Raw genomic sequence first — 63,394 nt, 5'->3', positions numbered from 1 at the left:
ACTTCTGAGCTTGTCATAGCCAAACAGTGGACAGAAAGGCCTTCTACAATCTTTCCAGGGAAACCTGCCTATGAGTAGTTTTTCATATCATCAGAAAATGCTGGTCTTAAGGAGAGATCAGGAAATTGATAGTTTTTATGTATTTTTCATTTCTAGTCAATGGAGCAGTGTCAAACTGAGTTCTTGGCTATTAAATCAGAGGATAAATGAGTAAGAAACAGTTAGAGGCATGTTAAACAAAATATCCAGCTTCTTGCTTAAAAAATAATCTAGAATTTTATACACTTAAATCATGTGTGAAAAGTACTAATTTATTAGGCAATTTTTTTTTCACTTCAACCATGTACCGAGCACTGAGTTAGGTAAACATCTAGCTCACAGCTGTGAGTAAAACAGACATGGAGGGGAGATTCAAGATGGTGGAGGAGTAGGTGTACATGGAATTCATCTCTCTCCATGGATGCATCAGGAATACATCCATAGATGCAACAATTCTCACAGAACACCGGCTGAAAACTAGCAAAAGACCTTGGACACTGAAAAGGACTATAAAGATCCCTGCATAACTGGGTAGGATGGAAAAAAAGAAGGAAGAAGGAGGAGGAGAGGAAGTGGGATGGGACCTGCACCCCCAGGAGAGGGGAGCTGAAGCAGAGGAGAGATTCCCGAATGCGGGGAACCCCCTCCCTGACAGGGAACTCGATTGGGACAGAAGGGAAGCATTTGAGGCTGTAGGAAGAGGGTGAAGCGGCCAGTCTGTGTCAGAGGAGACAGAGTGAGAACTACACAGATGGTCCGTACTGTGGCCCTACATGCCCCAGACTGGGACGTGTGTTCACAGGTGTGCAAGGGGGCTGGGAGCTGGTGCATGGGGATTGGAGAACAGGCCCAGAGCGAGAACTGCTATTGGCTGTGGGGAGAGGGACTGAGGGGACAGGAGGGAGGAAATAGGGATTTGCCTATGGAGGAAGACTGGACTGCCATGGAAGCAGGGAGCTACTGCTGAGTCCCACGCAGGGGGAGGAGCCACTATTGTAACCTCTCTCTCCCCACATGTCGCTGCCTGCCAACGACAATAAAAGAAGCCTGCTCAGGGCTGGCTCTTGTGCGCTGGCTGCTGAGACATAAAAAAGCCCCCTCAGAGCTGGCCCTCATGTGCTGGCTGCAGGGCAATTAAAAAAAAAGAAAGCCATCTCAGGGCTGGCCTTTGCACACCTGCTGCCAGGTGTCAGAAAAACCCCAGCCAGGGCTGGCCCTCATGTGCCTTATGCTGGGCACCAGAAAAGTCCCTCACTAGGGCCATATCTCTTGCACCCATGGCCGCCGGCTTCCCTGTGCAGTTGGTGCTGCTGGGGCTCCCGTGATCCAAGTAGTCATACCACCTCTGCACCCGGTCCTCACAGGGGCAGACCCAAGAGCTACAAGGCAGCCTCAGGACCAGAATCCTACGGGCGGACCACACACAGAGGTGGGGATAAAACCAAAGCTGAAGCCCAGGGATGTGGTGACTAAGGAATAAGATCGAAAATCTTTCCCTCAGCTGTACAAGCTGCAGATTAAATCCCCACGATCAGCTAGGAAGACCCTGCGTCTATGGAACATCTGAGTAGACAATGAGTGTTCCCACAAATGAAAACGGTCTAGCTCTGGCAGCTGTGGACTTTGGGGGCAGCACACGTGGGAACTGGGCCAGATCAGAGTCTGAGGGGTCCCCAGAGGGCCCACAGCAGGTCCAGAGACCAGCCCAGAGGCAGAGGAGGGGCTCCTGGGGAGGCAGAGGGGGGCTGTGGCTCACGGTGTCTGTAAGGATGCTCACAGCAGAGACCCCAAGGAAACATAATTATTACTATTAATTTTATTATGTTTTGATTCATTCTGTTGTTGGTTCTAGAATTTTTTTTCTTTTTTTTGTTTGTTGTTGTTTAGGTTTTTTTTATTTAGTCTTTTGGGATCTTCATGTTTTATAACATATTTTTATTTTTTTACACATTTCTATTTTTACTTGGCTTTTCTGTTGTTCTGTTTTTCCCCCTTATTTTTTCTTCCTCTTTTTCTTTAATATATGTTTCTTTTTTTTATATTTCCATTTCTACTTTGCTTCTCAGTTTTCCTGTGTTTTTTCCCTTTTTATTTTATTTTATTATTACTTTTTAAATCATTTTTATCAGTTAGTTCTGTTTCCTTGCTTTGTTCTTCAGTTGGCACACTGCTTTGAGTTTTGTTTTTAGGTTTTGTGTTTTTGTTAGTTTGATTGTAATTCTTTGATTTTGTTTTTGAGTTCTTCTATTTGACTGGTTGTTCTCTTGCCTTTTGTTTTACTTGGTTCTGTTTTTGTTTCTTTTGTGTGTGTGCATGTTTTCTTGTTTCTGTTTTTGTTTGTTTGATTTTACTTTTTACCATTTGTCTGGGGTTTTGTTAGTGTTTTTTTTTTAAAATCCCCTTTATTGCTGGGATGAGCAACTTATGGGGTCTTGGTTCCTGCACTGGAAGTCGGGCCTGAGGCTCGGGGCTGGGAGCACCGAGTCCAGGAAGCTGGACCACTAGAGAATTCCCAGGCCCAGGGAAGATTAATCGCCAAGAGCTCTCACGAAGCCTCTAACTGAATCCAGACCTGGCTCCACCCAACTGCCAGCAGCTCCCAGCGCTGGATGCCTGACACCAAACAACAAACAAGACAGGAACACAAACCCACGCATCAGCACACAGACTACCTACAGTCATACTAATCTCACAGACAACCGAAAACACACAACCTGACACGTCCCTGTTCATCAGAGGGAAAAGACTCAGCTCTACCCACCAGAACAGAAGCACCAGTCCCTCCCATCAGGAGGCTTACACAAGCCTCTACACCAACCTCACCACGAGGGGCAGAGAGCAGAAGCAAGAGGAACTACAACCCTGCAGCCTAGGGAAAGGAGACCTCAAATACTATAAATTAGACAAGATGAGAAGACAGAGAAATAACTTGCAGGCAAAGAAACAATATAAAAACCCACAAGATCAAATAAATGAAGAGGAAATAGGCAAACTACCTATAAAAGAATTCAGAGTAATGATAGTAAAGATTATCTAAAATCACGGAAATAGAATAGAGAAAATACAAGAAGTGTTTAACAAGGACCTAAAAGAACTAAAGAGTGAACAAACAGAGATGAATAATAAGGAAACACAAGCTTTAAATGACACAATAGACCAGATAGATTTAATTGATATCTATAGGACATTCCATCCAAAAACAACAGAATACACTTTCTTCTCAAGTGCACATGGAACATTCTCCAGGATAGATCAAATCTTGGGTCATAAATCAAGCATCGGAAAATTTAAGAAAATTAAAATTGCATCAAGCATCTTTTCTGACCACAGCACTATGAGACTAGATATCAGTTAGAGGAAAAAACTGTAAAAAACACAAACATGTGGAACCTAAACAATACGCTACTAAACAACCAAGAGGTCACTGAAGAAATGAAAGAGGAAACAAAAAAATACCTAGAAAAAAATGGCAATGAAAAAACGACAACCCAAAACCTATGGGATGCAGCAAAAGCAGTCCTAAGAGGGAAGTTTATAGCAATTCAATCTCACCTCAATAAATAAGAAAAAACTCAAATAAAAAATCTAACCCTACACCTAAAGCACCTAGAGAAAGAAGAACAAAGAAAAGCCAAAGTCAGTAGAAGAAAAGAAATCATAAAGATCAGAGGAGAAATAAATGAAATAGAAATGAAGAAAACAATAGCAAAGATCAATAAAAATAAAAGCTGGTTCTTTGAGAAGATAAACAAAATTGATAAAACCTTAGACAGACTTATCTGGAAAAAAATGGAGAGGATGCAAATCAGTAAAATTAGAAATGAGAAAGGAGAAAACACAACTGGCACTACAGAAATACAAAGAATTATAAGTGACTACTACAAACAACTATAGGCCAATAAAATGGACAGCCACAAAGAAATGGACAAATTCTTAGAAAGGTACAAATTTCCAAGACTGAACCAGGAAGAATTAGAAAATATAAACAGACATATCACAAGTAATGAAATGAAATTCAAACTGTAATTAAATATCTTCCAACAAACAAAAGTCCAGAACCAGAAGGCTTCACAGGTGAATTCTATCAAACATTTGGAGAAGAGCTAACACCAATCCTTCTCAAACTCTTCCAAAAATTTGCATAGGGAGAGGGCTTCCCTGGTGGCGCAGTGGTTGAGAATCTGCCTGCTAATGCAGGGGACACGGGTTCGAGCCCTGGCCTGGGGGGAACCTCACATGCCGCGGAGCGGCTGGGCCTAGTAAGCCATGGCCGCTGAGCCTGTGCGTCCGGGGCCTGTGCTCCGCAACAGGAGAGGCCGCAACAGTGAGAGGCCTGCGCGCTGCGATGAAGAGTGGCCCCCACTTGCCACAACTAGAGAAAGCCCTCGCACAGAAATGAAGACCCAACACAGCCAAAAAAAAAATTTGCATAGGGAGGAACACTCATAAACTCATTCTATGAAGCCACCATCACCCTGATACCAAAACCAGAAAAAGATATCACAAAAAAGAAAATTATACACCAATATCACTGATGAACATCGATGCAAAAATCCTCAACAAACTACTAGCAAACAGAATCCAACAACATATTAAAAGGATAATATACCATGATCAAGTGGGGTTTATCCCACAAATGCAAGGATTCTTCAGTATATGCAAATTAAACAATGTGAAACACCATATTAACAAATTAAGGAATAAAAACCATATAATAATCTCAATAGATGCAGAAAAAGCTTTTGACAAAATTCAACACCCATTTATGATAAAAACTCTCCAGAAAATGGGCATAGAGGGAAACTCCCTCCACATAATAAAGGCCATATATGAAAAACCCACAGCCAACATCATACTCAGTGGTAAAAACTGAAAGCATTTCCACTAAGATCAGGAACAAGACAAGGATGTCCACTCTCACCACTCGTATTCAACATAGTTTTGGAAGTTCTAGCCATAGCAATCAGAAAAGAAAAAGAAATAAAAGGAAAATAAGTTGGAAAAGAAGTAAAACTATCACTGCTTGCAGATAACATGATAGTATACATAGAAAATCCTAAAGATGCCATCAGAAAATGGCTAGATCTAACCAATGAATTTGTAAAGCAGCAGGACACAAAATTCATGCACATAAATCTCTTTTGTTCCTATACACTAATGATGAAAAATCTGAAAGAGAAATTAAGGAAACACTCCCATTTACCACTGCAGCAAAAAGAATAAGATACCTAGGAATAAACCTACCTAAGGAGACAAAACACCTGTATGCAGAAAACTATAAGACACTGATGAAAGGAAACAAAGACAATGCAAACAGATGGAGAGATACACCATGTTCTTGGATTGGAAGCATCAACAATGTGAAAATGACTATACTACCCAAAGCAATCTAGAGATTCAATGCAATCCCTATCAAATTACCAATGGCATTTTTCAGAGAACTAGAACAAGAAATTTTACAATCTGTATGGAAACACAAAAGACGCCAAATAGCCAAAGCCATCTTCAGAAAGAAAAACGGAGCTGGAGGAATCAGGCTCCCTGACTTCAGACTATACTACAAAGCTATAGTAATCAAGACATTATGGTACTGGCACAAAAACAGAAATACAGATCAATGGAACAGGATACAAAGCCCAGAGATAAACCCATACGCATATGGTCACTTTATCTTTGATAAAGGAGGCAAGAATATACAGTGGAGAAAAGACAGCCTCTTCAATAAGTGGTGCTGGGAAAACTGGACAGCTACATGTAAAAGAATGAAATTAAAACACTTCCTAACACCATACATAAAAATAAACTCAAAGTGGATTAAAGACCTAAATGTAAGGCCAGACACTAAAATGCTTAGAGGAAAACATAGGCAGAACACTCTATGACATAAATCACAGCAAGATCCTTTTTGACCCACCTCCTAGAGAAATGGAAATAAAAACAAAAATAAACAACTGGGACCTAATGAAACTTAAAAGCTTTTGCACAGCAAAGGAAACCATAAAGAAGACGAAAAGACAATCCTCAGAATGGGAGAAAATATTTGCAAACGAAGCAACTGACAAAGCATTAATCTCCAAAATATACAAGCAGCTCATGCAGCTCAATATCAAAAAAACAAAAAAACCCAATCCCCAAATGGGCAGACCTAAATAGACATTTCTCCAAAGAAGACATACAGATTGCCAACAAACACATGAAAGTATGCTCAACATCACTAATCATTAGAGAAATGCAAATCAAAACCACAGTGAGGGGCTTCCCTGGTGGCACAGTGGTTGAGAGTCCGCCTGCCGATGCAGGGGACATGGGTTCATGCCCCGGTCCGGGAAGATCCCACATGCCATGGAGCGGCTGGGCCCGTGAGCCATGGCCACTGAGCCTGCGCGTCCGGAGCCTGTGCTCCGCAGGGGAGAGGCCACAACAGTGAGAGGCCTGCGTACCACCAAAAAAAAAAAAAAAAAAAAGAGAGAGTATATATAGGGTTTAGTACAATATATATTGTTTTAGGCAGTATATATCCAAGGTTTCAGGCATCTATCTACTAGAGGTCTTGGAACGTATCCCCCTCAGCCAAAGGGGGACTACTGTAATTTGTTACAGCAGCCAAAAGAAAGCAACACAACAGACCACCCCAGATGCAGAGTGCACCCAGGCCATTCTGGAGCAAGTCAAAGACTATGGGAGCAGGCTTCCCTGGTGGTGCAGTGGTTGAGAGTCCACCTGCCAATGCAGGGGACACGAGTTCATGCCTCAGTCCGGGAGGATCCCACATGCCACGGAGTGGCTGGGCCTGTGAGCCATGGTTGCTGAGCCTGCGCGTCCGGAGCAACGGGAGAGGCCACAGCAGTGAGAGGCCCGCGTACTGCAAAAAAAAAAAAAAAAAAAACTATGGGAGAGACTTCCGTCAAGACAAAATTGATGGGATACTTGATACGTCTGCATGCCTTGAATGGAGAATTAGACAACTGGCTATGCTTTGGGCATTGAATTACTTGTTAAGTATAAAGACAAAACCAAACTAGTTTTTTTAAAGCCAGTATTTAATCCTAGGGAAAAATGAAATTGTTCAGGTAGAAAGAAAAAAAAAGCAGTGCAAACTGCATGGCTCATCTGTAAGTAGCATTTACATTGTCATAATAATATAAATTACTCTAATATCTATTACTCATTTGGGAAACAGGGGAGAACTAGAGTCTTTTTGCGGTAATGGCTGCCCCAAATTCTCATCCTTCAAAGTGAGAACAAAATGCCCAAAGAAAAACCAAGTTAGGAATATATGCATGCTATTTAGAGATGTAGGGATAAAACACAAAATGATAAGTTTCAAAAGTTGACAGCAGTGTCTTCTAGGGAGGAGTAATTGTAGGAAGAAGTGGGAAAGTAAATACTGCTGTTAGACTTCATAGGAAAAAAAATTTGCGTGTCTATATTCATGTATCACTTTGGTAAAATGAAAATAAAAAACTGGACAAATGATGAAGACATTAAGAGTTGGTTACATTCTAGGATTAATAAAATACAAAGTGAATGAACATTTTAAAACCAATTTCATAGCACCGTACAAATAGGTATATGTAGCTGAGTCATTTTCAGTGACTGTATCAGATAAAGATTCAAAAGGTACTATATTGCAAATACCTTGGAATATTCTGGAAAACTTCTGCTTGAAGGCACATGTAGGGTGTGCAAAACACTGCAGATCAGACCCATATAAATCTGTCATGGGAAAGAGGAACTGGGCCCTGTTAGTCATCTCTAGTGGCTTCTCCTTAGTTGACGATTCTGGATCTCTGCCTTTCTTCTCACATCCCTTAAACATACTCATCCCAGTGCTTTCTATTTCAGCAAATTATGACCATTAAAAAGACATCAACTCAATCTGCGCTAACACTTGTTTATTTGAGGGTCTGCTTCTGGAACCACTCCTGCTGCCAAGAGCTGTATCAATGTGCCCCATTAGGAAAGCAGACAACTCTGTATTTCAAATAAAGAGGAATTTAATACAGAAAAATTGGTTATAGAATTGTTAGAAAGATCACAAAGGGCATATTGAAGTCACCAAGAACATTAAAAGCATTAAGCCCCGAAAGGGCTGGGAGAATGAAAAGAAAGTAGTGGGGCTGCCAGAACAGAAACCTGAGCAAAAGGGCCCCTTGGGGTTGTGGTCAGACCACGTGAGGAGAGGGTACAGCCTAGTGGTTGCTCAGAAGGCAAAGCTCACACTCACTCTACCAAGAGAGCTGGGCCCAGCTGCTGCTGCTCCCTCTGAGGGGTGAAGCAAGACTGGCGCTCCGAGGTGGATAGACCTAGAGTCTGTCATACAGAGTGAAGTAAGTCAGAAAGAGAAAGACAAATACCGTATGCTGACACATATATATGGAATTTAAGAAAAAAAAATATCATGAAGAACCTAGGGGTAAGACAGGAATAAAGACACAGACCTACTAGAGAATGGACTTGAAGATATGGGGAGGGGGAAGGGTAAGCTGTGACAAAGCGAAAGAGCGGCATGGACATATATACAGTACCAAACGTAAGGTAGATAGCTAGTGGGAAGCAGCCACATAGCACAGGGAGATCAGCTCGGTGCTTTGTGACCGCCTGGAGGGGTGGGATAGGGAGGGTGGGAGGGAGGGATACGCAAGAGCGAAGGGATGTGGGAACAGATGTATATGTATGACTGATTCACTTTGTTATAAAGCAGAAACTAATTAAAAAAAAAGTCTTTAGAAAAAAAAAAAAGACTGGTGCTCCGAGCACCTAAAGCAGCTGGCGGATGGAGCCAACCGTGTGACACGGTGTGACACTAATGGGAACTGGAAAGAAAGTCCCCTCTCCCTTCTCCTATGTTCAAATCTCTCTGTGACAGAAACTTTAGGGAAACTACATGTCAAGGGACTCTGGGAAATTTAGTTTGGAGAGTCACAGCTCCAGCATCACAGAGTAGACTACAAAAGGGTAAAATGATTGTTACAGTAGATCAATATTAACAGCAAAGCATTTATACCTACTTAATGCCAAACTACTCTCATCCTGACTTCCCTCTAGGGAAGGACAGGGCATCTCTCTGTTCACACTGCCCATCTGCTCTTGCATGCGGTCTGCTTTATCCATGAGAGCTCTTAGCATCTCAATCAGAGTTGTTTTAAATTCCCAGTCCAATAATTCCAACATTCCCACCATATCTGAGTCTGGTTCCTAGAGTCTGGTTCCTCTGTCTCTTTTAGTACGCCTTGTAATTTTTTCTTGATATCTGGACATGCTGTGCTGGGTAAAAGGAACTGATGAAAATATGATTTAGTAACGCGGTGGTAAGGTGTGGGGAGAGGAGAAGGATTCTGTGGCCCTATGAGTCTTTCAGTGAGCCTGTGCCCCTGCACTGTGAACTTCATCAGGGCTTCTCAGTCCCCCTCCCACCTCCCTTAGGTGGGACAGGATGGCTAGAGCTGGCTGGAGTTGGGTATTTCCCTTCCCCCCAGGTAACTTAGGCTCTGATAAAAACCCCAGAAGGTTAGGCTTTGGTTAAATAGCTACTCCTGAGGGAAGGCCTTGTTGAGAGGAACAAAATATGCTGGCATATTTCAAAAAGGTTCCTCTTCTCATCCCCGCTGCAGGAAGCAGGAGGGCATTTTTCTCCAATAATAACTGAGAATCTGGTCAAGATCCAGGAGGTAAAATTCACAGAAGTGTGGAGGTCTCCTTCTGACTGAGTCCCCCTGGAGGGGTTTAACTCTCTGTATTTTGGGGTTTTTTTGCGGTACGCGGGCCTCTCACTGCTGTGGCCTCTCCCGTTGTGGAGCACAGGCTCCGGACGCACAGGCTCAGCAGCCATGGCTCACAGGCCTAGCCGCTCCGCGGCATGTGGGATCTTCCCGGACCGGGGCTCGAACCCGTGTCCCCTGCATTGGCAGGCAGACTCTCAACCACTGCGCCACCAGGGAAGCCCTAACTCTCTCAGTTTTTAACTGAGCCTCCAGCAATTCTTCAGTTGCAGTTCAGGTCTTCCTACCCAGTGCTGGTTTCCCTGGCAGTCGCTGCTCCAGTTAGCTGTGATCCTCTGTATTCCAATTGGTTTCTCCAATTTGGGGGGCAGCAGTCTGCCCTGAGACCTCATTTCTCTTATGGATCTAAGAAGAGTTGTTGATTTCTCAGTTTGTTTAGCATATTACTTGTTGTTAGGATGGTGTGGTGACTTCCAAGCTTCTTGAGTGCCAGATTGAAAACCAGAAGTTCTCTTACCTCTCTTTGCACACTCTCGAATCTACATATTGAGTCATTTTATATTGCCTATTACATTCCCATGTTTCCCAGCCGGACATTCCACTCAGAATATTTCAAGGTTATCTAAAATTTAACATGTTCAAATCAACCTCCCCTATTAGTCAATAAAACCACTTTCTCCTACGCATTCACACTGGAACATTGAGTTGTTTTGGATTTATCACCCGTACTTTAATTTTTCCTTTGTAATTTCTCTTTGCTTTCTTTCTTTGCTACTTTCACGAAGCCCTGGGACTAGAGCAATAAACAGATGACTGCAGACTTTGGAGCTGAACTGTTCGAATCCTGATTTTGCCCCACACTGGCAAGGGAACCTGGTTCTGGGCCTCGGTTTCCTCATCTATAAAAAGGAATATAGTAGTACTGCATAGGATTGAATTGAAATTTTTTAGTAAATATAAAGCACTTAGTACCTGGCACATGCTAAATCTACATAATTGCTAGCTACTAGTATCATCGTTATTATTCTTTATTAAGAACTTTGGAGAAAACCTCTTAGAATCTTGTCTCAATCAACTTTTTAATGTATTATCTTCAGTTTCTTATCTACAAAGGGTGATGTATGATAATATCTTCCTAATAAATATTAAGCTAAACAATGTAAATAAAGCACTAATAAAGCAATCACTCTATAAAATTTGGCTATATTTAGTAATATAACGTGATGATCAATAAAAAAAATACTATCCTGTGGAAAATCACCATAGATTCTTCATGGTTAAACAACTGTTTTCAGTGTGTAGATTGCATCTTTCCCTGGTACATATTTTCATATTACTTAAAGTGCAGAATTCATGCCATTTTGCATTACTTTAAAATTATTATATGATATCGCTTATATGTGGAATCTAAAAAAATGATACAAATGAACTTATTTACAAAACAGAAATAGACACAGACACAGAAAACAAACTTATGGTTACCAAATGGGAAAGGGGGGAGAGATAAATTAGGAGTTTGGGATTAACATATACACACTACTATATATAAAATAGATAACCAACAAGGGCTTACTGTATAGAACAGGGAACTATACTCGATATTTTGTAATAACCTATAAGGGAAAAGAATCTGAAAAAGAAAAGATAGATAGACAGGTAGATAGATAGATATGTATAATTGAGTCAATTTGCTGTATATCTGAAACTAAAACAACACTGTAAATCAACTATACTTCAATTTAAAAAAATATCATTAGATAATATTTCTGTTTCTGCATCATCTCAAAAATTATTTGAGTAGCACTTCAGCATACTGATCCATAATATTTCACTAAAACATCTGCTACCCATTCAGATAATTCAAATTTGGAACTCAGAGAAAACTGTCAAGAAAATCTGCATGGCTTTGTCTTAACACTTCTCTGATATTATTTCCTAAGACCTTTCACAAGGAGATCTACAAACAAATATTTTAGACATTCAATGCATGCTCTTTAGGTCAGGATCAGGGGTCAAAGTTGCCAAAATATTTTCTAACTTGGGGGAAAAGGAGATAACTTTAACTCCCTCAAAAACTTAGGCTTCAGGGCTTCCCTGGTGGCGCAGTGGTTGAGAGTCCGCCTGCCTATGCAGGGGACACGGGTTTGTGCCCTGGTCCGGGAAGATCCCACATGCCATGGGGCGGCTGGGCCCATGAGCCATGGCTGCTGAGCCTGCGCGTCCAGAGCCTGTGCTCCACAATGGGAGAGGCCACAACAGTGAGAGGCCCACGTACCGCAAGAAAAAACAACAACAACAACAACAACAAAATACTTAGGCTTCAATGTCAAAGTAAAATGTTAAGTAAATACTTGTTTTTTTTAAATTAATTAATTTATTTTATATTTTATTTTTGGCTGTGTTGGTTCTTTGTTGCTGCTTGCAGGCTTTCCTCTAGTTGAGGTAAGCAGGGGCTACTCTTCGTTGCAGTGTGCGGGCTTCTCATTGCGGTGGCTTCTCTTGTTGTGGAACATGGGTTCTAGGTGTGTGGGCTTCAGTAGTTGTGGCACGCATACTCAGTAGCTGTGGCTCGGGCTCTAGACAGCAGGCTCACTAGTTGTGGTGCATGGGCTTAGTTGCTCCATGGCATGTGGGATCTTCCCGGACCAGGGCTCAAACCCATGTCCCCTGTATTGGCAGGCAGATTCTTAACCACTGCGCCACCAGGGAAGTCCAATACTTGATTTGTAGTATTGGATTTGGGCAGTTTAAACATATTGCCATAGCAACTTAAATGTTTGGCTGTTGCTAACCTCCCTCTTTACCTTGCCCAAACCCCACAATATTTGAAAGCTATCAGATTATTTATGCACCCATGAGAAGGGTTACATCTTTTTCCTTTCCAAATATCTTTTAAGTAAATATTAACCACATTGCTTTGCCAAGTCATTTGGCCTATAAAATAAGGAATTTGGATTGGATGGTTTCTGATCTCCTTGCTAAAGAGTTCTCAGGCCTTATAAAATGTGGGGTCCACCTTTGTGGATAGATAGCTGAATGTCTTATTCAAACCCTGTTCTGCCCTGCCTTCTTTTTATAAAGTAGTGGGGGAAATATGGGCTTCTGAATTGGGCAGACCTCATTTAGGCTTCTTCCACTGCCACTTTCCAGCTTCATGATACCATTAGAGATGATGTAGCTCTCTACAGCTGCATAAATTCAACCATCTGTTTTTAACTGACTATTTCATGGCTGGACACCTGATACAGACTGATGTTTGCATTCCCCAAAATTCATATGTTTGAACCTAATCCCCAATAGCTGGTATTTGGAGGTGGGGCCTTTGGGAGGTGACTAGGTCATGAGGGTGGAGCCCTCATGAGTGGGATTAGTGCCCTTATAAAAGAGGCCCTAGAGCACTCCCTTGCTCCTTTCACCATGTGAGGACACAGTGAAAAGACAGCCATCTATGAACAGGAAGTAGGCTCTCACCAGACACAGAATCTGCCAGCACCTTGACCTTGGACTCCTCAGCCTCCAGAACTATGAGAAATAAATGTTTATTGTTTAAACTACCCAGTCTATGATATTTTTGTTATAGCAGTCCAGACAGACTAAGACAACACCTGACCCAACTGCTTGACAGAGAGACTTTAGTCAAAAGATAGAAGACTTACGGCCAAGCTATGTTCTGAGAGAGAAAGAGAGAGTGAGAGAGAAAGAGAGGGAGAGGGAATCAAAGATATGAAATAGTCAGTTAGCCCTGATATTTCACTTTTTCAGGGCATACCATTCACTTCTTGTCCTTTGATGCTTATGTGATTGCCTATTATATTCATACCCTAACACTCTTATTAACATCAGCCTGAGTATCTTGATGTTCTTGAAGCCAATATTTCTGACGTAGAAAGGATATTTAGGGATGTATAATTTCTGAGCTTCTCTTATCTCATCTGTAAAATGGGAATACTAGTAGTATCTTCCTTGTAGGATTGTTCTGAGGATTGTATATGAGAATGTAGGAAAAACTCCCAGTAGAGTTCTGGAAGCATAGTAGGTGCTCAATTAATGGTGGCCATTAGCTTCCTGTAAATTTATATCTCATAAATAAACCACCGATTTATTAAGAATTTACATTATTCCTGATACCCTATCCTTCCATTATCCTACAAACACACGAATCCCATGAGTCTTTCAAATTGATTAGGATATATCAGCCCCTTGATACCATACAGAATCTCTGAAAAGTGGTCAGACTTCCTTTCTTTGCACTGCACTCCTCCACAAGTTAAGGTGGGTGAGAGCAGGGTGGTGGCCATTCCTTAGAAGTGGTGCCTACTCAATGATTATAAGACCACAGTGAGATGGAAGACCTTTCTTGCCTCTCCTCTTGGTGGATGTAGTGCAACCCTAGTATGGCTTTCTACACCTGCATAAGTAAAGTTGGAAACAGACAATAGTGTTGTTCCCTTGACAATTCCAGAGAAACATACCCTTTTTGTTAACATATACATGTTGACAGACTAAATCTAATTAAGTAGTTGAATGCACTATGTCCTCCAAGTGCTGGTAAAAGACTTGAGATTTATTAAAAATCAAACTCTTTCTCATACTCACTGCACTGAACAAAGGACAATGGAAATGCACAGGAGTTTTCTTGACTAATTGCCAAAATGATCATTATTTAGTTTCTAACTTAAATGTCTTCTCTCTACAAAGCCTCCTTTGAGTCCTTCAGTCACAATGCCCTCCCTCTGATATAGAACATCACAGATGGTCTGACTTGGTTGCCTGTGTCTTTTTCCCCCATAGATTGTGAGTTTACTTTTATGGATGATCATTGTAGCTAACACTTATTAAAGGCTGTCCTGTGTGTCAGGCACCCTAAGTGCTTTAAAAGGATTAACTCATTTGTCCATCAAACAACCTTTTCAGGCAGCACTACTATGCATCCTCATTTTACAGATAAGGAAACTAAGGCCAAGGACAGTTAAGTAACAAGACCAAGTTCACACAGCTAGTAAGGATAGGGTCTGCTCAAATCCAAGGTCATGCTATAACCACTGCCTCATAATGCCTCCTGGCATGGGTAGAGGCCATCTCTTATCCATCATTGTCACCCCACAGTACCCAGCTGAGTGTCTGGAACAGGGAAGTTCCCAGCCAGTGCTAATTGGTATTGAGTGGAGCAGAAATGCCAGAAACAGTGAGCACCTTTGCTGTCACGGACAGTGACAGTGACTTCTCTGCTGTGAAGAAGAGGAGAGTGCTGAAGCAAACACATTCCTCAGGCTTGTAACTCTCTCCGTCCTAAGGCATTTGTGCTGCTTTCTTACTCCTCCTCCTTGCTAACTGCATTATGAGGATTAGAAGTTGGAGCTTAGTTCACACAAAGGGAAAACAGAACTCTGAACACCCTGTGTGGGATTGAGAGAGGAGAAATAAGTAATCCAGGAAAAAGATATATCTAGGGAAATATTTAACCTGATGAAATCAAGATGTTACCTGAAATTAGCATATTGCAAACAAAGTCAGTGTTTGAGTGCCCTGTTCTTCCTGATTTGACTTGGTCAAAAATAAGCTGATGGGAGGGGCTTAAAGGTCCCAGATCACATGTGTAGAATTGGGCATTATCCAAGCAAACAATAATCTGTGCAATATATCTGTTGTACATACTTAAGCAGGGAAGAGTCTGTAAGAATTCACGTCTCCTGGCCTGCAGAGAAAGCAGAAACATGAGTACAGCAGGAAAAGTAAGGCAATTTTTTTTTTTACTTTTGGAATTATATTCTAATTAATATAATACACAAAGAGATACAGTATTTAATGAATAACTTAAAATTCATATATAAATTAGAAATAATATATACTGAAATACAACATAGAATATATGCTTCAATATACAAGGTATATTAAACTACAATTGAGATGGGCAATACCTAAATATCTTTAACAAAATGTATAGCATTATACCTATTACAATCTATATTTCATATATTAAATAAATGTGAAGTAGTATATCCAATCATGAGTAATTTTCAAATCTAAAGTTAGAAATGAAATGTTTTTATCAAGAAGTTATCTTTATGTTAAGATACCATAATATGAATGTTATTCTTTATAATCATATTCTTTTTATGAATACAGGAAAGTTAAGTGTGACAGAACTTTTATTGATCTCAAAGCATTAGAACCATCAAGACTAAACAAACCAACATCAACATGCAAATTCTGATTTAAAAGGGTCCTATTATGGCACAATTCAGGAAATTTCCATAGACATCCTATAGAACAGTTGTCCCCAACCCCTGGGCTGCTTAGAAACCTGGCCTCACAGCAGGAGGTGAAAGGCAGGCCAGCCAGTGAAGCTTCATCTGCTGCTCCCCATCGCTCGAATTACCCCCTAATCCATCCCCCTTCCCCTACCCCCCAGTCCGTGGAAAAATTTTCTTCCGCGAAACCAGTCCCTGGTGCCAAAATGTTGGGGACCACTGCTAAAGAACGACATCTTCTTCATGTAAAAGTCCATGTGATTAAAAAAAAAAAAGTTAATACTGAAGCAGTTTGAACCACTTATTAGCACTGGGAACAGAGATATTTGGTTCTAAGTCTTCCATAGATTTATGTTTATTTGTTCAATGTGCTTACAGGTGCAGAGAAATACATGTGGTTATTCAATACAATCAATTCATGTTGTTTAACCTCTTCATGGCAAAAGCCTGTGTAACTGTTTCCAGTAGGTTTGCTGTATTAGGAGTTGATTGCACAATATAATATCTTGCTATCATGACTCAACGGAAAGATTCTGAGGTTTCTACACACACTGTGTGACACACAAAAGGCCTATATCAATGAGATTGGTTGGAAATCTTATGGGTAACCAATTGTCAGTTTTCTTATTCTAACTTTATTTTCATCCATTACTGATTAGCATTTACAGTGGCATATTACATTTCAAATGAAGAATAGTAAAGGAAAAGAAAAACTATATTTTCCAAAACTCAGCTTGAAAGAGTTCAGAGATCAAAAGGGTAAACCAAATGTATTAATGATAATTATAAATTATAGTCAATCAATCCTCACTCCTCAGGTGCAACATCAATAACTTTTAGCTATATGATAACACTTCATTTATGTTTACCCTTCCTGTATTGTATGTTCTTCAAATGCTAAATGGCAACAATAATAATACCTACTTTCATAAGGTGGTTGTGAGAATTTAATAAATTCATATTAAATTTTTCATACTGGAAAGCATTGAAAATAGTGCCTGGTACATAGAAATAATTTAATAAATATTAGTCACTGCTATTATTGTTGTTATTGCTATCTAACCTCTAACCTTTTGTTAATCTTTTACTACCATCAAGTAGTGAAAAGATAAAATGATGTTAATTCTTTGGACACCCAGCTTTGTGATTCTGGGAAAAGTGTTTAGTCAATTACTAAATCAGTTGAGCCTCAATCTTTTCATCTGTAAAATAAGACTAATAATTCAATAATACTGCCCTGTGAAGTTTAAAAGTCAAACAGGTATCAATAACTCACCCAGCACAGCCACTTGTGCCTGCTACATCATTGGCACCCAATAATCAACACCTATCTACCATTAGTATATTATTTCCAAGTACTCTTATATTTATTGTGGAATTGACCATGACAAACACTTTGCAAAGTAGAAGGATTTGGCATACAAATAATGAAAATAAATTATCAGATAAATTTCAATTGAATTTTTATCGTATTTGCAATATGTTAATTCTCTCTAGAAAAAATTGTCAACTATACAAGCTTTGCAAAAATGAACACAAGTCTTATACTACATTCCCAAGCACTAAAAATGTGCTCAACTTTTATTTGTAAGAACACCTGTAAGTAAGCTATGCTAGCTAGAAAGTCAAATACACAGTTGTCCCATTTTTAAGTATATGTGTGTGTGTGTGTGTGTTGTGTATGTGTAGAGTTTTAAACTCTACAATTTTGGGCTCAAGTGTAATCTGGAAGAAATCCCTATACATAAATTATTTAACAAAACAGAGCTGCCAAAGCTAACTTTCAAATAAGTGATGCAAACAAATAGCACATAGAACAAGTGGAGAGAGAAAATCAGAGGAACAGGCAAATAGAGAGAGAGAAACCCTAGGCAGGGAGGCAAGTCCATAACTGGAGTCATAAAGTCAGATCATTTTGGCTTAAGTGGAGAACTGAGCAAGGGAGAAATCAGTATCATGTGAACAGACACTGAATCTGTCAGCAAAGTGATAGTGATTTAGAACTTCACCTACGAGCCAATAGTTTTGGGTAAACAACCTATTTCAGGACTGCATTAGGAAATAGAAGCAATAAACAATCCTTAGAGAAAAAAAACCCATGGTGTTCTTTCTTCATAAAAGAATATATTCCTTTTTATCTCAGTGTCTCACTATAGTTAATTCTGTTTCTCTTTCCTGTGGTATTGCTTTACACATTTTTATAAAGAGATACTATTATTCTTTTTGCAAATCAAAGGTTTTCATTTCTGTGGAACAATGTTAGGTTCTAGACATGGGGCTAGATGTTGCACATAAAAAGGTAAAAGACACAATCCCTGACTTCAAGGGTGGGGAAAAACTGGTATCATTTTTCTGTTCAATTTTCAGGTAATAAAATGCAAAGCAGCTGTGCTGTGGGAGCTCAAAAAACCATTTTCCATTGAGGAGGTGGAGGTTGCACCCCCTAAGGCCTATGAAGTTCGTATTAAGGTAAAACTTTCTTCCATTTCTATTTAATCTTAAGTTTAAAAATTTCAGAGAGTAACAATGAAAATAACCAAAATCCATTAAGAGGCACTTTTCATATGGTTATCCAGATAGTGGAATTACATTCGTTGCCAAGGAAAGTTGTAAGTATAAATTGTTAAATTTTTAAAAAAGAGACCAAAGAGTATATACAGTATAAACCTAGTAAAATAAAAAAGAATTTATGTGTTAATACAGAAAAATAAATGCAAAGGAATATATATCCAGATTTTAAATCAATTAGCATTAGACAGTAGCATTTAAGTAACTATTTTCTTGGTGCTAATCTGCATTTCCTACTTCTATACAAAAGATCGCCTCCTTGTATGTTATATGACTTAAATATTTCAGAAACAATTATTTCACAGATTACTCCAAATTGTTTAATGCATGAAAGGAGAGTAGAGGAGGGTTTTAGGCTGAATAATCTTGGGTATAAATTGAATCTGTATTTGGGAAGAGTAGGAATTATCAGTAAAACCCGTGAAAACTCTTTAGCACAAATTCTGGAAACTGGTTATGTTAAGTCCATCTGAGTGAGGGTCATAATCTTTTCTGAATCTAATCATCCTCCCTTTACCCTGTAGATGGTGGCCGCAGGAGTCTGTCGCTCAGATGACCATGCGATTAATGGATCTTTGATCACACCTCTTCCTGCGATCATAGGCCATGAGGCAGCCGGCATTGTGGAGAGCATTGGAGAAGGGGTGACTACAGTAAAACCAGGTACAGAATTCACAGTTGGGGAATGTGCTTTGGTTCAGGACCCCAAGATGATCCAGCCTGGATGATGACACTGAATTAATAAGAGATGAAAGAATTTGCTCAAGGCTGAGCTAGGACTTGACCGGAGGTCTCTTCCTTTCCTCCCTCCCTGCCTGTCTCAGGCATATATGCATCCATGCACTCCTGTATTCTCTCCTTCAGCAAGTATTTCTTGAGGACCTAGTAGATGTCAGCCACCATGTTAGATCCTGGGAATACATGAGGATCAAAAAAGACCCAGTGCCTGCCAGGGTGGATCTCATAATGAATTAGTTCCCATTTTAGTGTTGCTAAGCAGTGTCTTCTATCAGGTCCAAAGAAAACTACAAATAAGACAAGGGAAAAAACATGTCTGTGGCCTGAGCCTCTAGATCAGTGTATGGAACCTGTTCTGTGCTGACTTCACACAATGGGGATTGTGAGGCCACGACTGAATCAACATTATCTCTTCTCAGGTGGGAAGTGGAGCCCATTCACTGGTTTCCCCTTCCAATATGGCCTTCTTTCCTGAACACAGAATGAATTAAACAGACTAGTTGGCAGGAAATGAAAGAGAACTAGCAGAGGCATCCTGCCATAAACAATATCTGTTTTTATTACCTTTAACCATGATTAAATGTGGCTGGTTACCCAGCACTATTTTCCTTTAATATTTATTGTATCCTAATATTATTGTGTATTCATACAGATAAATATTTTTGGAGGTAAACTGTGAATAAACAGAAAATTTCCATGCTATCATCTCATATAAAGTTTATCTAGTAAATGTTATCTTTCTCAGTCTTTTGGATAAGTAGTATAGATGATTAAAAATAAATATTTTTAATTCTAAAAAATCACTTTAGCCAGTAGATTTGACCTCCCTGCTTACCAAATACTTAATTGACCTGTGAACAGAAAAAATAAAATAAGTTGTCTGGTTTGAGTTTCAGCTCTCAGCATTTCCTTTAGTTAGAAATCTATTAATAATAAATGACACCCCTACTTTTTTTTTTTTTTCGGTATGCGGGCCTCTCACGGTTGTGGCCTCTCCCGTTGCGGAGCACAGGCTCCAGACGCGCAGGCTCAGTGGCCATGGCTCACGGGCCTAGCCGCTCCGCGGCATGTGGGATCTTCCCGGACCGGGGCAGGAACCCATGTCCCCTGCATCGGCAGGCGGACTCTCAACCACTGCACCACCAGGGAAGCCCGACACCCCTACTTTTCACCCCTGCTCCCTCCACCATAGCAGTAAAAATGAACTAGTCACAAATTATCAGCTACAAACATTGGAAAGCCAGTTCTTATCCTAAAAGAAAGTGTCTAACTTATTATTGAGGGTTGAGGTTTTCAAAGGCATTTCTTAAATTCTTATGTGTCCTATTTTTGTTTGTTTTCTTTAAAAAAGAATTTTTTTTAAAAAAAGGACTCATTTCATGGTAGAGATAAGCATAATCACCTTGAAAAGCCAAGAAATAGTTGTTGAGATTCTCATTGTTATTGTATCCCAAACTATTACAAAATACTGGATCATCTAGTGGAACTATGGCAGCCTGCTCACAACTTAAATTTATATTTACACTTACAGTGAGAATATTTGTTTTAATTATTAAGGATTAAATGAGATGATACATATAAAATCCCCAAGAGAAAGGGCACACAATAAAAGATAACTATCAACACAGTGGAACCACTTCTAAAAATCCATGTTGTTTTCCACATTTGCATTTTCTTTGGGCATCTTCAGGCATATATAAACCCAAACTGGTAACGATGCTGGCAGGCAATGGCCAAGACATAGTGCTGACTGGACCCTATTCTTGGAGACTTTTCAAAGTCAAGTGCCTCTAATACATATGTGTAAGCTTTAAGCCCTAGCTCTATTAATTCCTGGGTAGAAATTTAAGAAGAATTTGTTTTATCCCCTTCCCCAGGTGATAAAGTCATCCCACTCTTTGTTCCCCAGTGTGGAAAGTGCAGTGTTTGTAAACACCCGGAAGGCAATTTCTGCCTGAAAAACAGGTAAGTTTCTGATACTCTCCTTACACAGCCAAGGAATTTGCACATCAGTTATACTCCTGTCTCATACCCTCATGTGCCTGTGTGTTGCACTGACCAGTCTGACCAATCCTCGGGGGACCCTTATGGATGGTACCAGCAGGTTCACCTGCAGAGGGAAGCCCATCTACCAGTTCATCGGCACCAGCACCTTCACCCAGTACACAGTGGTGGATGAGATGTCAGTGGCCAAGATTGATGCAGACTCACCACTGGAGAAAGTCTGTCTCATTGGCTGTGGATTTTCTACTGGTTATGGGTCTGCAGTCAAAGTTGCCAAGGTAGGAATTACAATGGGTGATAAAACCAGCTACACTCAGACTGTCAGGAGCTAAAAGGAGAGCAGCTTCTCACAGGAATCAGAGATCATGCTACACAGATTTACTGGTAGCTTCTCCCCCCACCACTGTAATAACATTGACATGCTCCATAGAATTGAGGCTGTTGATTATAAGTAGAAAACGCCCTCAGAAGGAACTGAGAGCACATCCTAGAAAATTTATCTGTTAATCACAAATGAAAAGCTGTTGATAATTAACTAAGAGAAAGTAAAGACGTTTTCCATAATTATTCTTCTACATGTGTTTTTTTATGGGATTACTAAATTTTAGAGCTGGGAGCTCGTTTCGTCATTCATTTTGTAGTTAGCACCAACCTGAGCCATACACAGCAGTTTCCACTAAGTTCTGAGTCAGGAAAAGTAAATGAAATGAAGGGGTTGCCTTTGAGGAGCATCTAGTCCATGGATCTTCTACTCCCAGAATTAGGATGAACAGTAGATTTCAAAGCCTTACCTGATATCCCGATATACTTCCAAACTGAGGGTCGCCAACATACCCACTCTATGGATCTCTATGAGGAAAGCAATGAAGCTTCAATGATGCATGAAGCATTTATTCCACTGCTATACCTCCACCCCTGCCACGAATACACACACACACACACACACACACACTTCAGAAGTGGTAGATTTTAAGGAGAAATTCTTTAAAGGCTCCTCTTCCCAAAAGGTTGGAAATCTAGTAGTATCCTTTCATCTTATGAAACTGAGGTCCAGAGACATAAAGCTATTTGCCCAAAATCTCACAACTGGTTCATATGCCAGCTGTGACTAGCCTCTTTCTCAAAACTCCTGCTGAATCATAAACCGTAATACATAATTACAAGCACTTTTAAATCACAATCACAAGCCTCATGTTTTTCTAAGGTAAAAAAGTGGTGTTGTACCCCACAGAATGTTTACTTGGGACAGTAGGAACATTTCACCCACACTGAAGGCTAACTATAGCAGACTAGGTTTATTAAACAGTTCCTTAGGCAAGTTAAACAATTGAGAGCACATGTTTTCCAAATTTCTGTGAGCCTAGCACTAAGTCCCTTGTGCAATTGCCTCATCTGAGCAGGTGGTCCAACTGAACCTACACACAGAGCAGAAGCCAAGGGCACTTGTGATGATGAATTTCATCCATTATTAAAGTACAGACTAGCTTTTCATTGCATTATTCTTCATTAGTGTACTTTAAAAAGCAGACATAAAGACCCACTCAGAGCACACTGGTCCCAAGCAGTATTATCTTAAAATTACCTGTTAAATTTCCCCTGTTGTTAAGTTTGCTTTAAGCCGAGGATAACTCTTCTATGTTTCACAGATAATTTCTGCTCTCATTATACTGGTCATGACTACTTAAAGTTAATGAACCAAGGAGTTAATTATTGAGGGTTCAATTGGATTATTTTTTTTCAGTCTCCTCTCTTCTACTCATTATTTAATTTCCCCAAAATTGTGTTTGTGTATGTGTGATGGACTGAAGCTGGCTATCAATAGATTCTCTTTAAGAGGGGGTCACTAGCGGGCTTCCCTGGTGGCGCAGTGGTTGGGAGTCCGCCTGCCGGTGCGGGGGGCGCGGGTTCGTGCCCCGGTCCGGGAGGATCCCGCGTGCCGCGGAGCGGCTGGGCCCGTGAGCCGTGGCCGCTGGGCCTGCGCGTCCGGAGCCTGTGCTCCGCGATGGGAGGGGCCACAGCAGTGAGAGGTCCGCGTGCCGCAAAAAAAAAAAAAAAAAAAAAAAAAGAGGGGGTCACTAGCATTTAGAGCTCAAAGATCATCCAGTCCACTGGCTCCCAGCTTGGGTTTCCCATTGGAGTCACCTGGAGACTTGGTCTTACCTGCAGAGAGTCTGATTTAATTGCTTATGGGCTGTGACCTGGGAGTTGAGATTTTTTTTCAAAGCTCCCCAGGTGAGTCTAATGTCTAGCAAAATTTGAGAACCACTCATCTAATTCAACCCCTTCATTTTAAACATGAAGCAGCTGAAGCCAAAAGAAGTTTTGACAACAGATGGACATAGTTTGAGTAGCTCCTGACAAGGGAAAAGCATGGCACTTTATACAATTTAGGCTCTTTCTAACAATCATTACTTAACCTGTTTTTGCATTTTCTGAGAACACAGGTCACCCCGGGCTCCACCTGTGCCGTGTTTGGCCTCGGAGGAGTTGGTCTGTCTGTTATCATGGGCTGTAAAGCAGCTGGAGCAGCCAGGATCATTGCAGTGGACATCAACAAAGACAAATTTGTAAAGGCCAAAGAGGTGGGTGCCACCGAGTGCATCAACCCTCGGGACTATGAGAAACCCATCGAGGAGGTGCTGAAGGAAATGAGTGGTGGAGGTGTGGATTTTTCATTTGAAGTCATCGGTCGTTTTGACACCATGGTATGTACCCTGAAATGCCTTGAGCTATCAGCTTCTGCATTCTAGAGTCTACTTTTATGCAGCAGAATATAAACATTATATATAAAGAATATTTTTTAAACTATGGCAATTTTCCATCTCCTATTTGTTACCTGGATTGCTTAATTATTATTATGAGGAACCTCATTCCATCAGTTAAGTATAACTGTCACAAGTATCATTTCCTTTTTAGAGACAGAAGAGGGTTTTTTTATTGAGCCATCATAAATTTATTTTAATTTTTAGTTCAAAAAAATTCAAACTCAAGTCAATATAAAGAATATAAATTCTGTTTTCAAGTTGGCAAGTTTGATTTCTCCCCCACATTCTTAACAAAAAATGGTTTGACAATTTTTATAGGTTTTAATGGATATCATATTTTGGCCAAAAGAAAAAATGAGCAACTTTAGGCTCCGTATCATTTTATTAACAGAAAATATGCCCTGTTTTACCACAGCAGGCAGCACAGTGCCTGGTACATAATATGCATCCAAATCTGTGTGTTGAACTGAATACTTTAAAAAGTCAACAGGTTTTTCCACCAAAAAAATTTAAGTGATACCATATCTCATAGTGTTGTTTCTGGATTAAGTGAGATAAACATGTAAAATACTTAGCACGTGCCACCTGTCAGCAGCAAGCTCTTATTAATAAATGTCAGCTGGTGTCATCAACATACAGTACTGTTTGCAATCTTGCAGCACTTACATCATCTTTAAAATATACATGATATTACTTTCAAATAATTACAATTATCAATTGCAACAGAGAACACATCCCTAGCTACATTTCACCTAACCAGAATTCTCTAGAATCCTAATGAAAAAACCCCCCAGAGACCAACAACAACAACAAAAAGCCCCCTTTTAAGGTTCTCCAGTAAGTCCCAGCAGTGTTGGTAGTAGGAAGCAGCACCTAAAGAGTAAAGCTCTTTGCAGCCTTGACCTGGGACAATATGCCATAGATGACTGAAGTTCCAATACAATCCAACTTTTTCCAAGGCTCTAGCCTTTCTCCTTATGCCATTTTTCTATGGTTTTCCCTCCATTTTCTCTTGTGGAATTGGACTATTTTAAATATCTGATAGCCACATGTTCTAAAGTTCTATGGTCTTCCAAATGTCATACTCCAAAATCAAAGGACTGATTATTATATATTTCGGGGGGGATCCTAAACAACTTTCTTACTGCAAACCTGCTTAAAAACCTGACTGGAGGGGAAAGGCTTTCTTTTCAAGTTCCAGAGTAATAGGTGTAGTTTAAAGTAAAGTCACACAGGAGTTAAAAGCACATTTAAAACATGCCTATTTTAGGCCAACAACTATATGGAAAGGTGCTCAACATCATTAATCACCAGGGAATGCAAATCAGAACCACAAAGAGATATTACCTCATACCTGTTAGAGTGGCTATTATCAAAAGACAAGCAATAACAAGTGTTGGAGAAGGTGTGAGAAAAGGGAATTTTGTGCACTGTTGGTGGGAATGTAAAATTGGTACAGCCATTATGAAAAGCAGTATAAAGGTTCCTCCAAAAATTTAAGATAGAACTACCATATGATCCAGCAATCCCACTTCTGGGTATATATCCAAAGAATATAGAAATCACTATCTGCACCCCCATGTTCATTGCAGCATTATTCATAATAGCCAAGATATGGAAACAACCTAAATGTCCATTGATGGATGAATGGATAAAGAAATTGTGATGTATATATAATATATATAATATTAATTCATATGAATGAGTATTATTCAGCCATAAAAAAGAAGTCCTGTCATTTGCAACAACATGGAATAACCTGCAGGACATTATGCAAAGTAAAATAAGGCAGACACAGAAAGACAAATATTATATGACCTCTCTTATATGTGTAAACTAAAAAAATCAAATTCTTAGAACCACTGAGTAGAACAGTGGCTGCCAGGGTCTGGAGGAGTGGGGGAGGAATAATGGGTAGATGTCAAAGAGTACAAACTTTTAGTTATGAGTAAGTTCTGGAGACTTCCATGTACAGCATTGTTATTATAGTTAATACTACTGTATTGTATACTTCAAATTTGCTAAGAGAGTAGATCTCAGATGTTCTCACTACAAAAAAAGGTAGTAGCTGTGTGAGGTGATGAATGTGAATTAACTTGATTGTGGTAATCATTTCACATGGCATATGTATATTAAATAATCACATTGTTCACCCTAAAAAATCACGTTATACAACCTAAAATTAAACAATTTTTATTTGTCAATCATACTTCAACAAAACTGGAAAAAAATAAAGTACATAAATTAGGAAAAAAGTGTCCACTAGAAATGGGTGGTAGAAATGGGGATCCATTAAAAAGGGAGACTGTGAAGTGGGAAAGAGAGAAATGTTGATGATGTAATTGACCTTGTATCTGGTTCACCATCAAAATACCTGGTTCAAAGTACTGAGTTAAAAATATCTACTTAATAAGTAAATGAAGAATGAGTTAACTAACTCAGATTGCCCAGGGGTCATGTGATGATAAACATTACCTTTATTTGAGGAATCAGATTATATATATGTAATGATAGTTGCCTCTTTATTATTTTCTAAAGAAGACTTAAGTACATACAAACATACAAATTCATTCATCTATTCAAAAATATTTTTGAATTTTTTTTCCTAAAGCCACATCTAGTGGCTTTAGGAAATAATGGAGAATGAAGAAAAAGGCATAATCTCTTCTCGCCACACACTCACAATTTAGCTAGATCTATATTACATGATACTGTGTATCATAAGTTGGGACTACCAGAAAATCCACTTTAATGATGCTACATATTAATTGTATTCCAGATGGCTGCCTTGCTGTGCTGTCAAGAAGCATATGGAGTAAGCGTCATTGTAGGAATATCTCCTAGTACCCAAAATCTCTCTATGAACCCCATGTTGCTGTTGACTGGACGTACCTGGAAAGGAGCTATTTTTGGTGGTACGTAGTTAGGCTTGAGGGCCAAATGCTTACTAACGTCAGGATTTCTTCCTTTTTACATGTGACAAGGCCAGGTTTTAAAATGCAGTGTAGGGACTTCCTTGGTGGTGCAGTGGTTAATAATCCACCTGCCAATGCAGGGGACATGGGTTTGATCCCTGGTCCAGGAAGATCCCACATGCCGCAGAGCAACTAAGCCCGTGCACCACAACTACTGAGCCTGTGCTCTAGAGCCTGCGAGCCACAACTGAGCCCGCATGCCACAACTACTGAAGCCTGCGCGCCTAGAGCCCGTGCTCTGCAACAAGAAGCCACCGCAATGAGAAGCCCACGCACCGCAACGAAGAGTAGCCCCCGCCCGCCGCAACTAGAGAAAGCCCGTGCGCAGCAACAAAGACCCAACGCAGCCAAAATTAATTAATTAGTTTAAAAAATAAAATGCAATGTAGTTTAAAAATAAACTAAAATCCCTTTGTATCTATAGGCTCCAAATCAACTAGATGTGGAACTAATGCACACAGAAAGTCCCAAGACAGATTTTAATGGAGTCCCCATAAACTAACAAGGATCTTTCAGCATCATCCCTTTTGATACTTGTGACTGCACAATGCACTGAAATACCTAGGAGGATCCAGGAAATTCATAGCGATAATTTATGTCTGCACTCACTGCCCAAATTTAGACAACTGTTAAATTTTCTTCTTCACTTTGAGAATAACCATCTGCACTATAATTTCTCTATGAGAGAACTAATAACCAAGAACCCTAGTTTGTTTGGGGAGATTGTTTTAAAAAGTCAAATCACTGCAAAAAGATATTGAAACACACCATCTCTTCTTAACCTCAGTAATAGTAGTCTGTGGACATTTTATAAACTTTCATTTAAATTCTATGTGGAAAGTCTCCTCTCCAATTCTCCTCATATCTGGCTGAATCTAACATTGATGTCACTTCCTTTTCAGGCTTTAAAAGTAAAGATTCTGTCCCCAAACTTGTGGCTGATTTTATGGCTAAGAAGTTTCCACTGGATGCATTAATAACCCATGTTTTACCCTTTGAAAAAATAAATGAAGGATTTGACCTGCTTCGCTCAGGAAAGAGGTAGACTTTAAGTTTCTTTTTATGGTGCGGTTGGACTAACAGAGAAAAAAACTAGAAGGATGAGAGAAAGACAAGGGTGCAGTACCTTGGTTTTCCATTCCCAGTTCAATCTTTGCATGTAGAACACTTAAGATCACGTTGTGAGAAGCTAAATGCTTTGCATTGCTTGTTTTGTTGAAGCCAAATTATGCTGGTCAGAGCAAATCTGAATGATCAGAGCCCTCTGCCTTCTTTACAAGAGAACTCTCACCTTTGCAAGGAAAATGAATGAGCCACATAGTCATATTATAACATGGAGTGACTGCAGCCCCTGCCTGGCCACCTAAAACGGTTGACTATTAATAGCTATAAATTTAAATTACATTCAAGACATCCCAAAAACTCATTATGGGAGCTGGTGAAGCTATATAGGCATTATTTTCTATACAGATATTACTTTCTTCATTAAAATGCTATTATTGTTATTCCTTTTTTCCATTTACAAAGAAGTTTTCACAAATAAAAATTATTGCAAAGAGGAAGGGTACATAATCTATTTTAAATCGTTAAATCTTACATGTTCTTCAAAGCTTAGGAAAACAAGCCAGTTCCATTTTCTACCTCTAACATTTAACTTTTACAACCACCTAAAAAGAAGAATTTTATCATTTGCATTTATATATGGGGCACAATTAATAATAGGCAGTTTTACCTAACTCTCCCCTTCTTGTTCCATAGTTCCTGCTTTTTCTGCAACTTCACACTTCTTCTCATGAGGTTTTCAATTTTAAACAATATTTCTTTAGCACCCATACACATAACACATACTAGGCACTTAGTCTGATAAATATTATTGAGGAAGGAAAGAAACTAGCATCCAAACAGTACCAGATTACATCCTTTCTAGAAAGCAGTTTGGTCATTTGTATCAGAAACATTAAAAAACAAAACAAAAAAATAAAACTTAGATCCTATGTCCCAGCAATGCCATTTCTGAGAACATATTCTACAGAAATTATGAGATATGCAAACGTACATATGTTTAAGCATGTTCATCTATTATCTATAATATCAAAAATTGGAAACATCCCAAAGGTTAACATTAAGGGGATAGTTAAATAAATTCCAAACATGTAATAGAAATCAATGAAGCCATTTAAAAAGGAATGATTTCATTAAATTGGGAAATTCTCCTGATGTAATTTTAGGCTATAGAGTAGAGAAAACAAACTTATACATACAATATGGTTCCAAGTTTTCAATAAGAGCAATAAAAACTTGCATATGTTTAGAAAAAGTTGATCAAAATTCAAGAAAATATTAACACTGATTACTTCTGGGTTGTGGGATTACAGGTTATCTTTACTTTCTTCTTTATACTGTCCTTTACTTTCTAAATTATCTACATACATTTTTCATATATATTATATATATATACACACGTATACATATATATAATTTTTTTAAATACAAAGACCACCTTTTTCTAAAGTATTTACCCATCAGAAGATGGTTTTTGGAAAGGACATTAGTTCCAGTAAAATGTAACATTTCTGATCTTTCCAAGAACAAAGTCTCACCCAGTACAAATCAATTCTCTTTTTTCTACTTCTAAGTCTCCTTAAATATTTCTTTACCAAAGCTCTATTAAACTTTCAACATGGCTTAACTTTATTACACTATCAGCACCTTTAGGCACATTACCTATCATCTTGTAATTTGTGCAACTTTGTATTTGGATTTAAATCCCAGGATCCCACACTAGATGTGTGATCTAAAGAAAGTTACAAGTCTCTCCAAGTCTCAGTATCTACAATCTCTAAAATGGAAATAATATTAGAAACTGCCTCCTAGCATTGTTGTTTAAGTAGAGGTTTAAATGATAAAATACATGAAAAGCATCTACATAGTATGTGACAAATAGCATGAACTTATTACATATCATTACACATTGTTATTTTGTATTCCTTATATACAAGGCATGTGGGATCTCAAAAATTATATTTTGAAAATCTAATACATAATGAAGCCTAAATGGCAGTCATATTCAGGATATAATAGAGCCTCAGGTTGGAGAAAACACAACAGGAAAAGATGAGATGACGTTTTACTTGACTTGACTTGAGTGCATTACGGATGGGAATGAAATAGTAGGAAACAAAGATAGCTTTTCAAAGAGACAAATCGAGTGCTCCTTGTACTCTCACATGTAAGAGTGTATATTATCTAAACATTAAAACAATTAGTATCTTTTATTTTCTGTTTCAGTGTCCGTACCATCCTGACATTTTGAGACTATACACATGGCTTCACTTGTAGCAGTCTTCTGGCTCCATCATCTGAAACATCAGCCAAACATCATCAATAATTCTATTCTTCAGAGATACTACCAATAAATTACACATGGGGGCTTTCCAAAAGAAATAAAATTAATGTGAAATCGTTTTTTAAGCAAATGCTTAAAATTCAAGTGAGAGCTAGATGAACCATCATATGGGTAATTGAGTCCAATAAACCCTCCTTCTTAATCATTCTACTCATGTTGAATCGTGTCATCTTTCCCACTGAGGAAAGGTATTTCTTTTGACTTTTTGCACTTTTTGTATCTTTGCCACCCTTAGTCTTTGAAGCCTTAGTCTTTGAGAAAGTCCTCATGATACTTATTCCCCAACATACATGTGATGGACTATTGTGCTCCAAGTCTTCCACCTGTACTTCTACTGTCTGTATTTTCCTTTTTATGAAATGTAGCAAAATCCTACAGTAAAAACCACATGTAGTCTGCAAAAGGATACACTCAGATTTATAAGTGGAGAAGGTCCAGAACTTCTAAATGCAGGGAATTTCTTAGGGAAATGTCACATATTTTTAAGGTGAAGGGAAGTGTTTTTATACTACAGTTTCATACTACATGTGATAAATGTGAGGTCTGAATAGTAAATCTGAAAACTGAACTGCTCTTGGAACCATATTCCAAAAGTCTATAATTTTTACTCAAGAAAGTACTTTATTGGTTAAATGATCTTAGTTATTACAATTGACTGAAAGTAAGTCATAAGGTAATTAAAAATAATACGGTGGCTTGAAGTCTAGGGATGGGAATAATGCAGCTGTGGACACAGCGTGTAACTAAGAAATGGCACAAACATCCAAAGCAATAGGTTTTCTAAGTAGATGTATATATACATAGAGATGTACATTTTTGCAAAAATCTTTTCAAACTAGAACTTTTCTATTAGCTACCATGTCTTAAGTCTATAACCCTGGAATTAATTCTTTGAACATGTGAAAGTCTATGGTCCCCATTTGTTAGTGCTTTCTCAGGGGAAGATTTGCACTTTGAGCTTCATCTCTAAATGTGTAATGAAAAGCTTATTCCTTTAAGGAGTTTTAGCTATCTTTAAAAGTGTGATTTGTTTCCATGTCTACAATTTGTTTGATATTGTGGAAAGGACTCTAGACTTAGAGCAAGTGATCTACCACTTATTTGTGACCTTCAGTAAATTACCCAACCTCTCTAAACCCATTTTATCCTTTGTTTTAAAAAATTACTCTACCAACCCATTACAGCTTCATGAAGATTAGATGGAATGATGCTAGTGAGAAGGCTTTGTCAACTATGAAGTGCCACGTAAATGTAGGGAACAGCTTAATTCTTTTGTCAAAGATACTGAAGGAGATATTGAGGGTTAGGGGAGCTTTCAGAATGTCCCTAAGTTTTCAGAATGTCCTAACATCATGGAACACTATGTTCCCATGTTACTGGGTGCTCCAATGTTTTTATATTCGTGCTGATAATGTGAGATTCAGAGGAGAAAGAGATGGTTCTAAATGCCCATGTCACAATAGTGGGCATAAAATCCTACTGGTTGCACAGAGGCCTGCATCCAGCTCCAACCCTCCTTCCTCCCAGGTTATGGGGAGCAGGTGGAGAGCAGGATTTGGCGGCATGTCAGTTTTCTCATAGAGGGGTACAGTGCTCCATGAGGTGTAGCGGGGGAGGGTGGGGGGTGCCTTTTGCACCCAGAACTTCCTCCCTATTTACTTTGACATTGGTGGGGAAGGAGGCATGTTGAAATCAAAACAGAAAAATGGAACCACAGAGTGGCTGGTATCCTGACAGACCTATAATGGTACACATGGTCAGTGTGTCCTGCTGGTCTCCAGCAATAATTCTGACTCTACAATCAAGAATTTCCATATTTGTTGGTCTGCTTTAAAAAGTGTAACTAGAAATGCACATAACACACTCACTTTTAGCCAGCTGCAAAAAAACTTAGTCAAAATGAAGAAAATTTTCAAAATTTGAAGAGAAAGAATTTCATGTTGATAGTTTAACTAATAGCTCTGATACAGTGACTTAGCTCCTCCAGAAGTAGTAAATAAACAGAAAGGAGTCATATAATCAAAGTCTGATTTAACCCTTTGCTACTTTACAAATCACACAAGCTACTCTAGGATTAGAAAAAAAGTCATTTTGACAGAATCATTAAAAAATTACTCAGAAGTTGAAGTAGAGTAAGAGCAAGTATGTATTTAATAATTACATTCTTAGACACCTGACTACTTAATTCTGTTAGCAAATGATTATTGCACAAATAACCTCTATTAAGTATTCTCCAAAAAATGTGAAATTGACCATTTTATTGAAGTATATCAAATTATATTTATCTGTCAAATACCCAGCAAACATTCAGGAAATGGACCATTGCATAGGAAGAGAAACCAAAATTAGTGTGGCAAGAATAAAACTACAGTGGGGGCACTAGAGGCCAAACACCATTTTGATGAAATTTTTTGTCATATATGTCTACCTGGTTTGCTCATTTCATTCACTTGGAATCCAAGGGCCAGAAGATCATCTTGCACAGCCCTACCACAGTCATCAAAAGAACCCAGAGGTTGCTGAATAACTCGTAAACAAAACTAACTCATGAGCAAAGATAACTAGAGAGAGTAAAGCATCTGGTTTCCTTTTCCAGTCTTGCTCTTTGAGGTATTTGCCGTGTCAACAAATAACTCGGTAGACTTATTAGGAACAAAAGCAAGTCAGAAATCATCAGACAATTCTTATCTAAAAATGATGTTTAAAGACTACCACTCAGGACTTCCCTGGTGGTGCAGTGGTTAAGAATCCACTTGCCAATGCAGGGGACACAGGTTCGATCCCTGGTCTGGGAAGATCCCACATGCCACAGAGCAACTAAGCCCGTGTGCCACAACTACTGAGCCTGCGCTCTAGAGCCCGCGAGCCACAATTACTGAAGCCCACGTGCTCTAGGGCGTGCCACAACTAGTGAAGCCTGCACGCCTACAGCCCATGCTCCACAACAAGAGAAGCCACCACAATGAGAAGCTCGCACACCACAACGAAGAGTAGCCCCTGCTCGCCACAACTAGAGAAAGCCTGAGTGCAGCAATGAAGACCCAACACAGCCAAAAATTAAAAAAAAAAAACTACTACTCATCGTAGACCAATAATTTATAGTGTTTTGGGAGATGTTTAATTGCCTTAAAGGGTCATAACTACAGCTTTGAAGCAAGAAGAATTTTAGTTCATTCTAAATTTAAACACTGAATATCTCCTAGGTAATTTCATGTTTCAGCATGGCTGAGAGAGAGATTGCAAAATAACATGGACTAAGTATTTCTTTTGACACTGATTTTTTTGTCTTGTGATGATTTAGTCTCCTAGCAACTTGCAAATATGCAATACAATATTATTAACTAATATATTCTCCATGCTGTACATTACATCCTCAGGATTTTTTTAATAACTAAGAGTTTGTACCTTTTGACTCCCTTCACCTATTTTGCCCACCCCCCGGCTCCTCCACCTTTGGCAAATATTCTGTTCTCTGTATCTATGTGGGTTTTTTTTTTCAGATTCCACATATAAGTGAGATCATACGGTATTTGTCTTTCTATGTCTGACTTATTTCACCTAACATAATGCCCTCGAGGTCCATCCATATTGTCACAAGTGGCAAGTATTCATCTCTTTTATGGCTGAATAAAATTCCATTGTATATATAGACCACTTCTTCTTTATCCATTCATCTGAACATTTAGTTTGTTTCCATATCTTGGCTATTGTAAATAGTGCTGCAGTGAACATGGGGATGGATATATCTTTTCCAGTTAGTTTTTTGTTTTCTTCAGGTATATACCTAGAAGTAGAATTGCTGGCTCATATGCTAGTTCTATTTTTAATTTTTTGAGGAACCTCCATACTATTTTCCATAGTGGCTGCATCAATTTCTACATTCCCACCAACATTGTACAAACATTCCCTTTTCTCCATATCCCTGCCAACACTTGTTATTTCTTGTCTGTTTGATAATACCCATTCTGACAAGTGTGAGGTGGTATCTTATTGTGGTTTTGATTTGCATTTCCCTGATGACTAATAATATGGAGCATCCTTTCATGTGTCTGTTGGGCATTTGGATCTCTTCTTTGGAAAACTGTCTTTCAGGTCCTCTGCCCATTTTTAATCCAATTGTTTGGTTTTTTGCTGTTGAGTTATATGAGTTTTTATATATTTTGGATATTAACACCATACCAGATAGATTATTTGAAAATATTTTGTTCCATTTAGTAGGTGGCTTTTTCATTTTATTGATAGTCTTTTTCCTGTGCAGAGCTTTTTAGTTTGATGTAGTCCCACTTGTTTATTTTTGCTTTTGTTGCTTTTGCTTTTGGCGTCTAATACAAAAAATTATCACCAAGTTCAATGTCAAGGAGCTTACTGCCTATATTTTCTTCTAGGTGTTTTTTGGTTTCAGGTAAATGGGATTGTTTTCTTTCTCTTTCTTGTTGCTCATTATTAGTGTATAGAAATGCAACAGATTTCTGTATATTGATTTTATATCCTGCAAATTTACTGAATTTATTTATTAGTTCTAACAGGCTTTTTTGGTGGAGTCTTTAGGGTTTTCTCTATACACTATCATCTCATTTGCAAATAGTGACAGTTTTCCTTCTTTTATAATTTGGATGCCTTTTATTTCTTTTTCTTGCCTAATTGCTCTGGCTAGGCCTTCCAATACCATGCTGAATAAAAGTGGCAAGAGTGGGCATCCCTGTCATGCTTCTGATCTTAGAGGAAATGCTTTCATCAGATTTTCACTATTGAGTATGATGTCAGCTGGGCTTCTCATATATGGCCTTTACTGAGGTATGTTCCCTCTATAACCAGTTTATTGAGAGCTTTTATCATAAGCAGATGTTGAATTTTGTCAAATGCTTTTTCTGCATCTGTTGAGATGATTATATGATTTTTAGTTTTCATTTTGTTAATGTGGTATATGACATTGATTGATTTCAGGACGTTGAACCATCCTTGCATCCCTGGAATAAATTTTACTTGATTGTGGTGTATGTACCCTTTTATATATTGTTGAATTCAGTTTACTAATATTTTGTTGAGGATTTTTACATCTATGTTTATCAGGGATCTTGGCCTGTAATTTTATTTTCTTGTGGTATCCTTGTCTGATTTGGGTATCAGGAAGTGTTACCTCCTCTTCTATTTTTTTTTTTTTTCTTTTTGCGGTATGCGGGCCTCTCACTGTTGTGGCCTCTCCCGTTGCGGAGCACAGGCTCCGGACGCGCAGGCCCAGTGGCCACGGCTCACGGGCCCAGCCGCTCCGCGGCATATGGGATCCTCCCAGACCGGGGCACGAACCCGTATCCCCTGCATCGGCAGGCGGACTCTCAACCACTGCGCCACCAGGGAGGCCCCTCTTCTATTTTTGGGGAGAATTTGAGAAGGATTGGTATTAATTATTTTTTGAATGTTTGGTAGAATTCATCAGTGAAGTTGTCTGGTCCTGGACTTTTATTTGTAGGGAGGTTTGTGATTATTGTTTCAATCTCCTTACTAGTAGGTAGTCTGTTCAGATTTTCTTTTTTTTTTTAAAGTTTTTAATTTTATTTTTTTTCTACTTTATAACAAATTTAATCAGTTATACATATACATATGTTCCCATATCCCCTCCCTTTTGCGTCTCCCTCCCACCCTCCCTATCCCACCCCTCCAGGCGGTCACAAAGCACCGAGCTGATCTCCCTGTGCTATGTGGCTGCTTCCCACTAGCTTTCTACCTTACATTTGGTAGTGTATATATGTCCCTGCCGCTCTTTTGCTTTGTCACAGCTTACCCTTCCCCCTCCCCATATCCTCAAGTCCATTCTCTAGTAGGTCTGTGTCTTTATTCCTGTCTTACCCCTATGTTCTTCATGACATTTTTTTTCTTAAATTCCATATATATGTGTCAGCATACAGTATTTGTCTTTCTCTTTCTGACTTACTTCACTCTGTATGACAGACTCTAGGTCCATCCACCTCATTACAAATAGCTCAATTTTGTTTCTTTTTATGGCTGAGTAATATTCCATTGTATATATGTGCCACATCTTCTTTATCCATTCATCCGATGATGGACACTTAGGTTGTTTCCATCTCTGGGCTATTGTAAATAGGGCTGCTATGAACATTTTGGTACATGACTCTTTTTGAATTATGGTTTTCTCAGGGTATATGCCCAGTAGTGGGATTGCTGCGTCATATGGTAGTTCTATTTGTAGTTTTTTAAGGAACCTCCATACCGTTCTCCATAGTGGCTGTACCAATTCACATTCCCACCAGCAGTGCAAGAGTGTTCCCTTTTTCCCACACCCTCTCCAGCATTTATTGTTTCTAGATTTTTTGATGATGGCCATTCTGACTGGTGTGAGATGATATCTCATTGTAGTTTTGATTTGCATTTCTCTAATGAGTAAAGATGTTGCGCATCCTTTCATGTGTTTGTTGGCAGTCTGTATATCTTCTGTGGAGAAATGTCTATTTAGGTCTTCTGCCCACTTTTGGATTGGGTTGTTTGTTTTTTTGTTATTGAGCTGCACGAGCTGCTTATAAATTTTGGAGATTAATCCTTTGTCAGTTGCTTCATTTGCAAATATTTTCTCCCATTCTGAGGGTTGTCTTTTGGTCTTGTTCATGGTTTCCTTTGCTGTGCAAAAGCTTTTAAGATTCATTAGGTCCCATGTGTTTATTTTTGTCTTTATTTCCATTTCTCTGGGAGGTGGGTCAAAAAGGATCTTGCTGTGATTTATGTCATAGAGTGTTCTGCCTATGTTTTCCTCTAAGAGTTTGATAGTGTCTGGCCTTACATTTAGGTCTTTAATCCATTTTGAGCTTATTTTTGTGTATGGTGTTAGGGAGTGATCTAATCTCATACTTTTACATGTCCCTGTCCAGTTTTCCCAGCACCACTTATTGAAGAGACTGTCCTTTCTCCACTGTACATTCCTGCCTCCTTTATCAAAGATAAGGTGACCATATGTGTGTGGGTTTATCTCTGAGCTTTCTATCCTGTTCCATTGATCTATATTTCTGTTTTTGTGCCAGTACCACACTGTCTTGATTACTGTAGCTTTGTAGTATAGTCTGAAGTCAGGGAGCCTGATTCCTCCAGCTCCATTTTTCGTTCTCAAGATTGCTTTGGCTATTCTGGGTCTTTTGTGTTTCCATACAAATTGTGAAATTTTTTGTTCTAGTCCTGTGAAAAATGCCAGTGGTAGTTTGATAGGGATTGCATTGAATCTGTAGATTGCTTTGGGTAGTAGAGTCATTTTCACAATGTTGATTCTTCCAATCCAAGAACATGGTACATCTCTCCATCTATTTGTATCATCTTTCATTTCTTTCATCAGTGTCTTATAATTTTCTGCATACAGGTCTTTTGTCTCCTTAGGTAGGTTTACTCCTAGGTATTTTATTCTCTTTGTTGCAGTGGTAAATGGGAGTGTTTTCTTAATTTCACTTTCAGATTTTTCATCATTAGTGTATAAGAATGCAAGAGATTTCTGTGCATTAATTTTGCATCCTGCAACTTTACCAGATTCATTGATTAGCTCTTGTAGTTTTCTGGTGGCATCTTTAGGATTCTCTATGTATAGTATCATGTCATCTGCAAACAGTGACAGCTTTACTTCTTCTTTTCTGCTTTGGATTCCTTTTATTTCTTTTTCTTCTCTGACTGCTGTTGCTAAAACTTCCCAAACTATGTTGAATAATAGTGGTGAGAGTGGGCAACCTTGTCTTGTTCCTGATCTTACTGGTAGTGGTTTCAGTTTTTCACCATTGAGGACGATGTTGGCTGTGGGTTTGTCATACATGGCCTTTATTATGTTGAGGTAAGTTCCCTCTATGCCTACTTTCTGGAGGGTTTTTATCATAAATGGGTGCTGAATTTTGTCAAAAGCTTTTTCTGCATCTATTGAGATGACCATATGGTTTTTCTCTTTCAATTTGTTAATATGGTGTATCACATTGATTGATTTGCATATATTGAAGAATCCTTGCATTCCTGGGATAAACCCCACTTGATCATGGTGTATGATCCTTTTAATGTGTTGTTGGATTCTGTTTGCTAGTATTTTGTTCAGGTTTTTTGCATCTATATTCATTAGTGATACTGGTCGGTAATTTTCTTTTCTTGTAGTTTCTTTGTCTGGTTTTGGTATCAGGGTGATGGTGGCCTCATAGAATGAGTTTGGGAGTGTTCCTCCCTCTGCAATTTTTGTAAGAGTTTGAGAAGGATGGGTGTTAGCTCTTATTTAAGTCATATAATATCATAGGCCTCAATGCTTTACAGTGTGACCTAGAAGGTGTTCTGTTAGGTTCTTTAGATTTCTGAGGGAAAAGCGACAAGGAATGCATTTCCCCATACTTCTATGATAAAAAGTTGATATCTGGGCTTCCCTGGTGGTGCAGTGGTTGAGAGTCCGCCTGCCGATGCAGCGGACACGGGTTCGTGCCCTGGTCCGGGAAGATCCCACATGTCATGAAGCGGCTGGGCCCGTGAGCCATGGCCACTGAGCCTGTGTGTCCGGAGCCTGTGCTCCGCAATGGGAGAGGCCACAACAGTGAGAGGCCCGCATACCACAAAAAAAAAAGTTGATATCAAGAAATATTCAGTAACTAAAAGATGAATTTTTCATCTCTATTGTTTTTGTTCTCACTAATTATAATTTCAGAATTTGTCTCAGAATTTGTCTGAAAAAGTACACCATGTGGTAAATTTCAGTCTCTAGGAATGAGCAGCTAGGACTCCATGATGGACTTCAAAGTGATTTGGAAGAGTTAATAATTACTGAACAGAGCCTAGACTAGGGATGGGAAAACACTGACCTGTCTTAGCAGCCTTGCCACTCTCAAATCAACCTCTGAATCAATATACCTCACATTTTACAAAATCATTAAATACCCAAGATTTAGAGTATTATTGCTTACAATCTTTTTAAACATTAAATTCACCTACCTTCTAATTTAAGCTCAGGAAATTCAACACTCAATTCAGTGAATACAACAAAGACTGAAAACTATATGCTTCTAGTCCACACTGTACCTAATCAAAATAGAAGGTATAAGGGGGTGGTTAGAAGAGTAACAGAGAAAAGGAATAATACCAGAAGGAAAAGGAGATGAGTGAAGGAGGAAAGTAAAAAAAGATGGATGGGCAATGAAAGACAAAATAGGAGAATATGGGAACTAACACTAAATAAATGATTATCTCTATGACTGGCATTATGTTAAAGACTTTATTTCATCAGAGATGGTAAAGAACAAAATGAAAAGTTGTAAGAATGTACACAAAGAAACGAGTTTAGTATAACTGACTGCTATTCAGAAGCTATACTTTTCTATTAATCATTCACACAAACAGCACTTAATTATTGCTTATTGCATACTGGGTCATCCGCCGAAATGTTTACTAGTTAATTAGCCAATGTTCCCGTTCCTACATTGATAGTCTCCTTACTACAAAGGTTACACCGTAAATAATAAATCCAGAATAGCCCACCAAGGTGGAAGTTGCAGCAGCAAGGACCTGAGCAGTATCACCCTGAACCCAGAATAAAATCAAAGTTGAGGTTGAGGACTGGATCTGCCCATAATGACAGACAATCCCACCTCTGGTTTATGCTATGGACAGCTTCCCAGAAAGAGTTGTGCCTTCTTATTTGGTATGTAGAATAAACTAAGGAGATTCCAGCCTGCTGCATACCTAAAATAACACTCCTTGCCTTTGATAGAATCTTGAAGCCATTTTAGCACTGCACTGTGGAAACGAAAACCACAGCATTTTTCTCATGAGAATATTGCTTCACCCATTTGCCACAATCATATACCAAAGTTGTTCCCAGTGTTCCAGCTATAAATGCTGCCTCTCCCACTACAGATACTGGAAAAACTAGTCAGTATGCTTGGGCAAATACTTTGCTGGCTGAATTCCAGGCAGAGCAGTAATATAGTGGCTATGGTACAGGAAATGTTTAATTTCTATGATCAATATAAGTGGATTGGGTCTATCCACAGACAAGAAAACTTAGGCCATTAACTAAGAAGTTTTAAAACTTCTCAATGTCAATTAAATTTTGCAACAGTTAGTTTAACTCAAACTCATTTTACATTATTAACTTAAAGAATGTTTTCAATATACTAGTTTAACATCAATTTTCCCAGAGCATTGGGAAAATATTCCACAATATTGGGCCTAAAATTCTTGGTTTCTCAATGGTGCTGCTATTGATATGTTGTCAAAAAGTCCTTCGTTGTATGCAATTGCCCCTCATATTTCAAAACTAGTTGATGACATAGGGTGTACAAAGTAGATTTCAAAAGATCTAGTTTATTTCCAGGTCTGAACATGCATGATGTGACTTTGGGCAAGTCATTCTAAGCCTTCAAATCTCCCTTTCCACATCTCTAAATTGGGGGTGATAAGACCTGCCCTGTGTTTCTCTGGGTGCTGTTATAGGGATCAACTGAGATCATTCATGTAAAAAAATTGTTAATAATCAGTCTCAGATAAAAGAAAAAGAAAGGGCCTCCTTGGTGGCGCAGTGGTTGAGAGTCCGCCTGCCAATGCAGGGGACACGGGTTCGTGCCCCGGTCTGGGAGGATCCCATATGCCGTGGAGCGGCTGGGCCCGTGAGCCATGGCCGCTGAGCCTGCACGTCTGGAGCCTGTGCTCCGCAACGGGAGAGGCCACAACAGTGAGAGGCCCGCATACCGCAAAAAAAAAAAAAAAAAAAAAAAAAAGAAAAAGAAAATTTCCAAACCAACTGATCCTTGGTTACTTAATTCCTATACAGATGATATCTTCAGGTATCTGTGGTTCTGATGATCATGCTCTAAAATGATTATTCCCAGTGAACTTTCCCTTAATAACAGGCCATGAAGGAGCTGGGATTGTGAAGAGTATTGGTGAAGGAATGAGCTCAGTGAAACCAGGCAGGAAATGGGCCACAAAAACCTTCACACCAACAGCCTGCCATTAAAATGCACTAACAAAACAACAAGGTCCTACTGTATAGCACGGGGAACTATATTCATTGTCCTGTGATAAACCATAATGGAAAATATTAAAAAAGAATGTCTCTATGTGTATAACTGAGTCACTTTGCTGTACAGCAGAGATTGGCACAGCATAGTAAATCAACTGTACTTCAATAAAAAAATACATAAATAAAATAAAATAAAATGCATTAACATATTTATAGGAGAATAAGTTGATTTGACTCTAAATTCTTTTAAGTAATCACATATCATGATATTAAATGTACCCAGTAATTCCAAGAGCCACACAGTTTCTCTGCTGTCATTGCTAGCAATCCAGAGGGGCAGTGGTGAGCCAAGTATTCATTCACTGCCGAAAGAGAGTTGAGATAGGACTAGTGTACCTCTAAATAGATTAAAATCTCCTTAGGAGCAGGGACTGCTTCTTTTTTTTTTTTTTTCAAATAGACAATAAAACAGTATTATAAACATTACACTTGCTAAGTGACTAGATCTTAATTGTTCCCGAGACTAAAAGAAATTATAATTATATGACACAATAGAAGGGTTAGCTAATGCTATAATGGCAGTCATATTGCAATATAAATGTATCAAATTAATATAAACTTACATGCAATTTTGTATATCAAACATATCTCAATAAAAACTTTTTCTAATAAATTGTCAGCAGAAAGGGAAATTTCTATAATCTGGCAAGTTAATTCTGACATAGTTGCAAAAAAATTCAGTATTTCTTTTTTTATTGAAATATAGCTGATATACAATATTATGCTAGTTTCAGGTGTGTTACAGAGTGATTTGATATTTGCATACATTATGAAATGATCACCATGATAAGTCTAGTAACCATCTGTCCCCAACAAAGTTATTATAATATTATTGACCATATTCCTTATGTTGTATATCACAACCCCTTGGCTTATTTATTTCATAACTGGAGGTTTGTACCTCTTAATCCCCATCACCTATTTTGCCCCCTCGCACCCTCCCCTCTGGCAACCACCTGAGTGTTCTCTGCATCTATGAGTCTGTTTTCATCTTGTTTTGTTTGTTTTGTGTTTTAGATCCCACATATAAGTGAGATGATGTGGTATTTGTCTTTCTCTGACCTTTTTCACTTAGTGTAATACCCTCTAGATCTATCCACGTTACTGCACATGGCAAGGTTTCATATTTTTATGGCTGAATAATATTCAATTGTGTGTATGCATGTATATATATGTGTGTGTATATATATATATATATATACACATATACATATGTATGCATGTATACACACACACGTATATATATATATATATATATATATATATATATATATATGTATATATATACACATACATGCACACATATACGACATCTTCTTTATCCATTTGTCTATTGATGGGCACTTAGGTTGCTTCCAAATCTTGGCTATTATAAATAATGCTACAATAAATATTGGTGTGCATCTATCTTTTTGAATTAGTCGTTTTGGGTTTTTTTTTGGGTAAATACCTAGAAGTGAAATTGCTGGATCATATGGCAGTTCTACTTTTAATTTTTTGAGGAACCTCCATGTTGTTTTCCATAGTCTCCACATCTCCAAGAAGATAATGCAAATAGTAGTTAGTTAATTCCTCTCTAACTAAACAAATTCCATTGGAAGTTTTGTGGACAACGATGAGTATTTGAAGGGAAAAGATAAGAGCAGAATTTGAGATTCTCCTGAATTTGAGATCCAGTACCTTTGGGATTTTTAGGGCCAATGAAGGTAAGATGTTCCTTATCTAAACTTACAAGAGATTTTTAAAGCTATCTAAACTCTGCAAGAGGCCAAAGGGATTATTTCTGTGTTATAAACATTTGTAAGGACCAATATACGGACAAGGTTGTAGACCTCTGACAAGGCTTTTTAAGGCTTTTTAAGTCTGTGATGACTGTGTTAATTTTCTGCTTAGACCCTACCCAGCCTGTCACTCTAGGGCCCAGGAGGGCTAATGACTTGGTCCAAACATAATCAATATCGTCTCCAGAACTCTGCAACCTAAAAACCACCCTCTGTAGTAAGTGCCCCAGAAGCAGCCACTCTCTGCAGAGGGAAAGCTATTCCTTTTACTCTCTTGAAGTTAGCATATCTTGGACCTTAGTCCCACTAAAGAACACATGTCAGAGGCCTGCTGTGGGTCAGTGAGCCATCATGGGGTAGGTAGACTCAGTGGAAAGGGCTCTGCTATTATCCAGCTGGGCCACTTCAGGCAGGTACAACCACTGCGGGATTTAAATCTTTCAAAATGAAAAACAAAAGGGTTAAAGTAGATGACATCTCTAAGGGTCATTCCTGGTTTTTTAGTCTATTTCCAGAGTAAAAGCAGACCTACAATTACCTATCCAGCAAGGAATAGCCCCATATTTCCATCATTTGCCCAAAAGAATAATGGGATTTCTGAAACCAGGTTATATGGTTTCTCCTTCAAAACAGCCATGGGCTACGTTATACTGGTTGTCATAATCCGTCCGCAGCAAGTTTTCAAACCAATCAATGAAATCTTTATATGAAATTTTAAAAATATAATAATGTGGTGATATTATTGTATCTCTGTTCCAATAATATTTTAAACTAATGATCTGTTTTTTGTATATATAGGAGATAAAGTCCTCACACTCATTATTCCACAGAGTAGAGAATGCAGTGCCTGCTTGCACCCCAAGGGAAACTTCTGTGAGAAGCAAGAGTTAGTAGATTTGCCTGGCTTTTATTTATTTTGCCACTCTCTTATTAAATCACTTATACTGTGCAAGCACTGACCTGGAGCAAAAGTGCTCATTTCTCTCTTTACAACTCCGTGTGCTTGTGCTGGTGCCGGTGCCTGTGTCACTCCAGGACAGCGTTCTACCTTCTGGATTAATGCTGGACAGGACTAGCAGATTTACCTGCAAAGGAGAAAAGATCTATCACTCTTTTTGCACAAGCACATTCACTGAATATACTGCTGTGCATGAAAATTTCTGTGGTAAAAACTGATGATGCTGCTCCCGTGGACAGAGTTTATGTCATAAGCGTGACAGGCTATGGGGCCGCTGTTCACTCAGCCAAGGTGAGGAAAATAACTGTGTTAGTATGTCATAGTGATTTACCTAGAAAACATCAAAACAAGACCAAAACAGTCCAAATGTTTCAAATGTTTCAACTTCGTATATAGTTCTGACAGTCTCAATGGTTGTTTTTGTTTTCTTAATTATACATGTGTCCAGGTTTGATTCCTAACACAACATGCCTTGTGAATTTGTAGGTCACACCCGGTTCTACCTGCGTGGTCTTTGGACTTGGATGAATCAGCTCAGCCATTGCCATGGGCTGTAAAGGCTCTGGTGCTTCTAGAATCATCGGGGTTGATATCAATTAGAAGAAATTTCCCTGGGCAAGAGCATTAGGGGTCACTGATTGTCTCAACCCTCGAAACCTCAAGAAGCCCATCCAGGAGGTGGTCACGGAAATGACAGGCATTGGTGTTGACTTTGCTCTTGAGGCCATGGGACTCTCAGATACCGTGGTGTGTGGGCTTGGGTCACAGTGAGTATAGGCAGACCTAAGATATATTGCAGGTTCAGTTCCAGACCACCACAGTAAAGTGAATATTGCAATAAAGTGAGTCAACTAATTTTTTTGTTTTCCAGTGCATATAAAAGTTATGTTTATACTATACTGTAGTCTATTAGTATGCAATAGCATTAAGTCTAGAAGAAACAATGTACACACCTTAATTTAAAAATACTTCATTGCTAACATATGCTAATCATCTGAGCTTTCAGTGAGTCATTATCTTTCTTCAATAGTAACATCAGGGCTTCCCTGGTGGCGCACTGGTTGAGAGTCTGCCTGCCGATGCAGGGGACACCGGTTCGTGTCCCGGTCCGGGAAGATCCCACATGCCGCAGAGTGGCTGGGCCCGTGAGCCATGGCCGCTGAGCCTGCGCATCCAGAGCCTGTGCTCTGCAACGGGAGAGGCCACAACAGTGAGAGGCCCGCGTACCACCAAAAAAAAAAGTGTTAAAAAAACAGTGTGGGGTTGTTTGGCCTGAGGCGACCCAGCACTGGAGCCTACCCCGCTCTTTAGTGGGGCTAATGGTGGTCTCTGGGAGGGTTCACACCAAGGAATACTTCCCAGAACTGCTGCCCGTGCCCTTGTCCCCATGGTATGCCACAGCCACCACCAGCTCTGCAGGAGACCCTCCAACACTAGCAGGCCGCGGGCCTCTCACTGTTGTGGCCTCTCCCATCGCGGAGCGCGGGTTCCGGACGTGCAGGCTCAGCGGCCGTGGCTCGCGGGCCCGGCGGCTCCGCGGCATGTGGGGTCTTCCCGGACTGGGGCACGGGCTCGTGTCCCCTGCATCGGCAGGAGGACTCCCGGCCACTGCGCCACCAGGGAAGCCCCTAGAACAATATTCTTGAAGATGTATATAACTAGCAAAAACTAGTTTGGTTATAAAATATGACTAAATTAGGTGACATAAACCATATTGGATTTGGTGGTTCTATTTTTAGTTTTTTAGGGAACCTCCGTGCTTTTCTCCGCGGTGGCTGTATCGGTTTGCGTTTCCACCGGCAGTGTAGGAGTGTTCCGTTTTCTCCACACCCTCTCCAGCATTTATTGTTTGTAGATTTTCTGATGATGGCCATTCTGGCTGGTGTGAGGTGGTGCCTCGTTGTGGTTGTGATTTGCATTTCTCTAATAATTGGTGATGTTGAGCATCCTTTCATGTGCTTCTTGGCCGTCTGTGTGTCTTCTTTGGAGAGATGTCTGTTTGGGTCTTCTGTCCATTTTGGGATTGGGTTGTTTGTTTTTTTGATGTTGAGCTGCATGAGCTGTCTGTATATTTTGGAGATTAGTCCCTTGTCAGTTGCTTTGCATATGACCCAGCAATCCCACTCAGAGAAAATCCAAGAAAACAATATACCCAGACAAAAACATAATTCAAAAAGATACATGCACCCCAGTGCTCATTGCAGCACTATTTACAATAGCCAAGACATGGAAGCAACCTAAATGTCCATCAACAGCAGAATGGATAAAGAAGATGTGGTACATATATACAATGGAATATTACTCAGCCATAAAAAGGAACAAAATTGTGCCATTGGCAGAGACGTGGATGGACCTAGAGACTGTCATACAGAGTGAAGTAAGTCAGAAAGAGAAAAACAAATGTCATATGATATCGCTTATATGTGGAATCTAGAAAAATTATACAGATGAACTTATCTGCAAAGCAGAAATACAGACACAGACGTAGAGAACAAACATATGGATACCAAGGGGGAAAGAGGGGGTGGGATGAATTGGGAGATTGAGATCGACATATATACACTACTATGTATAAAATACGTAACTAATGAGAACCTACTGTATAGCACAGTGAACTCTACTCAATGCTCTGTGGTGACCTATGGGAAGAAAATCCAATAAAAAGGGGGATATATGTAAAAAAAAAAACAAAAAAAAAAACAGTGTGGTATTGGCATGAAAACAGACATATGGATCAGTGGAACAGAATAGAGAGCCCAGAAGTAAACCCACACACCTATGGTCAATTAATCTTTGACAAAGGAGGACAAATATACAATGGGGAAAAGGTCTCTTCAGCAAGCAGTGTTGGGAAAGTTGGACAACCACATGCAAATCAATGAAATTAGAACATACCCTCACACTAGACACAAAAATAAATTCAAAATGGCTTAAAGACTTAAATATAAGACATGATACCGTAAAACTCCTAGAAGAGAACATAGGCAAAACATTCTCTGACATAAATCGTACCAATGTTTTCTTAGGTCAGTCTCCCAAGGCAATAGAAATAAAAGCAAAAATAAACAAATGGGACCTAATCAAACTTTTGCACAGCAAAGGAAACCATAAACAAAACGAAAAGACAACCTATGGACTGGGAGAAAATATTTGCAAATGATGGGACCAACAAGGGCTTAATTTCCAAAATATACAAACAGTTCATACAACTCAACAACAAAAACAAACAAACAACCCAATTGAAAAATGGGCAGAAGACCTAAATAGACATTTCTCTAAAGAAGACATACAGATGGCCAATAGGCATATGAAAAGATGCTCATCATCGCTAATTATTTGAGAAATGCAACTCAAAACTACAACGAGGTACCACCTCACACTGGTCAGAATGGCCATCATTAAAAAGTCTACAAATAACAAATCCTGGAGAGGGTGTGGAGAAAAGGGAACCCTCCTACACTGTTGGGGGGATGTAAATTGGTGCAGCCACTATGGAGAACAGTATGGAGGTTCCTCAAAAAACTAAAAATAGAGTTGCCATATGATCCAGCAATCCCACTCCTGGGTACATATCCAGACAAAACTATAATTCGAAAAAATGCATGCACCCCTATGTTCATAGCAGCACTATTTACAATAGCCAAGACACAGAAATAATGTAAATGTCCATCAACAGATGAATGGATAAAGAAGATGTGGTGTGTGTGTGTGTGTATATATATATATATATATATATATACACACACACACACACACACACACAATGGAATATTACTCAGCCATAAAAAAGAATGGACTAATCCCATTTGCAGCAACATGGTTGGACCTAGAGATTATCATACTAAGCAAAGTAAGTCAGAAAGAGAAAGACAAATACCATATGATACTACTTATATGTGGAATCTAAAATACGATGCAAGTGAACATATCTACGAAACAGAAACAGACTCACAGATACAGAGAACAAACTTGTGGTCACCAAAGGGGAGGGCGGATGCAGAAGGGAAGGATTGGGGGTGTGGGATTAGCAGATACAAACTATTATATATAGGATGGATAAACAACAAGATCCTATTGTATAGCACAGAGAGCTATACCCAATGTCCTGTGATAAACCATAATGGAAAAGAATATGAAAAGAAATATACATATATATATCTGAATCACTTTGATGTACAGCAGAGATTAACACATTGTAAATCAAATATATTTCAATAAAATTTTTTTAAATATATATTTATAGTAGCTTCCACGTATTGAATGCTTTGAGGCTTCACACACTATGCTAAGTGCTTCACAGGCCCCTCTGGTTATCCTGACAAAAGCCTTATGATGTAAGCTTTCTTCATTCTATGTATGAACAAACAGAGGCTCTGGAAAATTAAATATATTTTTCAAGGTCAGCAATTAGGTAGTCGCAGAAATGGCTTTCAAACACAGGCCTTTCTGATTCCCTTCTGTGCTGTTAGCACTAAACTAGATTACCAAGAGAAAGCATCACTACGGTATACATTCATTGATTCAGAATATGAATTTTGCACTTTTTATGTGCTAAATAGGTAAAGAAGACACAGCAATGAACAAAACATATGTGATGCCTACCCACATGCCATGGATATTGGTGTCACTCTTGGGTATAGTTTTCCATGATCTTCAAGAAGATAATTTACATAAATATCAACTTTTCTAATAATTAGAAAATTTATTTCTATTGAAATCTATTTGCTCAGGTTAACTTTAAATAGCAGAGATGGCTATGTGATCATATGTCACTATAATCTTAAAAGCTAATGGATGGGTCCACCATACAAAATTTATGGTATTTAAATAACTTTATTAATCTTATGAGTCAGTTCAAACTGATAATCACCTTACATTTTCCTCTTCTTGCTGATAATATTCTCATGTTTCCTTGTTGATGGTGCAGAGAGTATACCTCCTTTTTAGGCCCCCAAACATGTCTTTTCCTAAAAATGAAGAATTGGTTTCTTTCATTGACAACTTCTCACCAAAATTGCTTACTTTGTCACAAGTATTTATCCAGAACTGAGCTGTTTTATTTAACTCTTGTTACTGTATGCTTCCGTGTTATTGTAGAAAAAGAAACTCCCTCTAGCTAGATGGACTGGATGGAAGTAATAGGTTTATTTTCAGAGGAAGATTTTTAACATTTTTGTGGCACAGGAATGTTCACAGTATGTACTACCTGATAGGAGAGTACAGGTGTAAAAATGGTGAGTTGTCCACACACTACAGAGCTATTGGTAGGCATGCCTGAATATTTCAGAGACACTGTCTATACAATGAACTAACATTGCCAAGTCAGTCAAAGCGGTGGTGGTTTTGCTGATGATACAGGTTCATCCAGCAAAACAAGTTGAACAATGTAACTTCTGAGTGCTCAGGTCACAACATGTTCCACCTGTATGACCAGTGAACATGGGGGAATGTGTTCAGCCATCATCTTGAAGTTCAGAGCACCTGGTGCTTCCACTGGGCTCATCAGCACTGATGTCAGATGTGAGGAGAAACTCCCAGGAGAAGCTTTGAGGGACTGCCTCAACCCTCAGAACTTCAAAATGCTCATCCATCAGGTGGTGGTGGAAGTGACTGGTTTGGGCACTGATTCTGCATTTCAGGCAACCAAGCTCATCAATACACTGAATATTGGTTTTGGACACAGAGAAAGGGTATCAAATATCAATTGTGACTACACACTGAATTGATCTCATGTAGACAAAAAATTTTTAATTATAATAAGTGGTCTTTTGAGCACTACTTATAAGAATTTTAGGAAGTGTTTCCTATAAACTCTCCTAGGTAACTGTCTAAACAGCAAAAATCAAGTTTTATAGATTAAAAACTGACACTTTAAACCATTAACACATTTTCTCCATAACAACTCAAGTTGTTACCTGAGTAATATTATCTTGTTAGATACCAAGACAAAATTTGAAGCCCATTCTATTTAATGATACATTACCTGCAACATAAAACTGAAAATAAATCCTGGGATTACAAATGAAAAACTAATCCCAGAGAGTGAGACCAGCAAGATGGCTGGACAGGGAGTCCTAGTCCTCCTTTCCCCACAGAAACATCAATTTAATAAAGATACACAAACCCAAACATCTTTATGTGAATTCCAGATCCCAGTTGAGAAGTTGCAGTACCACAAGCAAACACAAAACCAAGAACAGCTGCATTGAAAAGGTTAAGAAAAGCAATATCACTTTATCTGTATCAGCTCCACCCCCAAGCTAACATAGCTCACTGCCAAGACAGAAAGACCTCAACTTGCAACTTCTGCTTTGGGGGGAAAAAGAGAGTGGACCTTGCACCCCACACCAGCTTTCCAGAGCCCTGGTTTCTGCCTCGCCTCACTTTTCACTCAGAGCTGTTAACAGAACCACCGTAGGTTGGAGGCCCAGAGGCAGCTGAGGACAGTGGAAAACCGGAAGGCCCTGCTGGTGCAGTTTTGCTTAACTGGGATAAATCAATCACCCTGAGACTTCTCTGGGAGGGAGGGAGAGAGGAAGAAAGAGGAGTAAAACATGCCTCCTACATCTGCGATTTTCTGAAAGCTGCCTGAAGGACTAGTTTCTGTCTCTCCTCACCCCTCAATCAGGGCTGATGGAATCAGCACAGTGTGACGGCCTGGGGGTCAGCAGAGACACTGGAAAGTGGTGGGCAGCTTAGCACTGGCACAACTTTGTGCAATGGAGAGAAGGTACACAACCTGAGACTTCTCCCCAGGAGGAAGAGAAAGGAGTAGACTGTGCCACCAACATGCCAACTTGTCTGAGAGTAGCCTGCCAGACGGACCGACCTTTGTCTCGCCTCACTCAGAGTGTGAGAGAAGGCTAGGAGCAGGGTGTGCATCCAGGGGCAGGCATTTCGGAGGAGTGTTCAAGGGGCTGAAATGTCTCTGGCCTGATTCAGGGCCCTGATGAGGGAGCTGCCTGGTAGACCAGGGAGAATAGAATGGCTTGCTACTGTAGAATCAGAGAACCTGCAGAGCCACAGACAGAAAACAGAGGAAACAAGATATAACAAAAGCTCCTGAAAAAAGAAACTGGCAAATCCCTCTAATTAGCACTTTACATACACAAGTTCAGAGAAAACACATCCACAGAAAAGGTCTGAAGCAAAATAAAAACTTTCTCAGACAAACATAAACTGAGGGAATTTATTGCCAGGAGACCTGCCTTGTAAGGCATGTTAAAAGAAGTTCTTTTGAAAGAAGGAAAATTATATAGGTCTGACTCAGACCTACATAAAGAAGAGAAGAGCATCAGAGAATGAACAAGTGAAGGAAAAGTAAAAACGTTTACTTTTTCTAAATTGAAATAGTAGATAACAGTTTGTTCAAAATAATAATAGCAAAATGTATTCAATTATTTGTGCTTCTGTATATACATTATATGCTTAGATTTAAGTGAAATGAAGGACAGCAATGATACAAGAGAAAGGAGGGAGGAATTAGGATCATTTTGTAATTATAAGGTACTCACTACCCACATATAGTAGTGAAGCAGTATAGTGTTATTTGAAAATGGACTTGTATTAGCTGCAAATGTATATTGCAAACCCTAGGGCAACTACTAAAAAAATAAGTAGAACTGTTATGCTAAGAAAAGAGAGTTGTCTGGGAGTGACATCAGCAAGATGGCAAAAGAGAGGTTTTTAATCCATCATCCTCCCACATAACACTGATTTTGGCAGCCACTCAGGGATGAGAGTACCTTCTTGGGAGTCTGAGAGTCCAGGGGAGAAGTTCCAGCATATTGTTGGAGCAAAAAATTCTAAGAACAGACAGATTGAAGAGGGGAAACAGAATATTTCACTTTGTCTGCATTACTCCTCCCCCGAAGCAGCATGGCCTGGTGCCAGGAGAGACCCCTGTGACAGACAATTTCTCCCAAGGGGGAAAGTGAGAGCATAGAAGTGAGCATCCAGCTTCCCCAGCCATGTGAAACACTTCCCAGGAGGCCCACTCCTTTCTCACCTGACCCAAATTTCTGAGGTAATCTGCAAAGTGGAGGGGCTGGGAGAGGCTGGAAGCATAGCAGCCAGGGCTGAGAACTCATCAGAGACTCTACTAACCACTTCATGGTTCTTTCTACCAACCATTTCATGGTCTCCATCAGGAATCCTGCCCAGGAGCCATAGGGGTGCCTCATCTATGGACCCCCAACTGACCCACTGTCACCCCCAACACTCCAAGTGCCTCACACATGCCCTCCATCCTCTCTGTCCATCCATGGCCAGCAAGAGCAAGCCTTTGCAGGCAGCTAATGAGGAAGTGCAGAAAGCTGGCCCAGCTCAGCAGAATGGAGAGAAGGCTCAGAAACATGAGCAATCCAGGGCACCATCCCAGGGAAACAAATGAGGGGCTCTCAACACCTGGCCTGGTTTTGCAGGATTGAGAGAAGGCATACAATCTTAAGAATGCCCCTCTTCCAAGAGGGGACAAGAAGTGTGCAGCAGGTGCATCAATAGAGAGGTCTGAGAAAGTCTCAGAATACCTAGTCAGACTAACAGGTGAACCCAAAGCCAGTTGGTAAAGACTGGAGGAGGTTACTGCTTCTTCAGAGTGAAAACAGCAATACGAGACTTTGAGAAACATTAAAATCAAGAAAACATGGGCTTCCCTGGTGGCGCAGTGGTTGAGAGTCTGCCTGCCGGTGCAGGGGACATGGGTTCGTGCCCCGGTCCGGGAGGATCCCACATGCTGCTCCTGGTCGCTGAGCCTGCACGTCCGGAGCCTGTGCTCCACAGTGGGAGAGGCCACAACAGTGAGAGGCCTGCGTACCGCAAAAAAAAAAAATCAAGAAAACATGACACTACCAAAGGAACATAATTTTCTAGTAACAAACCTCAAAGAAATGGAGATATGCAAATTGCCTGACAAAGAGCTTAAATGGATAGACAGTGGAGGTTATCATCCCTTTTTTAAATAGGTCTTGTATAATGGGTTTCAATCCTTAAAAGCCTATTCTAATTTATATAGTGCTGTATCAACTATTTTAACTAGGTGTGAGGGGTTATTTTTGCAAGCCAAGTGCCATAGCTTTAATTTAATTTAATTTATTACTTATTGGGCCAGAGTATCCACGCCCACTAGGAGATATTTTAGGACAAGGACGCTATATAACCATGGGAAATTTAAGCAAGGCAATAGTTCTGATGGTTAAGATGAGGAATACCTAATTTTCCTCTATTTTATATTTGGTAACTCCCCTAAGAGTATAGGGAGACTTTTATTTAAATTTAGTCAAATCTCCATGTAGAGGGTACCTTGTTTAAATGCAGTAGGATCCCCAGTTATAACTATACCTTGAGTCCTAATATTAAGTCCATGAAAGTTTGTCTGTTGTTGTAGACAATTTAGAACCTACATGATAGAAGTACAAAACCTTTTTTTTGGTTTGTTTTTCAGGTGTATAAAGTTTAAGCTGTGACAAAGTGAGAAAGTGGCATGGACATATATACACTACCAAATGTAAGGTAGATAGCTAGTGGGAAGCAGACGCATAGCACAGGGCGATCAGCTCGGTGCTTTGTGACCGCCTGGAGGGGTGGGATAGGGAGGGTGGGAGGGAGACGCAAAAGGGAGGGGATATGGGAACATATGTATATGTATAACTGATTAAATTTGTTATAAAGCAAAAAAAAAATAAAAAATAAAGAAAAATTTAAATAAAAATAAAAAAATAAAAAAAGAATGAATTTGACTAAAGAAGAAAACTAATATTGTTTCTTTTGTCCTATAACCAAAGTAACATCCAACTTTTCTTATAATTTTCTTTACATGATGAATTATAATTTTCCCTATTTTAAAAAAATGACTAATATTAGAACTTATAATGCAGAAATTTAGACTCTATAAACTGAACTGTGCTCCATAGATCAGTTGGCTACAATTAACCTCTCATGCCATTTGGAATGAAAAGAAATCCTTTAAGAGTAAAGTATATCAATCAGATGCCTGGGATAAAACAATTTTTAAACAAAGACTATCTATGTACCAATATCATAGAATGACATGAGATATATGAGAGGTATATACATAGGCTTACTTTTCTCTACAGATAGCTAAATTGATAGATATCACTGATTTCACATTACAACATTTTATATTTTATATATTCACATGTATATATGTGATTGCTTTCAATGAATGGATTTTCTGCATTTCAAAGTGAGATAACCAGAATGACCAGTTAGCATAGTAGAAGTGAATTTAACTACATATTTCATCCAATTTTTGTTTAATAGCAATAAGCCCATTTCACCATTTTATCTTTTTTTAAAAAATAATTTTATTTATTTATTTTTGGCAGCATTGAGTCTTCATTGCTGCATGCGGGCTTTCTCTAGTTGCAGCGAGTGGGGGCTACTCTTCATTGCAGTGCACGAGCTTCTCATTGTGGTGGCTTCTCTTGTTGCAGAGCATGGGTTATAGGCCCGCAAGCTTTAGTAGTTGTGGCACGCAGGCTCAGTAGTTATGGCTCGCAGACTCTAGAGTGCAGGCTCAGTAGTTGTTGCACAACGGCTTAGTTGCTCCGCGGCATGTGGGATCTTCCCGGACCAGGGCTTGAACCTGTGTCCCCCGCACTGGCAGGTGGATTCTTAACCACTATGCCACCAGGGAAGTCCCACCATTTTATGTTTTTTTTAAATAGATTATCACATCCAGGCAGCCATTGCCTGGACAGCAAATGCTCCCCCCATCCATTGAAGAGATTGAAGTTGATCCAACAAAGGCTGGTGAAGTTTGAATTAATGTAAATATAAATGAGACTTTTAGCAGGTGTGGATGTGAATATACGTGTTTACAATAATTTTATAAGTTCAGGAGAACAAATGGCATTTTTTCTACTTAAAAATAACTAAGGCTCCCTCCCATTTATACTTAGATCTACAGGACCATACATAAGAGTAAAAATCATTTCATTTTGTTAAAGTGGCACAAATATAGATAAATACTGAAATGTCATCAAATGTTTTAGATACACTTTTGGTTTTTTGGGTTTTTTTTTTGTTGTTGTTGTTGGGTCTTCCTTGCTGCGTGCGGGCTTTCTCTACTTGTGGTGAGTGGGGGCTGCTCTTCGTTGCAGTGCGCGGGCTTCTCGTTATGTTGGCTTCTCTTGTTGTGGAGCATGGGCTCTACGTGCACGGGCTTCAGTAGTTGTGCTGCGCGGGCTCAGTAGTTGTGGCGAACGGGCTTAGTTGCTCTGTGGCATGTGGGATCTTCCTGGACTAGGGATCGAAGCCATGTCCTCTGCATAGGCAGGCAGATTCTTAACCACTGCACCACCAGGGAAGTCACTACACTTTTGTTTTTAAGCATTATGAAAGTTAACACAGGCAATTATTGACCGTAAGCTTCTTATTTTTTTCACAATTATATAGTATTTCGGACATGCAGTTATATAATAGATCAGACACTCTATCTCCAGGGGCTGAGAAGGCAGAGGCTCTCTTCTCCCACCCGGCTCCCATCCATAGAGGTTCTACTCAAGACGTGGCCAACCTAGATTACTGGGACCCAGATAACCTCCATTTTCCTCCCCAGCTTTCACTGCTAGGTTCCACACTGGAGGGCAAGATGAGAAGAACTCAGGATACCATTTGCTGGCTCACTACCCTCACTCCCAACTCTGATGTAGTAGTGTAGAAGATCTAACTAAGGAGAAGGCAAGAAAGGAGAACTGGCAACTGCAGTTCTATTGAGTGGGCAGACTTTATTGGGAAGACAGTGTGGAGGAACTCAGGCCTTAAGGCATTGTCAAAAACAATAGAGGTCTGGGCTTCCCTGGTGGCGCAGTGGTTAAGAATCCTCCTGCCAATGCAGGGGACACGGGTTTGAGCCCTGGTCTGGGAAGATCCCACATGCCGCAGAGCAACTAAGCCCATGTGCCACAACTACTGAGCCTGCCACAACTACTGAAGCCCGTGTGGCTAGAGCCCGAGCTCCGCAACAAGAGAAGCCACCGCAATGAGAAGCCCGTGCAGCAGAACGAAGAATAGCCCCCACTTGCCGCAACTAGAGAAAGCCTGTACACAGCAACAAAGACCCAACGCAGCCAAAATAAATAAATAAATTTATATAAAAAAAAATAGAGGTCTTAGTGATGAACAAATAAAAGAAGGCTAAAAGCTCCATGAACCTAGTAGCACCAACTTTAACACAGAACTGTGGAAAGAAACAGTTAAAAGAGGTCTGCTAAGATCACATTTGTCCCAGAAGGCTGTGGGCATGCACTAAGGCTGCTCCCACTCAGGAGCAACCAGAGTGGGTACTTGAGAGCTACTAGTCACTGGGTGAACATGTGGAAGTCTTGAAAGCATTCCCCAAGATATATGCAGATTCATCAGCAAATACAGGCCTTACTGGCTCAAGGAGCTTGAGCACAACCTCTGATCAAGCACTAGTCAAACAGTAAGCCATACTGATCCAAGGGTAACTTTTAGGTTTTATTTTATTTAAAAATGAAACCAAAGGAAAAACGTGAAAACCTGAACATGACATCAGAGACTACACATTGGTGGAGAGTGGGGGAGAGGGAAATAGACTTCAGAGAATTAGTCTATGTAAGCCACTAAACAAACTAACAAAAACAACAACATCAACAAGCCCCAATGGGAATGGATGAGGAAGGGGAAACTAATCAGAATCCAGAGATGCTGCAATATATTATTAAAAAGATCCAGTTTTGAGCAAAATATTACAAGACATATAAAGAAACAGGAAAGTGTGACCCTTAAAAAGAAAAAGAAAAGACAATCAAAATTACACTTGAGAGGTCCCAGAGATTACACTTAGCAGACAAATACTTCAGATCAGCTATTATAAATATATTCAAAAAACTAAAGAAAATCATATTGAAATAATTTAAAGAAAGCATGATGACAATGACTAATCAAAAAGTGAATATCAACAAAGTAGACATTTTTTTAAAAAAAGAACCAAATGGATTTGAAAAGTATAATCACCAAAATGAAAATTTCACTGGAGGTGCTCACTGGAGTAGATTTGAGCTGGCAGAAGAAATCAGTAAACTTTAAGATAGATCGTTAGAGGTTATACAATCTGAAGAACAAAAAGAAAAATGAATGAAGAAAAACAAAGAGACCCTCAGAGACCAGTGGTATGTTCTCAAGCCTATCAACATATACATAATGGGTGTCTCAGAAGAAGAGAGAGAAAAGGAAACAAAAAAAATATTGAAAGAATTAACTGCTGAAAACATTACCAAATATGCTGAAAAACATTAATCTACACATCCAAGAAGCTCAGTGAATTTCAAGTATGATAAACGCAGAGATCCACACCTAGACATATCATAGCCAAAGTCTATGTTGAAAGACAAAGAGAAAATCTTGAAAGAAGCATGAGAAAAATGACACATCACATAAAAAGGAACCCCAATAAGACTAACAATTAATATCAGAAACAATGAATTCCAGAGGGCAGTATATAAGTGCTTAAAGAAAAAAACTGCCAGCCAAAAATCCAACTAAACTATCTTTCAAACGTGAAGGTGAAATACATTCATAGATTTTAAAAGACTGAGTTAATGTGTTGCTCACAGGCCTGACTTACAAGAAATACTCAAGGAAGGTCTTCAGGCTGAATTACAAGAGTAATAATATTTCTTGAAAGAAAAATTTGAAGTGCAAATTTTTACTTCCTACATGAAATATTTCACTGAATCTAAATTACAAATGTCTTTTTAAAAATATTTATTTATTTGGCTGTGCTGTGTCTTAGTTGTGGCACGCGGGTTGCAGCATGCGAACTCTTAGTTGTGGCATGTGGGATCTAAAAAAGTGTATGATTAAGAGCTTTTTTTCTACATATGCACACACACACACACACACGTGCACATGATAATCCTTTAAATTGTCTGAAGGAGGAATTATTATTCTAACAACAATTATTTTAACAATGAACATATGTCATAGATATTTTGTGCCCCTTTTATGTATGAAGAAATAGAAGCTTTGGCGAATTAATTATCTTATCTTCAGTTGATTTAGCAACTTAATGGCAGAGTTAGGATTAAAACACAGGCTTCCTTACCTCAAATTCTGGGCTCTTAATCAATACTATAATATCTCAAAATGAGTACTAATACTAGCATTAATACTGGAGTACTAATTCATTCTTTCAACAAATATTAATTAAGCACATAATAGGTACAACACTCTGCTAAGCTCCTGGGATAGAACACTAACTAAAATAGATAAACTTCATACCACAAATATTGGTGTCATTCTTAGACTTAGCTCGCTATTACTTTTGAACTTCAATGTTATTAGAGACAAATTCTCAATTTTTATTTTGTATTTTGAAGGTCCATTTGCATTAAAATTGATGTTTCTATTCTAAAGCAAAAGGATAATTAACTTCACAACAAACTGATATCTAGTAATAACAATTTCCTATCAATAAATATGGTAGTTATTGCATTCTATGCCTCCACCCAAGCTGATAATCACTTTCTTTGATAGTCTTTCCTCAGGAGATAAAGTCTTAATGTTCCCTCTTCCAGAGACCGTGGCTCCTGCGGGTGCCTCAAGAGCAATTTATGCTTGAAGGAAAGTTGGCTCCAATTCCCTTGACCTCCTTTCATCTAATTTGCTTTCACTGGTGCACGTATTGACTGGGAGCTAAAATCCTATATTTCTCTCCATGTCACTTTATACATCTGTGAAGCAGTATTCTTTCTCCAAATGGATTAATGTTAGATGGAACCAGCAGATTTACCTGCAGAGGAAGGCAGACTTATCATCTTTATGGCACTAGCACATTCACTGAATATACTGTTATGCATGAAACTGCAGTGGGTAAAATTGCTGCTGCTGCTCCCGAAGATAAAGTCTGTATCATAAGCTGTGAGGTGTCTACAGGCTTTGGACCTATGTTTAACACTGCAAAGGTAAGAATATACTTTTGTGTTGTTTTTCCATGACTCTATCAACATTCAGGGAGCCATGCAGTCAGAGAGCTTCTCCCACTGGAGATAAAACCAAAGTGACTTTTTTCTTTCCTATTAACACAGGAGCATCAGCTTTGAATGACTAATAGAAGTTTATCTTCTAAACTTGTAGGTCACCCCCCCTCTACCTACATGGTCTTTGCACTTGGAGGAATCTACTCAGCCATTGTTATGGCATGCAAAGCCTTGTTGCTTCTGGGATCATCAGAGTTGACATCAATGAGGAGAAATTTCCCCGGGCAAGAGCATTAGGGGGTCACTGATTTTCTCAACCCTCAGAACTTCAAGAAGCCCATCCAGCACGTAGTGGTGGAAATGATGCGCTCTGGGGTCAACTTTGCGTTTGAGGCCATCAGACTCAGTGATACTAGGGTATGTGGTCTTGGGGCAGAGTGATGGTCAGCTGCCTGACAACGTGTGGGTACACATTAAATTAACTTTATGAAGATATGATATTACTATAATTTTTAACCAGTCTTTTTGAGGACATCTTATGTGCCTTGCACTATGCCAAGATATTTACATACTTTATCCCATTTAATCTTAACATCATTTTATGAATTAAGTACTAACATCCTCATTTTAAAGACTGAAAAACTTAATTGTAATTAATTGCCTAAGATCTCACAGGGCGTGTGCCATATGTTCTACTCTATATTATTTTTCTCATATAGCTACCTGGAAAATATGTTTTAGGATTGTGAGTAAGAAGAGGTGTGATTTGGGGCCACTGAGATGCTAATCAGTCTATTTCTGAAATTAGGTCATGGTTTTGGAGTCATGCCATTGGAGCTATGGAGTACACATGATTATTGGAGTAGCTCTGTCAAATGCACAACTCTCCTTTGACCCAATGCTGATTTTCTCTGGGAGAACCATAAAAGGTGATGTCATGCGAGGTAGGTCTCTGACTTCACATCGTCTTTTCCAGAAATCTGGATACCTTGCATTCTCCTTGGCAAGAAATGGAGGGGTGAAAAGGTAGGAAAAATATTCCTCCATGAAAGGAATAGAAGACAATGTGTTAAAATTGAGAAGCATAACTTTACCTTCCCCACAGATATTTCTTACCTGTCCTGTGGAAACAAAAACAGATTAATATCCTGACATTATTAATAAGATATAGAACAGTCACATTTCAGTGTTCTCATTGGCACCCAGACATTCCATAATTGGGAAGTCATCTTAAGTCTCTGGGCCACTCCCCAGCAAAGGATAAATCCAGAAGACAATCTCACTGTATTGACCTGCAATTCTCACCTTAACTGTCACCCTAATTTGCTATTTAAGAACAAAACAGACAATTCTAATGTGTTATTTGCATTTCTCTTCTCCAAACAACACCTCCAAATCTCTCTCTCACCACCCCTCACACCCACAGCCAGTATGCTTCCAGACCAGCTCTGTCCAACAGAATTTTCTGCGATGATGAAAATGTTCTATAGCTTATTGTCCAACTCATTAACCACAAGCCATATACAGCTATTGAACACTTGAAGCATGGCTAGTGCAGCTGGAAAACTCACTTTTTAATTATACTTAAGTTCACATAATTTAAATTTCAATAGGCACATACAGCTAGCGGCACAGTTGAGAGTATCTTGTTCTCTGGTTTTTGCTCAGATGCTTAGATAAGATTAATTTGAGGAAACTATGGCATAAAGCTTAAACACATGGGCTTCGCTTTCAGATCACTTACTAGACATGCGACCTTAGCAAGTTTTGTTTTCTTTTTTTAACGTCTTTATTGGAGTATAATTGCTTTACAATGGTGTGTTAGTTTCTGCTTTATAACAAAGTGAATCAGCTATACATATACATATATCCCCATATCCCCTTCCTCTTGCGTCTCCCTCCCACCCTCCCTATCCCACCCCTCTAGGTGGACACAAAGCACTGAGCTGATTTCCTGTGCTATGTGGCTGCTTCCCACTAGCTATCTGTTTTACGTTTGGTAGTGTATATATAAGTCCGTGCCACTCTCTCACTTCGTCCCAGCTTACCCTTCCCCCTCCCCGTGTCCTCAAATCCATTCTCTATGTCTGCGTCTTTATTCCTGTCCTGCCCCTAGGTTCTTCATAACCATTTTTTAAGCAAGTTTTTTAAACTCCTTAATTGCCAGTCCCATCATCTGAAAAACAGGGTAAATACTGTAGTTCTTTTCTTACCTAGTGTAGTAAGAACTAAAGGAGAAAATGCAGGTAAAGCACTTGGCAAATAAGCTGACACATATTAGGCACAAAATTAACGTTTAACTGAAGCAGAAACAATAATGATAACAGTAGCTTCAGAAAAAAGTTGAGGAGGAAGGCACATATATTGCAAAAGATAAATGAAGGATTTCTTGCTGTTTTAAGATATCTGGGTGCTCTTTTATTTCTTCATTGGTGCGGTTTCCCATGAGTTGATTAAATGTAAATAAGATTGTATAAGTATTTCAATGTCAAATACTAGAGAAAACTTTACCATTGACCAACCTCCCATCATGAACGTTTCTTTTTCCAGAAACTCTAGATGTCTGAATTTCCAATTTGAATAAAAACCCAATTTAAAAATTAAACCATTTCAGAAGTGATGAGGCTGGTGCTTGGAATGACTAAGTATAACTGACACTGATATTTCTTCTCAGCACTAACCCTTTGCTTCATTGAAGGAGTTTATTCACATTTTCTAACATTCCTCACCTATCTGCCATGTCTCCATCCTCTCTCACTATATGCAACACACTGAAGAAAATCACCCTTAATAAGATTCTTGTTTTGGATGGAAAAATCTGTGATGGGTTTTTCCTATCGTTCAATTCCATGCTGACAAGTTTCTAAGTTACTCAAAATCTTACATAACAATTACATAATATTCAAATATTTTAGTAAAAATTGTCCCATTAGGCAACATAAAATATTTGAGGCCAAGGCTCTGATAAAGTGTACTAGCTATCTTTTATAAAAAGAAGTCAACCCCCCTTTTTTTTTTTTTTACCATATCCTAACATTTCAAAATAGCCTTAAATGTAATTTTACATAACATTTATAAAGAACATAATGTTGTAGAAACACAACCCTGCTAGGAATATAAAGACCTGGGTTCGGGCTTCCCTGGTGGCACAGTGGTTGAGAGTCCACCTGCCGATGCAGGGGACACGGGTTCGTGCCCCGGTCCAGGAAGATCCCACATGCCGCGGAGCGGCTGGGCCCGTGAGCCATGGCCGCTGAGCCTGCGCGTCCGGAGCCTGTGCTCCGCAACGGGAGAGGCCACGGCAGTGAGAGGCCCGCGTACAGCAAAAAAAAAAAAAAAAAAAGACCTGGGTTCTAGGTTCAGCACTTCCACTTTCTAGATGTGCATCAGTGTCTTAAAATGTACCCAGGATTTGATTTAGTCAGATATGGTACAATGACAGACACAGAGACAGCTGCCTTGAAAGAAGAGTTTATTGCCCACAGTTCCCCCAAAAGAAGGGAGCATGCCACGCCATGCAGGGCCATATAGGGAAGCCCAGGGTCAGTCAGGAGGCAGAAAGAGCTAAGGAAAAGCATGGGTCAGGGGCTTTATGTGGATTTCAGGAAAAGGAACAGGCAAGGTGGGGTAGGCAAGCTAAGTGAGTTTCAGTGGGTTCTGGGCCATAGGGGTGGTCCCAGTTATCTGGTAACTGGCCCTGGGGTGATTTAGGGCAGGAGGATAGTGTCCCAGAATGTTGGCACCAACAAAAGGAGGTGGATGGGGGATAAGGACTGAGATTGGTTGGCTTGCATATCAAAGATGTACTGAAGCAAGCTGTTTGCTCTCTCTGGAAATTAGCTAACCCTGGGAGAGGCAGTCCCTCGCTGGGTCCACAAGGTCCCAAGATATCAAAGTATTCTAAAATATATTTTAAAAAAAGAAAAACATAATAAATACAATCAGTAAAAAATATTTAACCTCTCCGAACATCAGTCCCCTCAAAGTTAGAAAAAATAGGGAAAATAATGCCTGCTTCTGCCTCACTCACTGTGACCAAATAGTAAATGGGATCTAGGCAGGATGCCACCAGCACCTTCTGCAACTACTCTACTACGTTACTCTCAAAACACTATTAAAGTACAGAATTTTATTTCTGAGGTTGAAATGTTAGGTTTGTGAAGGAGATACATCTAGAGCCTCAGAGAGG

The 63,394-nt window shown here is 39.3% G+C and overlaps 1 protein-coding gene and 1 pseudogene across 2 annotated transcripts; both read left to right on the top strand.

Moving 5' to 3' along the window:
- Window positions 1-15,395: 15,395 nt before the first annotated feature.
- On the top strand, window positions 15,396-30,861 carry LOC308626220 (alcohol dehydrogenase S chain). Its single transcript, XM_081251076.1, has 9 exons — window positions 15,396-15,493; window positions 18,380-18,481; window positions 19,105-19,243; window positions 21,196-21,283; window positions 21,381-21,600; window positions 23,767-24,027; window positions 26,867-27,002; window positions 27,965-28,103; window positions 30,351-30,861. Exons 1-9 carry the CDS (start codon window positions 15,476-15,478, stop codon window positions 30,373-30,375), a joined length of 1,128 nt encoding a protein of 375 aa, XP_081107202.1. The 5' UTR covers window positions 15,396-15,475; the 3' UTR covers window positions 30,376-30,861.
- Window positions 30,862-41,029: 10,168 nt separating this feature from the next.
- On the top strand, window positions 41,030-45,298 carry LOC308626241 (alcohol dehydrogenase 1-like; annotated as a pseudogene). Its single transcript has 4 exons — window positions 41,030-41,387; window positions 44,080-44,165; window positions 44,317-44,530; window positions 44,726-45,298. The product of its transcript is annotated as an alcohol dehydrogenase 1-like (transcript).
- Window positions 45,299-63,394: the final 18,096 nt, after the last annotated feature.

Source organism: Mesoplodon bidens, assembly GCF_964165515.1.
Source record: "Mesoplodon bidens genome assembly, chromosome: 1".
In the NCBI taxonomy this organism is placed as follows: domain Eukaryota; kingdom Metazoa; phylum Chordata; class Mammalia; order Artiodactyla; family Ziphiidae; genus Mesoplodon; species Mesoplodon bidens.
The sequence above is the reverse complement of the archived record's forward strand: the minus strand, read 5'-3'. Positions and strand labels throughout refer to the sequence as shown.

Excerpts from the sequence above, each read along its gene's own strand:
- LOC308626220 (XM_081251076.1), top strand. Across the intron at positions 24,028-26,866 it reads TCGGTCGTTTTGACACCATG|ATGGCTGCCTTGCTGTGCTG; the intron begins GTATGTACCCTG and ends ATTGTATTCCAG. Across the intron at positions 27,003-27,964 it reads GAAAGGAGCTATTTTTGGTG|GCTTTAAAAGTAAAGATTCT; the intron begins GTACGTAGTTAG and ends CTTCCTTTTCAG.